This window comes from Vulpes vulpes, chromosome 8 (genome assembly GCF_048418805.1).
Source record: "Vulpes vulpes isolate BD-2025 chromosome 8, VulVul3, whole genome shotgun sequence".
In the NCBI taxonomy this organism is placed as follows: Eukaryota; Metazoa; Chordata; class Mammalia; order Carnivora; family Canidae; genus Vulpes; species Vulpes vulpes.
Window position 1 is genome coordinate 74,910,810 of NC_132787.1, and position 66,981 is coordinate 74,977,790.

The 66,981-nt window shown below is 43.2% G+C and overlaps 1 protein-coding gene across 1 annotated transcript; it reads right to left on the reverse strand.

Moving 5' to 3' along the window:
* Window positions 1-22,177: 22,177 nt before the first annotated feature.
* Window positions 22,178-38,502, reverse strand: SLC20A1 (solute carrier family 20 member 1). The gene is made up of 11 exons (XM_025994370.2): window positions 38,107-38,502; window positions 37,044-37,673; window positions 36,755-36,895; window positions 36,439-36,524; window positions 31,070-31,166; window positions 28,221-28,340; window positions 26,434-26,703; window positions 25,753-26,311; window positions 24,615-24,800; window positions 23,953-24,037; window positions 22,178-23,131 (listed from the first exon to the last, which is right to left on the reverse strand). Exons 2-11 carry the CDS (start codon window positions 37,390-37,392, stop codon window positions 22,970-22,972), a joined length of 2,055 nt encoding a protein of 684 aa, XP_025850155.1. The 5' UTR covers window positions 37,393-37,673; window positions 38,107-38,502; the 3' UTR covers window positions 22,178-22,969.
* Between the last annotated feature and the right edge of the window lie 28,479 nt (window positions 38,503-66,981).

Genomic DNA, 66,981 nt, shown 5'->3' on the forward strand with positions numbered 1-66,981 from the left:
TCTATGGATTACATGTTAAAATAATATTTTCAATATCGGATTAAATCCAATATACTATTAAAATTAATTTCATCTGTTTCTTTTTACTTTGTTTTTTTAAGTAGGCTCCATGCCTAGTAAGTAGCCCAACGTGGGGCTTGAACTCATGACCCTGAGATCGAGGCTTGAGCTGAGATCCAGAGTCAGGTGTTTAGCCTACAAAGTCACCCAGGCACCCCTTTTTACTTATCCAAATGTGGCTACTAGAAATGCTACAACTGCACACAGTCTCACATTATACTTCTATGGAGCAGGGCTAATTTAGAAAACCAAGAAGGCACAGTAAAGAGCTATCCAGATGAACAGTTCTTATAACCTGATTTCTTCTGTTTCTTTCTCCTGCACCTCGCAGAACATAGGGACAGCCAGGAGGGCTTGAGAAGTCCCTAGCAGACATAAAAATGTTGGAATTTTTCAGCTAAAATGTCAGGTCATCCAAATCCACCTCCCCTCCCCCAATGATGAGGATGAAGACACTGAAACCAGAAGCAAATTAAGTGACATCCTCTGATGATCCACCAGCAAGACAACATAATCCTTTCCCCCAGGAGTTTTCAGACTTTTCTGTTCCAGAGGCCTCTTCTGAACATCTTTTCTACGTTAGCTTTTACACTGATAACACTGCTTTGTTCTGCTGCTCACAGACTCCTTCTCCCACGTACTCTGCCCAGCTTTCCTTAGTGACTTAATAATAAGGGAGCTCTGGGCTCCCTGTACATACAAAGTCCTTGGGGTTAGCAGAGTCCAGGTAAAAGTTCCTGAATAGGAAAGCATCAAACCTAAGTGATGTCCCTCTTTCTGGACTTCAGGTTGCCAAGCTCTAAAATTGGCCCTGTCACCTCTCTACTTTGTATTTGGCCAAAATCCCAGTGATGGAAGAAACATATTTGTCTTTTTGTAAATAAATTATCTGTCATAAACTTGCAAGGCCCACATTGCTAACTCTTTTCTTTTTTTTTTTTTAAGATTTTTTATTATTTTTAAGTAATCTCTACACCCAACCTAGGGCTCAAACTCACAACCCTGAGATCAAGAGTCACATGCTCCGTGCACCTGAGCCAGCCAGAAGCCCCCTACATTGCTACCTCTTAATGAAGAAGAAAAACAAGGGAATATTTTGGCACAAAGTCTTCATGATTCATCAGCCTTTGACAGCAGCAATTGAGCACTGTAGGCATCTGAGAGTCTACACCATCCAGCCCACATTTTACAGATGAGAAGATCAAGGGCTCAGGGGAGGAGGGTAGGGGTATAGCCCAAAGACCAGAAGCCAAGACTGCAAAACTCTGGAAGAGCACTTGGTTTGTACTCTACAATCACTTTGCTTAAAAATTACATTTATTTTGTATCACAAAGTAGCCCCCTTTAGAAATTTCTAAAAATACACAGTTATGGTTATAGTTATGGCTATAGTCCATAACTCAGTCTTCTCAACCAGAGATAATCCAATCAACTGCCTGCTGTCTTTACATGGTCGTTTTTCTACTCACGGGAATGTATTTTTTTTTTCTTTTACAAATGTGACACTACTACAAATTTGTGATTTCTTCTCCCTCGGAATAAATGGTAAACATTCTTCTAAGTGAAATATCCTTTACACAATTATTACATTCATTGATGACTCCATGGTATTCTCTTGAACAGATGTTTAATTATCTTTTAATTATTGGACACTGACTTTTTCTCGTTTTTATCTATTATAATAGTGCTATAATGGGAAGTCTTGCAGGGTTCTTTCTTTTTTGCATACTTTCATGATCATTCACTTTTTAAGTTTTTTATATTGACAACAACCCCTCAAAAGGATATAACTTTGCATTCTCTCAATGATACATGAGAGTATCCATTTCTCCAACCCTTATCTATGCGATAATGGGGGTTATTAGTTTTTCCTCCTTTCCAGTATCCCAGGTAAACTAAGCACCTACCCTTAAATTTTTATTTCTCTGCTAATTGCTAAAATTATGGGCCTCCCAGGTGGCTCACGGTTCTGTGCTACCTTCAGCCCAGGGTGTGATCCTGGAAACCTGACATGGGGTCCCACGTCAGGCTCCCTGCATGGAGCCTGCTTCTCCCTCTGCCTATGTCTCTGCCTCTCTCTGTGTGTGTATCTCATGAGTGAATAAATAAACAAACAAACAAACAAACATTGTTCCAAAAAAATTACATTACATTAAATTAAATTAAATTAAATTAAATTAAATTAAATTAAATTAAATTAGGGATCCCTGGGTGGCTCAGAGGTTTGGCGCCTGCCTTCGGCCCAGGGCGTAATCCTGGAGTCCCGGGATTGAGTACCACATCAGGCTTCCCGCGGGGAGCCTGCTTCTCCCTCTGCCTGTGTCTCTGCCTCTCTGTGTCTCTCATGAGTAAATAAATAAAATCTTTAAAAATTAATTAATTAATTAAGCATTGTTCATAGGTTTATTGACCTTCTTTCTTTTCTTAATATCTTCCTGGCCATCCACTTCCATTGCTCATTTTCAACTGTAGTCTGTTACCATTTTCTTCATTATTTTTTAAAAGTCGGCTCCGTGCCCAATGGGGGGGCTTGAACTTGAGATCAAAAGACCTGACATCCAGAGTCAAACATCTGGGATGCCTGGGTAGCTCAACAGTAGCTGAGCCTTTGGCTCAGGGCATGATCCCGGAGAACTGGGATCGAGTCCCTCATTGGGCTCCCTGCAGGGACCCTGCTTTTCCCTCTGCCTATGTCTCTGCCTCTCACTCTGTGTCTCTCATGAATAATTAAATAAAAGTTTTAGAAAAAAAAAAGAGTCAGACACCCTACCAACTGAGCCACCCAGGCTCCCATTTCTTGACTATTTCTAATAGCTCCTTATATGTTAAGACTAATACCACAGCCAGACAAGGACACTACAAGAAAAGAAAATCACAGGCCAATATCCAGTACTACTCAGCCATGAAAAAAGTGAAATGTTATCATTTGCAACAACATGGATGGATCTTGAGGGGTTAAGTGAAATAGGTCAGACAGGGGATCCCTGGGTGGCTCAGCAGTTTCTCGCCTGCCTTTGGCCCAGGGTGCAGTCCTGGAGTCCCGGGATTGGGTCCCACGTTGGGCTCCTGGCATGGAGCCTGCTTCTCCCTCTGCCTGTCTGTCTCTCTCTCTGTCTATCATAAAATAAAAATAAATCTTTAAAAAAAAAAAAGAAATAGGTCAGACAGAAAAAGACAAATAATGTGTTATCTCATTTATATGTGGAATCTAAAAAAAAAAAAAAAAAGCCAAGCTCATAGATACAGAAATCAAATTAGGGAGTGGATGGAGTAGGTGAAGGCAGTTAAAAAGTACAAACCTCCAGTTATAAAATAAAATAAATATGTCCTGTGGATGTAATGTACAGCATGGTGATTGTAGTTAATAATACAGTATTACATATTTCAAAGTTACTAAGAGAGTAAATCTTAAAAGTTCTTAACACAAGAAAAAAATACTAGCAAAGCAAATTCCACAGAGCATATTAAAAAGATCATACATATACATCAATTATATTTCAATAAAGCTGAGGGGTGGGAAAGATTGTACACCAATCAAGTGGGATTTATCTCTGGGATGCAAAAATGGTTCAACATATGCAAATCGATAAACATGGTACACCACGTTAACAGAATGAAGGGTAAAAAAACCTACAATCATCTCAGTAGATGAAGAAGAAGGACTTGACAAAACTGAATGTATTATCATGATAAAAGCTCTCATATTGAGTGTAGAAGGAAGGTACCTCAACACAATAAAGACCCTGTATGATAATCCATAGCTAAGATCATACTTGATTGTGAAAAGCTGAAAACTTTTCCTTAAGATCAGAAACAAGACAAGGACGCTCACTTGTATTCAACATAGTACTGAAAATCCTAGCCAGCAATTAGGCAAGGAACGGAAACAAAAGCATCCAAATCGAAAAGGAAGAAGTAAAATTGTCTTTTTATAGATGATGTGATTATATATATATATATATATGTGTGTGTGTGTGTGTGTGTGTATACGTATATACGTATATATACGTGTGTATATATATATGATCAAGTTCATATATGATCTCAAGTTTATATATATATATATATACACATATATATATATATATATAACCCTAATGATTCCACCAAAATATTTAGAACAAATAAATTAATTCAGTAAAGTTGCAGGATACAAAATCAACATACAAAACTCAGTTGTGGGGCAGCCTGGGTGGCCCAGCAGTTTAGTGCTGCCTTCAGCCCAAGGCCTAATCCTGGAGACTTGGGATTGAGTCCCACATCAGGATCCCTGCATGGAGCCTGCTTCTCCCTCTGCCTGTGTCTCTGCCTCTCTCTCTCTCTCTCTCTCTCTGTGTCTCTCATGACTAAATAAATAAAAACTTAAAAAAAAAACTCAGTTGTGTTTCTATACACTAACAATTAACTCTCTGAAAGAGAAATTAAGAAAATAATCCCATTTACAGTAGCACAAAAAGAATATAAACACTTAGTAATAAATTTCACCAAGAAGGTGAAAGATCTTTACACTGAAAACTAAAAACTGATGATGAAAGAAATTGAAGAAGATACAAATAAATGGAAAGATATCCTGTGTTCATAGATTGGAAGGATTAATATTGTTAACCTGTCCATACTACCCAAAATGATCTACAGATTTAATGCAATTCATATCAAAATTCCAATGGCATTTTTTACAAAAAAATAAAAAACCAACCCTAAAATTTGTATGGAGCCAGAAAGACTCCAAATAGTCAAAGCAATCTTAAGAAAGAAGAACAAAGCTAGAAGCATCACATTTCTTGATTTCACTCTATATTACAAAACTAAAGTAATCAAAACAGTATGGTATTGGTAATAAAAATAAATTCATAGGCCAATGGAACAGAATACAAAGCCCAGATATAAACCCAATATATGATTAATTAATGATCAATTAATTTTTAGTTGATTATAAGGTCAATTGATTTTTAACAGAGGTGCCAAGAATATATAATAGGGAAAGGGATCGTCTCTTCAACAGATGGTCCTGGGAAAACTGGATATTCACATGCAAAGGAATGAAATTGGAACCTTATAATATATACAAAAATCAACCTAAAATAGGTTAAATACTTAAACATATGACCTAAAACTATAAAGCTTCTAAAAGTAAATATAGGGAATAAGCTCTCCAACACTGGTTTTGGCAATGATTTTTTCGATGACACTAAAAGCACCGGCAACAAAAGCAAAATTATGGGACTACACCAAATTAAAAAACTTCTGCACAGCCAAAGAAACAATCAACAAAGTGGAAAGGCAATCTCCAGAACATGAGATAAGCTTTACAAACCATATATCTGATAAGGGGTTAAGATCCAAAATATACAAAGAAGTCACAAGACTCAATAGTAATAACAATAGCCCAATTAAAAAATGGCCAAAGACATTGAATAGGCATACAAATGGCCAACATTTGTTGGTATATGAAAAGGTACTTAACAGTACTAATCATTAGAGAAATGCAAATCAAAACTAATCCACAACAAGGTATCACCTTACTCCTGTTAGGACGGCTATTATTTAAAAAAAAAAAAAAGAAAGAAAGAAAGAAACAAGAGATACGGAGTGTTGGCAAGGTTATGGAGAAAAGGGAATACTTGTACACTGCTGGTGGGATGTCAACAGGTACAGCCATGATAGAAAACAGTATGGAGGTTCCTCAAAAAACTAAAAATAGAACTACCATATGATCCAGCAATTCCACTTCTTGGGTATATATCCAAAGGAAAATAAATCAGGGACGACTGGATGGTTCAGTCCATGGAGCATGCAATACCTGATCACAGGATTCTGAATTCCAGTCCCATGTTGGGTGTAGAGATTACTTAAAAATAAAATCTTTAGGGTGCCTGGGTGGCTTAGGTGACTGAACATCAGCCTTTGGCTCAGATAATGATCTCTGGGTCCTGGGATCAAGCCCAAGTCTAGCTCCCTGCTCTGCAGGGAGTCTGCTTCTCCCTCTGCCTCTCTCTCAGATCATTCTCTCTCTCTCCCTCCCTCTCTCTCTCAGTAAATGAATAAATGAATAAATAATTTTTAAGAAAAATCTTAAAGGGGTGGCTAGGTATCTCAGTTAAGTGTCAGACTCTTGACTTCTGCTCAAGTCACAATCTCAGGGTTGTGGGATCTGCACTCAGCAGAGAGTCTGCCTGAGATTCTCTCTCTCCTCCTCTGTCTGCCCCTCCCCCCCCCAAATAAATAAGTAAATCTTTTAAAAATACAAAAATTTAGGGCAGCCCCGGTGGCTCAGCGGTTTAGCGCCACCTTCAGCCCAGGGCCTGATCCTGGAGACCCGGGATGGAGTCCCAGGTCAGCTCCCTGCATGGAGCCTGCTTCTCCCTCTGCCTGTGTCTCTCTCTCTCTCTCTCTCTCTGTGTGTTTGTGTGTGTCTCTCATGAATAAATAAAAAAATATTTAAAAATAAAAAACAAAAAATAAAATAAAATAAAAATATAAAAATTTAAAAATAAAATGAAATCTTAAAAAAAAAAAAAGGAAATGAAATCAGCATCTCAAAGAGATATCTGCACTGCAAAGTTCATTGCAATACTATTCACAATAGCCAAGATATGGAAACAACCAATGTCAGTTGATGGATGAATAAAAGAATTCTAATAGGGATCCCTGGGTGGCGCAGCGGTTTGGCGCCTGCCTTTGGCCCAGGGCGCGATCCTGGAGACCCGGGATCGAATCCCACATCGGGCTCCCGGTGCATGGAGCCTGCTTCTCCCTCTGCCTGTGTCTCTGCCTCTCTCTCTCTCACTGTGTGCCTATCATAAATAAATTAAAAAAAAAACATTTAAAAAAAAGAATTCTAATAGATATCTTATGATATATATTTTTATTTCATTATATTATATATACTATAATGGAATATGACTTAGCCTTAAAAAAGGAGAGAAGGGGATCCCTGGGTGGTGCAGCGGTTTGGTGCCTGCCTTTGGCCCAGGGCGCGATCCTGGAGACCCGGGATCGAATCCCACGTCAGGCTCCCAGTGCATGGAGCCTGCTTCTCCGTCTGCCTGTGTCTCTGCCTCTGTGTGTGTGTGTGTGTGTGTGACTATCATAAATAAATAAAATTAAAAAAAAAAAAGGAGAGAAATTCTGCCATTTGCAATAACATGGATAAACTTGGAGAACACAGCTAGTCACAGAAAGACAAATATTGCAGGATATCACTTATATGTAGAATTTAAAATTATCAAATTTGAGGGCACCTGGGTGGCTCAGTCAGTTAAGCAGCTTCCTTTGGTTTGAGTCATGATCCTAGGGTCCTGCATCAGGCTTTCTGCTCAGTGGGGAGCCTACTTCTCCCTCTCCCTCCACCTGCCACTCCATCTGCTTATGTGCTCTCTGTCAAATGAATAAATGATCTTTAAAAATAAAAATAAATAAAATTATCAAATTTGGAGAAAAGAAGAAATGATGTTTTCCAAATAATCCAATTTAAAAGTAGGCAGAAGACATGAACAGAAATTTCTCCAAAGAAGACATGCAGATGGCCAACACATGAAAAGATGTTCATCACTTACAATCAGGGGAATGCAAATCAGAACTACAATGAGATATCATCTCATACCTGTCAGAATGGCTAGAATCAAAAACACAAGAAACAACAGGTTTTGGTGAGAATGTGAAGAAAGGGGAACCCTTGTGCACGGAGAAAGGGGAAACTTCATGCACTGTTGGTGGGAACGCAAGCTTATATAGCCATTGTGAAAACAGCATGGAGGTTCCTCAAGGAGTTAAACATAGAACTACCCTACCATCCAGCAACTGCACTTCTAGGTTCTAGCCAAAGAATACAAAAACAGTAATTCAAAAAGATACACCCTTATGTTTATAGCAGCATTATTTACATTAACCAAATTATGGAAGCTGCCCATGTGTCTATCAATTGATGAATGGATAAAAAAGGGGTGAGATTGGGACATCTGGGTGGCTCAGCAGTTGAGCACCTACCTTCAGCCCAGGGCGTGATCCTGGAGTCCCGGGATCAAGTCCCACATCGGGCTCCCTGCATGGAGCCTGCTTCTCTCTCTGCCTGTGTCTCTACCTCTCTGTGTGTCTCTCATGAATAAATAAATAAAATTAAAAAAAAAAAAAAAAAGATGAGGGCAGCCCTGGTGGCTCAGCAGTTTAGCGCCTGCCTTCAGCCCAGGGTGTGATCCTGGAGACCCCGGATCGAATCCCACGTCAGGCTCCCTCATGGAGCATGCTTCTCCCTCCGCCTGTGTCTCTGCCTCTCTGTGTGTCTTTCATGAATAAATAAATAAAATTCTTAAAAAAGGATGAAATATACATAATGGAATATATGTATATATAATGTGTATATATGTACATATATATGTATAGATAGATATACATATAATGGAATATATATACATATAATGGAATATATATTGAAATATAATGGAATATTATTATATTATATAATGGAATATTATTCAGCCATAAAAAGAATGAAATACTGCCATTTGCAACAACACAGAGCTAAAGAATATAATGCTAAGCAAGTCAGTCAGAGAAAGACGAATACTCTTATTTCACTCATATGTGGAATTTAAAAAATAGAACAAATAAGCAAAGGGAAAAGAGACAAATCAAGAAACAGATTCTTTTTTTTCAGATTTTTATTATTTGTTCATGAGAGACACAGAGAGACAAGCAGAGACACAGGCAGAGGGAGAAGCAGGTTCCACGCAGAAAGCCTGATGCAGGACTCGGTCCCAGGACTCCAGGACCACGCCCTGGGCCGAAGGTAGGCGCTAAACCACTGAGCCACCCAGGTGTCCCCAGACTCTTTTTTTTTTTTTTTTTTAAAGATTTTATTTATTTGTTCATGAGAGACGCAGAGGGAGAAGCAGGCTCCCTCTGAGGAGCTTGATGCAGGACTCAACCCCAGGACACCGGGATCACGACCTGAGCCAAAGGCAGACGCTCAACCACTGAGCCACCCAGGTGCCCATGGAGTTGTTGAATCACTATATTGTACACCTGAAACTAATATAATACTGTATGTTAACTGTAATTAAAATTAAAACTTAAAAAAAAGAAAAAGAAATGCATTTCTTTGTCAAATGTATGAGGCTCATAGCTTCACTTAGCATAATGAATATTCTTATTGGAGTTTTGCATTATCATTTCTAGACAATAATAAATCAATTATGAAAAAAATTGTTTTCTAGGGACTAGGTAGTGGAGAGGTCGGGGATGTTGGTCATAGGGAAAAACTTTAAGTTATAAGATGAATACATTCTAGAAAACTAAGGTAGAGAATAATAACTATGGTTAGTAAGTTTTTATATTTGAAATTTGCTAAGAGAATAGATCTTAAGTGTGTTCATCCCATATACACACATGCACACAAATTTTAACTATGTGAAGTAATAGATATGTTAATTGTGTTGTGTTGATCATTATCATCACTCCTACCAAAACACCACATTGTATCCCTTTTTTTTTTTTTTTTTTTTAGATTTTATTTGAAAGAGAGAAAGCACAGGAGAGGGTGAAGAAGCAGACTCTCCCGCTGAGCAGGGAGCCCAATGTGGGGCTCAATCTCAGGAATTTGAGATCATGACCTGAACTGAAGGCAAATGCTCAACCTGACTGAGCCACCCAGGCACCCCACATCGTGCACCTTAAGGACATACAATTTTTTAGTGTCAATCATACCTCAATATAGCTGGAAAAAAGTCATTGCAAAATGATGTTTGACTAATCTCTTTCAATGTTAATAAAATCCTCCCAATGTGAAAAAATAAATATATTAATTCTTTGTCACACATGTTGCAACTCTTGTAGGTATTTTTTAAATTGTCTTTATGGTGTTTTGTCATGATTACAGAGTTAAATCTATTGGTATTTCCTTCTTTGTTTCTGATTGTATGGTTCAAAAAGTCTCTACACTATAAGGATAAATATCTAGGTCATTTTCTAAGTTTTATTAAGGGTCTTATTAAAGATTCTACTTATTAAAATGTATTTATCTAACCTGAAATTATTTCTATTGTGATATGATTCAGAATCTAACTCCATTTCCTTTTCCTGAATGGCTAGCCAATTCTTCCAGTTATCTCATTTATCCCAAGGTTTCTTGAAAGTGGCACTCTTGGTATTTGGGGCCAGAAACTTCTTTGACGCAGGGTTACCTGCACATTGTAAAATATTTAGCAGCATCCTCAACCTCTATCAAATTCCAGGATCATTTCTCCAGGTATGACAACCAAAAATGTCTCCAGACACTGCCAAGTATCCCCTGGGAGACAAAATCACCCCCAGTTGATAACTACTGATTTATTGTTTCCCCCAGTGATTTGAAATACTCCTCTTACATTGGCAATGAATCCTTACACACTTAGGTCTGTTTCAGTACTTTCCAATGATTTGATATCTATTCTTGGACCTTATGTAAAGTAGCACTAAACTGTTTCCGTTATTGTGGTTTTGTATTAATTTTTAATCAGTTATGCTCTCCCTCTCCCTCTCTCTTTAAATCCCTCCTAGAGGATACTTAATCTTATTGATCAACTAGGTGGGAAAGGAACAAGATACCCAAGTGGAATCTGAGGCAAAGGAGGCCCTGCCTTCCTGCCATCAAGTCCCAGATTGGGTGGTGCAGACAGGCATAGGGCTGCCTAGGCTGATAGAAAAAGGCATCTGACAGCACCTGAAAGCCACATCCCCAGGACCATCCAGTGAGACCCAAAGGGAAGGAGTGACAGAAAACAAAAACAAAAGGCAGACAGTGTTTTGAGCTGCCAGAATCTTTTATTCATTTTATTGTTTTTTTAAGTAGGCTCCAGGCCCACCATGGAGCCCAACATAGGACTTGAACTCACAACCCTGAGATCGACTTGAGCTGAGATTTAGAGTCAGACACTTGGGGTGCATGGGTGGCTCAGTCAGTTGACTCTGACTCTAGAGTCAGTCTGACTCTTCATTTCAGCTCAGGTCATGATCTCAGGGTTGTGAGATGGAGCCCCACGTTGGGCTCTGTGCTCAGTGGGGAGTCTGCTTGAGGCTCTCTCAATCTCCATCTGCCCCTTCCCACCACGCATGCTCTCTCATAAAAGTTAATAAATAAATATTTTTAAAAAGTCAGAGGCTTAACCAAGCTGCTGGTATTAAATGAAGATAGGGGAAGGATGGAGAATGTGACATTTGTGGTTATTTACAGGGTATCTAGACTTCCCTTGTTCTAAAGGGACTTGAATATAGCTCTATATGGAATTAGGCCTTTAAGCCCAGTGGGCAAACCATATTCACACAGCATAACTGCTTGACAGTCAACTCTCTCAGGACCAGGCAGTTAGGTCCTCCTCACCTCTGGGAAGAAGGGCTCCACCTCTGCTAGGACTATTGGGATGAACGAGTCAGGGCTGCCCCCTCCACCCCCCCCCCACCCCCCCGCTGGAGTCTACAGCCCTGGGGTTCTAGAATTGTCAGAAGGGCCTATGCCATGATTCCCAAGTTGTCCCTCCTCTACATCAGAAAGAACAGCTCAGATCAAAGTAGTAACTGGCATCCCACAGGTACCAGTTAAGATGGTTTCAGTTGCAAAAAACAGAAAACCTGACTCAAACTGGCTTAAATAACAATGGAAATTCATAGAAGCAGAGTGGAAGAGTCCACAGTGAGGCTTCCTCCAGTAGTTCAGTAATGTTTTAAAAATCGGTTTCTAGGGGCAGTCCCAGTGGCACAGTGGTTTAGCACTGCCCTTGGCCCAGGCCGTGATCCTGGAAACCCAGGATCGAGTCCCACGTCGGGCTCCCTGCATGGAGCCTGCTTCTCCCTCTGCCTGTGTCTCTGCCTCTCCCTCTCTCTGTGTATCTCATGAATAAATAAATAAATAAATAAATAAATAAATGAAAAAATGGGCAACCCGGGTGGCTCAGCAGTTTAGTGCCGCCTTCAGCCCAGGGTGTGATCCTGGAGACCCAGGATGGAGTTCCACATTGGTCTTCCTGCATGGAGCCTGCTTCTCCCTGCCTATGTCTCTGCCCCTCTCTCTCATGAATAAATGAAATCTTTAAAAAAAAACAAAACAAAAAAAGCAAAGATCTTTAGTGGGAAGGATCCTTGCTGTCTCACCTGCTATATGCCAAGCATTGTAGTAACTTTAAAAAAAAAAAGAATCGGTTTCTCGGGGCACCTGGGTAGCTTTTTCTATCAGCGTCTGCCTTCAGCTCTGGTTGTGATCCCAGAGTCCTGGGATCCCCTGCGGGGAGCCTACTTCTCCCTCTACCTGTGTCTCTGTCTCTCATGAATAAAAAAATATTTTAAAAAAAAATGTTTCTATCCTTGGCTCTGCACTTTCTCATTGCTAGTGGCATCTTTGGTTGGATACCTGGGGCTGCCGCATGCTTCCTTTTGGATTGATTGTGGTGATAATCACAAAGCAGAAATTCCCAGCAAAAGTCCTGAGAATCCCTCTGATTAGACCACACTTGTTTACATGTCCATCCCAGAAGAAGATAGAATTGGCTTGTCTTGATTGGCTTAGAGCTGGAACCACTTACGTCCTCCACCAGAAATCTGGAGCTGCCAAGAAGGAAGGGGGAGAGGGAAGAGGGAGTGGCTGCTGAGATGTCCACAAGTATCCATTGTTCCTGCTTCTGAAGGAACTGGAAGGGAAGCAGCCTGGAACCTGGATCTTGAAATGTGGAGAGAAATACTTGTCACTGGAGGAAACTTGCCTCCTAAACTTTAGATGGACTCACAACATCACTTGTCTTTATAATATCCTTATAATTTCTTCCCAAGCTCAGGATTCGAAAGCCAAATTCCTGCTGTCTATTCCAGTCTCTCAATAAAGCGTACACACGAGCTCTAAGTGATGGGGATGTGTAACAGGGCTTTGCGTGGGAAACAAGTTCCAACTATTACAACAAAAAGGGCCCTTGTGATGCAAGTTTGCCTGCCAAGGCCACTGTCTATCCTGAGGTAACAGGTTATTCCTTGGTGCCAGAAGGGCTGCTCAGGATGAAGGAAGCAAAGAAGCCAGCCTCAGTCTGGTGTTAACCCAGCAGCTTTATGAAGGCAATTCCAGGAACAGCCCCTTTCCAGAGCAGGTTTCTCATCTGCTTGTCCCAGCAGTTTTGTGTCAAGTAGATCAGTGGCTCCTATCTATGAACTCTATCATGTGCCTTAAAGTACAAGGTGAGAGTGGGGAGTCGCCTCTTTCACGCAGGGTGGGGGCAAACCAGGCTTAGCCCATTAGGACGCCATCATGCCTCAAGCCTCCTTCTGCCATCAGGGTAGACCAATATGCCATAGGCCACAGGTTTGCACTGGGAATGCCAGTTTCATGCCAGGCATGCAGAAAATGGCAGCATTATCAGTATCACCATAATTAGACTTGCAAATCAGACTGAAGTCCAGCGCTTCACCTTGGTTCACTAATATGGTAGAGTACAAGCTTCCCAGCACCAAAACCCCAGAGGTGGGGAACAAAGGCATCTCTACCATCTACTAAGCCAACAACCACCTCACTGTTCTTTAGTTTCCCTGTTTTGTTTGTTTCTTTAAGATTTACTTTAGAGAGTGAGCAGGTGAGTTGGGAGGGATGGAAGGGATGGAGAAAGAATCTCAAGCAGACTTCCCTCTGAGCAGGGAGCCCAAGTAGTGTCTCAATCCCAGGACTCTGGGATCATGACTAGAGCTGAAGGTAGATGCTTAAGCAACTGAGCCACCCAGGTGCCCCAGATCTTGGGTTCCTTAGTAAGGACTCTTTTCTCCAAGTACATGCACAAGTCTCAGTGGGTTGCCTTTATGGTATCCAGCTCTTCTGCTGGCTAGTTTTCTGAAGAAGCTATTGCCAAAGCACACAGCCAATGTTGTTTCCATGCTCCTTAACTTGTGTTCCTAGCACTGGGTCACTGCAGGAGGAGCAGTCCAACTGGCATCTAGCAGTCCATTTATCTGATCTGGAAATGCTCCTGCCTCACTTGATGAATGTGTTCTCTCTGTAAGGGCCACAGATAAACTGTTTCTTGTACTTTAACTTTCTCCATTACCATAATGTCTCCATTACCATAACTTAGTGTGCTGGTTATGTGACCTTGCATTGTTTCCTAAACCCTAGGATGCCTTAGTCTTTTTTAAAAAAAGAAAAGATTTTATTTATTTATTCATGAGAGACACAGAGAGGCAGAGATATAGGCAGTGAGAGAGAAGCAGGCTCCATGCAGAGAGCCCGATGTAGGACTCTGTCCTGGGACTCTAGGATCACGCCCTGGGCCGAAGGTAGGCAGGCGCTCAACCACGGGAGCCACCCAGGCGTCCCTGACTTAGTCTTCTCATTTGTAGTATGTAACTTCCTGAGTTATTGTATAAATGAGTTAAAGCACAGTGAGTGCTAAATTAACGTGAACTACGAATAATTTTATACCACCCTAACAGTGATTTCCCCTTAACCAAATCCATCTGAAAATTTTAACATGGGAAATTTAAATTGCATCTATTTCATAATTGCATAATTAATTAGAAATTAAGTATTTAATTAAAGCAAGGACTAGAACAGAACATGGAAAAATGAAAAAAGATTGGGAGTCATGGATAGGTGATTTTATAAATGTGCTACTTGCAGAACATGGGAAAAATAAACACCAAATAGTTGTATTGGGTGGATCTCAAATTTTGACATGTTAGTTAAATATACTTTTCCATATCCATGAAGGGTAAGAAATGTCTCCCCTTCAGTTTCTATCTTGCCTGTAGCTCTGGTTATCTATTATCACATAACGAATAAAGAACACAAGTAGTTAGGCCCTAAATGGAAAAAAGGGAAAACAATCCAGGCCCTGGAACCTTAAGCTATATTGCAGGTACAAGAGTGTTCATTATTTTATCCTTTATATAACCTTTTCCGTGTCTTAAATGTTTCACATCAAATTTTAAAAGTTTTAAAGACCTACTTTATATAATTATGTAGCACAATGCTGGGGATAGGCAAAGGCTCCATATACTAGTAACAACTTCTATCCTTTTTACTGAGACATTTCACCTCTTGTGTTTACTCATTTGGGGATTCTCTCCTTCACTGCATGCATAAGATACAAAAATGTTTCCATTTTTACAGAAGTTCAAATGAATTTATGATTAGTCATGAGAATTGCTCTAAATCTGGTTGCCTGGATCTGGACTAGCTGGGTCAGAATGGATTTTGAGAACTTTTTTCTTTGAAGGGGAGAAGTCAAATTTACAAACATGCCATGTAGTCAAACACTAACAGTGGGCAGATTTCTGGAAGTGCAGATATGAAAGCAAAGCATGCCAATAAACCCAGTTCAATTCCTTCATTCCCATCCAATGGAATGGAACAGATAATTTACTCCATGTGACCAATGTAAGCTGCCTGTTCCAGAGCCCTCAACTCTGGAAGCATATTGGAATCCATGAGAGCTTTTCAAAATCCTGATACCCAGGTCACATCTAAACCTATGACGTCCTAATGCCCCAGGCTGGAACTCAGGCCTCATCTCTCCAGGTGAGTCCAGGGTGCAGCCATGATGAGAACCACTGGCCTATGTTGTCGTCTCAGGAGAATGAGGACCCTGAAACACTAATTCCAGTTGTTTTTCTTCATCCTTCCATATGTAAAACACAATTCTTATTCTAAACACTTTTACTATTCAAGTTAATTATAGACCCAATTGTAGATCTAAAAGACTGCTTAGGCCAGGAATTGTTAAGTGTTAGCTGCCTACACCAGTGTCTGTTCCATCCCAGCTCCTAAGTATTATTAGAACTCCAACTCAGCTGGGTATGTGGCCACCCAAGTGAAAACCACATTTCCTATGGCAAGAGAAGAAGAAAAGGTTCTCCTTTACCAAAGAATGTCAACTAATAAACATATAAGGAATGAGAAACAGGAAAATCACCATTATTTTATTTTTAAGTAGGCTCCACACTGGGCATAGGGCTTAAACTCAGGACCCTGAGATCAAGACCTGAGCTGAGATTAAGAGTGGGACACTTGGGACACCTGGGTGGCTCAGTGGTTGAGCATCTGTCTTTGACTCAGGGCAAGATCCCGGGGTCCTGGAATTGAGTCCCACAGGGAGCCCTGCTTAGGTCTCTGCCTCTATGTCTCTCATGAATACATAAAAATCTTAAAAAAAAAAAAAAAGTTGGACACTTAACCAACCCTTCTAGGTGCCCCCAAAATCACCATTTTAAAACCATCTTAGTGGTAATTGATTCAAGTTACATTCATCAGTGGATACTAAGGCAACTGAGTGAAAGACTGCTAGAGCACAGGACAGTCACACAATCTCACTTTCACTCCACTGATCAGGTATTAATTCCAAAGATTCTTCTGAAATGGATAAATCTGGGGCACCTGGTTGGCTGAGTCAGTTGAGCACACAACTCTTGATCGTGGGTTTGTAAGTTTGAGCCCCACATTGGGTATAGAAATTACTTTAAAAAAAAAAATCTGAAAAAGAATTCATAAAACTCTAGAAAGTAAAATAAAATGGAGACATCTGGCAGGCACCCCCAGTGTTGGATAAGCTCATATCTCAGCCTCTAAGCTTTGTGGGGATATTGGGTGCAGGACACACGACGCGAGACCTACTCCCCCAACCACATTGGCTTGCAGCTGCTTCTTTGTTGCAGTCTGCCACTAGGGGGAGTTAGGAGGAGACCAGAGGGGAAGGAGCTTCCCCCTTGCTTGCTTCTTGTTCCTGGTGAAGGAACGTTTCACTAGGACAGCAGCAATCCCCTCCTATACAGCAGCCCTCACAGAATCAGCCTCTTCACAGACCTTAGTCACTATACGCCAGCATGCCCTCAATGGTTCGGGCCCTGCTCCAGCCCACAGCAACCATTCCTCAGAGGTCTGAGTTTTTCAGCTTCACCTTCACCGGGGTTCTTCTGCTTCTAAGATTTTAATATTTCCAACGTCTTATCTTTGTTTCCCCAGTATGCTACTGCTAGGATACTGCTGTGTCTGCCTTTTGCCATTTCAGTTGCACTGTTAGCTCTTTAATTCTCTGCTAAAACACCTATAATTTGTCTTCTGACTGGATTCAGAGGCAGAAATTAGTACCAAGAGTGGGGTTTATATCCCACCCCACCCCCCAGCATGTACACATATCTTACTAAAGCATTTAAACTACGTGCATTTCCTGCTCAAACAATATTACCAATTATAAAACTGGCATGTTTGGGTCTTTAAGTCTTGAGGTAATAGTCCCATGCTGAAGATGAGGAAAGAATCTATCCCAATGACCATCATGCCCCTTTAACAGCCATTATAAAAAACAAACAAAAAAAAAATTTTTTTTCTCTGTTCTTAGGACTTCCTGTCACTCAGCTTAATCTAATCCCAATTTATAGAGTCCTATGTACTTTTCCTCAAAGACACTCCAAAATTAGGTCCTTTATTTTAGACTTAAGAAATGATGATAGAGGGACGCCTGGGTGGCTCAGCGGTTGAGCATCTGCCTTTGACTCAGGGCGCGATCCCCAGGTCTGGGGATCAAGTCCCATATCGGGTTCCCTGCAGGGAGCCTGCTTCTCCCTCTATCTGCCTCTCTCTGTGTGTTTCTCATGAATAAATAAAATCTTTAAAAAAAGAAAAGAAAAACAAATGATGATGGAGGGCAGCCCTGGTGGCGCCGCGGTTTAGCGCTGCCTGCGGCCAGGGGCGTGATGCTGGAGACCTGGGATCAAGTCCCACATCGGGCTCCCTGCACGGGGTCTGCTTCTCCCTCTGCCTGTGTCTCTGCCTCTCTCTCTCTCGCTCTGTGTCTCTCATGAATAAATTTTAAAAAATAAAATCTTAAAAAAAAAAAGAAAAAAGAAATGATGATCGAGTTAAGAAAAATTATTTGTCCCACCAGTCAAGGAGGAAAGGTTATCAATGTCAAGTTGAACATCATCAAAAACATTACCTATATTTATTTGGAGGATGAGATCCATTAACATTATTTACAAAGGGCTTATGAAGTGTCAGGCATTACACACTTCACATGCATTATTTCATATAAACCTCATGAAAATCCTGTGACATAAGTACCAGTATTATCACCAATCTAAACAAGGAACTGAGGCTTAGAAAGATTAAACAGCCTCCAAGATATACAACTAGCAAATGCTAAAGCTGGGATTAGAACCCAGATAAATGTGGCTCCAGATCTTATGTTCCTAACCACTATACTATACTGCACACATGAGGTAATCAACTGCCTTTAAGACCTCTGATTCCAAAGGAAACTTTGAGTTTAAAGCCCTTCTCTATACTAGACAGTGACTCTAACAGGAACTCTTGAGAAAAACCAAAGATTCTAAACAGAAGTGTCACACCAACTCTATACACACAAGCTGACAGTATTCCCAAAGAGCTGGCAAGGCTAACCATATTTGATATGGATGGAAAGCTCGCCAGAAGCCCAAGATCTTAGCTAAAAAAAAAAATTATCTCCCTTCCAAATCTATAAAGTACATACAAGGCATCTCCTAGGACTGTTCAACTAATGGGAAATATTGACTAACATTCCCAGAACCTGCCCCTTGAAAAATTTTAATTGAAATTAAATGTAATAAAAGCTCCTAGAAAAAGGTACCAAATCAATAGGCACTGAGTTTGTATGGGCTGAAGCTTGATCTCTAATGGTCCTTATACACAGCGTTAGTTCTCCCTGGAGCAGCCTGGGTGGCTTAGCTGTTTAGTGCCGCCTTCAGCCCAGGGCCTGATCCTGGAGACCCAGGATCGAGTCCCACATCGGGCTTCCTGCATGGAGCCTGCTTCTCCACCTCTCTCTCTTTCTCTGTGTCTCTAATGAATAAATAAATAAAATCTTTAAAAAAAAAAAAAAGTTCTCCCTGGAATTTCCAAAGATCCATTATCCTTAGAGCTAACCTAAAAAGCACCACTTTACTTTAGGAACCAAAGTGGCAACTCAGCTGCCAACTATTATTTTGCAAAGCAGGACACAGTTAGTTCAGAATTATATTTTTCCAATTAGCACAGTGGGAAACACTGTTGAGGCATTCAGCCCAAGCCTGCAATTAGAGAACATTTGCTTGCTTCTAGAAATAGAATGAATGGGAACTAGAAACCTGCTATCTAGGTCTTTAGCAATAATACTATGGGAGGAGAGACCTTGCTGTATCAGCAGTCCCCAGAAAATAACCATCTTGTCCTCTTAATAAGTAGCATTCTGCATTGCACCACAGCATGCTCAGATGAGAGAAATCCAGCATCATCTCTGAATATAACAAAACAGGTTTACATTAAAGCCCAATCATTACAAAGGCAAAGACTATGGCCAATGAGCAGTTCCAGTGTTTTCTTTTAGTTATTTTTTAAAAACTCTATTCATAAACTCTCAAAAGTCTCCATCTGTCACAAAAGGAATAGTTTGGTATCAACACCTCAGCAATCTACAGCCAGCTGACCCCTCTCAGCTTTTCATATAGCTCAGTGTCTCAGGTGAAACAATGGATGAGATTTAGATCTCTCAAGTAGAGAAGAGAAAGGCAGAGAACAGTATTACAAAGAAACAAGTTTCACACCACAGGTAGGAAATCAAGAACCAAAATTTGGAGCACTTAACAAAATTTTGGCATGAGGCAAGAAAAAACCATTGGCAATTAAGATATATATGAAAATCAGAGTGCCTGGGTGGCTCAGTCGGTTGTCTGCCGTGGACTCAGGTCATGATCCTGGGATCATGCCCCAAGTCCAGCTCCCTGCTCAGTGAGGAGTCTGCTTCTCCCACTCCTGCTCCCCTCTCGCTTGTGCTCTCTCTCAAATAAATGAATTTGGGAAAAAAAAAAAAAAAACAAGCTCATAAGTTCAGTAACAGCTTCTAAATACAAGTATAATCTTAGCAAAATTAAGACCCAATTATACAGTGAAAGTGGGAGGTTGGGTCAGTGTATGGTAAAAGTTAAAGACAACTGAAACTTTACATCAGGGACTCCTGAGTGGCTCAGAGGTTGAGCATCTGCCTTCAGCTCAGGGAGTGATCCGGGATCGAGTCCCGCATCGGGCTCCTTGCACAGAGCCTGCTTCTCCCTCTGCCTGTGTCTCTCCCCCCGCCCTCTCTGTGTGTCTCTCATGAATAAATACAATCTTTAAAAAAAAAATTTTTTTTTCATCATTTTCCACAATGGGAAGTCAAAAGCCAAAAGCTGAAGGGCCAAGTAGTTTTTTGTTTGTTTTTTTAAGATTTATTTATTCATGAGAGACAGAGAGAGGCAGAGACACAAGCAGAGAGAAGCGGGCTCCATGCAAGAAGCCCGACCTGGGACTCAATCCCAGATCCCGAGATCACATCCTGAGCCAAAGGCAGATGCTCAACCGCTGAGCCACCCAGGCATCCAAGGGCCAAGTAGTTTTACAAACATGTTATCATTCGGCAACACTGAGGCAAATACCAAGTGGACTGAGTGGGGCAGCCAGGTGGCTCAGCAGTTTAGCGCCACCTCTAGCTAAGAGATCCTAGAGACCCAGGATCGAGTCCCAAGTCGGGCTCCCTGCATGGAGCCTGCTTCTCCCTCTGGCCTGTGTCTCTGCCTCTTTCTTTCTGTATGTCTCATGAATAAATAAATAAAATCTTTTTTTAAAAAAAGACTGAGTGGAGCAGCATTAGGAAAAGAGAGATGGTGGTGGGAGACCCATTTCTGTTATAAGCTTTACTGAATCACGATTCCTCCATAACCTCACATACAACCTTGATTTTAAAAACGTTGTTTAAAAAAAGATATCTATGCCCAAGAAACACAGACCAAGGTTCTCCAAAGCATGTATCCCCAACCCATGGCAGTGTGTATTACTGTATCCAGAAATACAAACTTCTTCTGGTCTCTTCCTAGCTCTTGGGGTTCCTCTTCCCCAGATCTAGCTGCTCTTCCTAGAGAAACACATCCTTGATTCAAGTATTTTCTCAGCTATTCTCTCCCAAGCCAAGGAGAAAATGCTCAGAAGAGTTCATTTCATCACAGGAAGACAGGATCGAGGCTTGTGTCAGGTCACGAGGAAAGAAAGCTAATACCAAAACTAAGAGTGTCTCCCCCAAAACCTTCAGTTCAGGGATTAATGCTAAGTTCTCTTTACCATACAGGACCCCCTCCCTCCTTCCTCAAATAAAAGTCACAAGGCTACATTCCACCAGCCCCAAAGGCTACAACTGATGTCCATTCTCTGCTAACATGTAATACTGGGCAAGATACAGCTCCCCAGGCCGGTTCTATCACCTGTAAGACTTACTCAAAGAGGTCCTGAGAGTTAAATGTAGATGAAAAGCTTAGCCCAGTGTCTGACCTTAAATGGTGAATACTGACTCAGCAAGTCTATGGCATGTACCCAACCAGTGATCTAATGTCTCTCTCAGGCATTAAGTCAGGCAGGCATAGCTTTATGCAGTACAGTGTGGCTTCTCAAAAGCTCTTCTTAAAACACAACTCTCAGGACAGGAACTTTCAAGTTCCTTTCCTAGTTTGCAAAGCAATGCATTTTTCATAAACTGTTCTGATAAAGGAATGAGACTCAAGAACCCGGGACACCCAGGTGGTTCAGTGGTTGAACGTCTGCCTTCAGCTCAGGGTCATGATTCCAAGGTCCTGGGACGGAATTCCACATTGGGCTCCTCGCAGGGAGCCTGCTTCTCCCTCTGCCTATGTTTCTGCCTCTCTGTCTCTCTCACGAATAAATAAATAAAATCTTAAAAAAAAAAATACTCAACCCAACACAGGATTTTTAAATAAGTTGAGCTCTACACACATACACACCCCCGTCTTAGCATCCTTCATAACAGCAAAGCTAGGAACACTCTAAAGGATCTGGTAAAACAGACCATTCAAACAGGAAAACTTTGTGGCTATCAAACAATGAGTAGATTTATACATGCTAACATGAAAGTATCTAGACTGTGCTATTACAAGGAAAAATGCCAAAAGGCTATAACAGTCATATATATTCTGTGATCACAAACTTAACAAGGAGGAGTGGGGGGAAACTTAAGTGGGTCGGTAGTTCCCATTTAAGATATTCACATTCTCCTAAAAATGGCCTAGGGCTAATTCATTGGGAGTCCAGATGCTTCAAATAAGAACAAAAACCATGAGGACAAAATTTTCTAGAAATTGTAGGCTTTTTTATTCAGTTAAGAGGTAGACAGATGAACATGGAAGGCTGTCCCATTTAACTTGTCCAAAGTTCATATTCCACTCCATTCATCCATCCCACACTGCCAGAACTCTTAAATAACCCAGACTGCCAGAAGGCTTTTTCTTCCTACTTCTTTTTAGCAATAATAGTCAATGAACTGCTTGCAAAGAAGTTACTACTAACTTAAATTTTCAGTGTCCAAAGAACCTCGTCCCTATAAGAAGTTCCCACATATGCCAATGGAACCTGCCACTACCGACAGGAGGGCAGAGTACAAATGGCTCTATTTCTCTAAGAGACTACAAGGGAAGCTTCAGTTATGTTTCTGTTGTTAAGTCCCTGTGCATGTTAGGGCAGAAGCTGGTGAAACCACCAAAACAGAGCACATTGTCAAATGACTCTGAATGGTTTAAAAAAAAAAAAAAAAAAAAGTTTTCTTCAGAGACAACATTAAAACATAATGGAATTGAAGCCTGATACAAAAAGTAGAGAATTATGTACAGGAATTCACAGCCCAGAAGGAAAAGGGACCTCAATAAGAACCAGTGGAAACCTGGCTATTTTACATAGCTAAGTTTGAGACAAGTCATATTTAGCACAAAAGCAATTATAGCACAAGTAACACTTCCCTCCCACAGCTCCCAAACTTTAAAAAGACTCTTGTCGGTCTTCTGTAACACTGTGATCCTTCTTCAAAGGAGCAGGAATGTGTAAGGTGGCCCCAAACATTGACATGAATTTTAATCTCAAATAGCTTTAGGCTCTGAGGATGACATATTTGAAGAGTGCCATAATAGCAGCACTTATAATCCCAGAAATGGGGACCGTGACAAACCAGGCCATAAAAATGTTGCGGAAGAGTCGCCAGTCAACAGCCTTTTTGGATCGGAGCCAGCCAACAGATACAACAGACCCCACCTAGCAGAGAAAGGGGTATCAAGGAAACTGGTTAGTAAAGGCCAATGATATTTTGGTAACAGACATATGACCCTACATAGGTAAGGAGCTCCACTGCTGGATGAGACAGATTCCATGAAAGATGGTCTGTAACAGGTTAAGAAACAGATTACTCATGGGAAGATGGAGGCAATATAAAAATCCAATCATTAAATCTGTGTTAATTGGGGTAAAAGATGAAAACACTTCCTTTCTCTTTCCTGAGCTACTGGAATGTAATCAACTGCTTTAATAATGACTGTTTTTAATAAATTAATTTTCAAGTTTTCCAAACATCATTCTAGAGGGGGGCAGATATTAGACCTCATATAGCCAATCACCTGGAGATACCCTAGAAGAAAAAGGATGACTCACAGGCTCCATGACGAACCAACTTAAATTGCCTCAAGGAAGCCAGTTTCTTCCTTTTTCTATAGTTATTATATGGCCATCAAGCAACTTCAGAATTCAACAAGATTCTTAGTACTTCAGTTCTGAGAGGCTATGAATATATGCCTTCCATAAATCATGCTGCCCTTCAGTAGCCCAGTAAGCCTTACAGATGGGCTAAACGGACTTTTGCCATCATTTGGGGATAACATACATTATTGGCTTAAGTAAGAGTACTGACCCAAGGAATTGTAAATTATAAGCCTTTACATTATTGTGGTCATTTGTCCTAAATTTGTAAACTCTTCAAAGACTTTAATTGCATAAAACTTTCTAAACCACAGTATCACGCTTAAAAACAAAAGTATTACTAGAACCATCCAATAGACACAGTACGTATACATTACACTTACTTTACAATGTGTTGTACTGATGGGAAGACCAATATTTGATGCAATTACCACAGTGAGAGCAGATGCCAATTCAATACTGAAGCCACTGAAGACATAAAAAGATTACTTGTCAAGAATGGAAGTTGTTTTTTTTTTTATAAGCTAACCCTACCTCAAAGTTAAGACAATCTTACTGTGCTCTACTCAGACAAAACCTTCACTAACATCTTTAATTTGCTATATAGCTCCTGAAATCTACTTTAAATCAGGCTCTCTTCCCTCTTCTTTAATGTTTGGAGGTTTCAAGTTTTATTGGAAGCCCATTATTAAAGTCTGCATGTTTATTATGAAGAATTTAATAAACAGTCTTAGCTCCTAAGACAAATAAACAAGTATACAGAGCTATTCACTACATACATACATACACACACACACACACATACACACACCCCTTTCTCAGAAAAGTTACATTTTTAAGAGACCACCAGAGATGAATATTTGACCAAAATCATGCATAAGGGCCAGACAATACATAAAAATCTAAAAAGTTCACAACAAGAGTAATTATCAGGAACCTACACAAGCTTGGATTACATTAGCTGAACATTTGTGTGTTAATACTACATAGTATTACACACCCTAAGAAAATGAGCATTAGCTTAAGATCTGCTTTACCAACTTACCTAGAAGGTGTGATTGGTGTCAGATCTTTCCCCATGGTCTGGATAACTCTCCTTCCCCAAACCCACAGACCAATACAAATACCAACTCCACCATAGAGCAGAAGCCATATTGGTGTTGCTACTTTTGAAGAAACATCTCCTGTGTCATAAACCAGATACAAAGCAACCAGAGGACCAATGGCATTGCTGAAAGAAGAAAGAGGACAAAGATGATTTTTCAGGTAGAACTAGAACTTGGCAAGGTCCAGTTTGCTAAATGACCTACTAGATTATTTAAAGCAAAGTGGTCAAGCTCATTTAGGAAATGGTCCTTTCAATAGAAATAAATGGAACCCCAACATGCATAGCAGAAGAAAATGAAAGCTGCTCGCAGAGAAAAATCCCATGCATTTGGTGGCCTATTTTCCAACAGGTAGCCTAGAACTCAGGTTCCAATGACCAATTTACAAACCACAGAACTGAGACTAACAGCCTCCAACTTCATTACCTAGGTCAGTGATTTTTAAGTTTTTCATCTCAGTCCACAGAATTTACTATCACAGAACTGGATCCTATCTCAATAAACAAGAAGATCTCTCCATGAAAAGTATCTGTGTTTATCATCTACAGTAACATTCTTTGTAATCTCTAAAGGAAAAGTATTTTAAATTTTTTTTTTTTTTTTTTTTTTTTTTTTTTTATTTATGATAGTCAGAGAGAGAGAGAGAGGCAGAGACACAGGCAGAGGGAGAAGCAGGCTCCATGCACCGGGAGCCCGACGTGGGATTCGATCCCGGGTCTCCAGGATCGCGCCCTGGGCCAAAGGCAGGCGCTAAACCGCTGCGCCACCCAGGGATCCCGGAAAAGTATTTTAAAGACTATTTTTAAGTAATCTCTACACTCAACATGGGGCTCGAACTTACAACCCTGTGATCAAGAGTCATGTGTTCTACCAACTGTGCCAGACACAGTTGGTAAAAAAAAAAAAAAAAAATTAATGCATATTTTATTAAGTCAGTAACTGCTATTACCGCATCCTCTTTAGACTATTTATGTCCCATGGGGTGGTCTGAGTACCAAAGCCACAGCATAGCCGTATAAAAGGGATAAGGTGACATAAAAATAGAAAGTGTGATGCTGAGATTCCAAGTCAACTGACCTGACATCATTTCCACCATGGGCGAATGACCCAAAGCAAGCTGTAAGGATCTGCAAGAACTGGAAGAGGAGAGACACCTCTGGTTTATCCTGGTCATACCATTCTTCTAGAGAGCTGCTACTTCCTTTTCGGTCACCCAGACCCATGTCTGTCTTGACACTCATGTCCATCTCGGATGCCGAGTGAATATCAGACACAGCATTGCAGTAACTGGTGTAACTGTCCATTCGAATTCGCTTCTTGCTATCTGCGTTAGGCCATGTCAGCTTCTCCATTTCTTCCCCTTTCTGTTCACCTTCTTTGGCACGGAATGAATCCAGAGGCATGCCACAAATTGCCATGGTATAGGAAGTATAGCTATTGTTGCGCCTCAAGGGTTTGTCGCCAGAGTCTCCCATGCAGTCTCCCACCTTAGCAAGATGTAATTTATGAAGCAGCTCTTTGTATAAGCCAGAATCTTTATGCACGGTGTGATACTGATAGTGGCCACTGGAATTTATCTGGTTACTGACGGCTTGATTGAACTGAACAAGGTTCCCATTAGGCAACTGCACTGCCCCTGGCCAAGACCAAAACAGTAACACTAAATACAAAAAGCATCAGGTCCAAACAGTGAGCCTCCTCACCAGTACAAGTAACAAAGTAAAATTCTATTTTCCCCACTGAAGAAACTCCACTCACCGTTCATGGCACTGTCTATGCTGGTTTCCTCTTTCAGATCCACGCTGGGAAGCCTCTCTCGCTCTGGAGCTTCCTCTAAGTCTCCAAGTTTGAACGAAACTGTTCTCTCCTCCACCACAGCCCGAAGGGGCACAGTGGCAGACCCTACCTCAGAAATGGGATTCCTGGTCTCAATATCACTGAGAGACAACTTTGTTTCTTCATGGTCTTCTTTCAAGCTATTCTTTTTTTCCATTAAGGGGCTTTCAGAAGGACTAGACTTTATTTCTCCTAGGAAAAAAAGGGGTTTTTGATTTGGTTTTGACCAAACTCACTTGTTTCGTATCTCACTTCTCCCCCCAAAAAATCCATCTCAAAATAATATATTTCAGTGAAAATTCAGGATAAATTTCCCTATCTACTTCAGTTGCCGTATCATGTATCTCTCCTTTGGGAAGAAATCAGCAATGCTTCAGAAGTCAGAAACTTCTTCAGTAAAGGGCCAGACAGTAAAATATTTTAGGCTTTATGGGCTTTGCTGTGTATTCTCCTTTACGAAACAAAGGTTTTGGTATTACAAGGGTAAAAACCATTCCTAGTTCCCTGCTGACCCATTCTGAGGTGAAAGGTACCTCAAAAGCATGACGCTGAGAGATTGAAAATTTACACTGCATCCAATTCATGTTCTTTTTAAAAGAGGAATGCCCTCAAACACAGCTCAATGCCGGTAAAGATTGCCACCTTGAATTTCCAGCTCTGTAAAACACAGGTGTGCCTTAAGGTTCTGCCTTACGGTTCTAAATGCCATGACTAGGCAGGAGCGTTTTCTGCCCAGTCTACCAAGGCCCATATGTTTACATGTTCATTCAGGCATCACAACCAAGCTACAGACCAGGACATAAAACATTAGCATGATTGGTCTCATCTTCTCCCAAACCAGGGGAAAAATGAGGTCAGGAAGTCATGTAAGCCTCACTCCCACCATGCGCTCGGCCCAAGCAGGCTAGCACAGACTAGAGCCTCTCTGAGCCACCTCAGTGCAGCTGTGTGACGCAGCACTCTTCCTAGTGCCCCTGCAGTCCACGCATCCCTCCACTTCCCAAAGAGGAACCTGAAATCACTAACCAAGCATTTGCAAATGAAAAGGGCAGAAAAAGATTACTCTAACAGATCTTAGCCAATAAGGAACTAAATACAAGATATAAAGAAGACGGACACTGACAAAATTTATTCCACCATTTAATTACACTCTACTATTGCACGCAGTAATGGTCTAAATGATTCCTTCACATTAACACAGAAAATGTCTGCCTCTACAATCTCTGCCACAATTTTGAGAATTAGCCAAATCTAAAGTCAGATATTAATATGTGACTCAGCTTTGCATGTCTAAATCTGAAGTTACACACGGAAGAGGTTAGGACAAAGTTTCCTCCTTTAAAATATTTTGTAAAAAATATATATATATTTTGTACCTACACCCCTATTAACACATTAAAATATCCTCACACTTCCCAATTAATGTTAAGCTACATCTCTCTTTGCTACCAGCAACTGATGTCAAGGTACACTAAAAAGTAGGTTAAATAAACAGTTTGTCCCCAGCACTGTCAAATATTTCTTTATGACTAGATCTCAGGTCATTACAAGTCAACAAAAATAGTTTGGACAATAAGCCATATCCTGAAATCTCATTTAAAATTTTGACTTTGCCAATCTATCCAAATAGTGGATTTTTATTAAGTGATCACAGAAGAAGAAATAAGCACATTGCTAGTTAAAATGATCTGTCACAATTTGGTACTTACGTTCAATTTTTCTCTTCATCCTGGGACATACAAAGAACCAGACGATAAGGGCACAGAAAACTGCACAACCCACCGAGATGAGGATGGTGCCCCACAGAGGAAGTTTGTCAAAGCCCAGCACTAGGAGATAAAATGGTGCATCTTGAAAACCCCAGGGCAACAGCCCCCTGCAACAATGTGTAAACCCTCCTCTGGGGACTCTGGGGTTCCCCAAGCCAGCCCATCACCCTTTCTAACTGCTGCCAGCCTTAGGTCCACAGGGTTTATAGTGCTAACGACTACACAAATTCAGGAGGGGAGAAAAATCCCATGGGCATCTAAAACCCACACCTCCACCTCCACTCTCCACACCTGTTAGATTCAAGTATCCCAACCTCCTTCGAAAACTAGCTGTTTTCCTTTCTTTGCTTAGTAGATAATAAGAATCACTATACTGAGGATCTGCAACTAGCTATGGAAAAAAAAAATGGAAGTGTTCCACTCCCTAAACTCCAGATGGTAGCTGCCACACATTATGTTTGCACATACAGATTTTGATGTTAAAAAAGAAAGGGTCCCCAAGAGTCACATTTGTCATACTGACAGAATTCTCTGTGGAAGTTATCACATCCATTGTATTACCCTCCAGTAAAATCCTTTAACGAGATTATCTCTTAGGAGACGTTATCAAGCTAAGATACAGAAAACCAGAATATTATCTATCAAAAGATAAGAATAGTTCAAAGGGCTATCTTTCACAAAAAGAAAATAGTTTAGTGGTAATTTCATTAACAAGCCCTATCTTAGAGACTTGCCTACTTTTCACCTGACTTTGGGATCATTAGTATCATTCCTCACCTGCTTATGACTCAAATGCCAACAGACTCCAAGCTACTAGCCTAGACTAATGACAGAAGCAATGCACTATAGAATTCTATTAAGCCTAAAAGATGTTATAATAATCTATAGTTCATCCAAGAATAGCTTGGCTACCTGCAGTTCTTTTGCTTTTTCTTCTGATTAGGAATTAAATTACTTATAAAATGGAAAATCTATTTGTCCCAATGATTGATATTTAAAAATCAGATATAAATTATAGTCTCTTCAAAACTAAAGCTTCTATAGTGACTATAAATCTTTCCATTTTAATTCCTATCAATTCTAACCATGTGATTAGTCACACTAACTAAAATATACATGAAATTTAATCAATCTCTATCACAATTTAAATTTGCCTATATTCAAAGTCCAAAAGGGTTTCGAAATAAGAGGGGAAATTTTTCTTGTAAATGATCCACAAAGAACAGAAAATGTTCCAAGTTCATTCTTTAAAAACAATTGAAAGTTTACGTTTCTGATTTCACTGAACTATGAGCTTTGCTCTACCATTTAAAACATCAGTGCTCAGAGCCTCCTCACAAGACTTTTTTAGTTTAGGACAAGCAGTCAATTTAAAACAAAAGAAATGTAGCATCCAAGTTTTTCTTTGCCTGTACCATTTGGTTAAGGAATCTTATATCTCCTAAGTAGGACCAATATTCTCATAAAGTTGTCTATTTTCTTTCCTAATTATTCTAAAATTAAAGACAAGGTTAAAAATACTTAGCTAATTCCATTTTTGGTGATTTATTACTTCAGTGAAGTTTAAGAAGCAAGTTACAGTCTATTAGTTAGAAAAGTGATCAATTTAGTGGGCCCCAATGAGCATTAAAAAAAGCTAGAGAACTGTCTGAAAATATAAGTATACAGCATATAGTGAGGGTAAGTAGCTTCAAAATACTATTCTGTTGGGATGCCTGGGTGGCTCAGCAGTTGAGTGTCTGCCTTCAGCCCAGGATGTGATCCTTGAGTCTCAGGATCGAGTCCCACATCGGGCTCCCTGCATGGAGCCTGCTTCTTCCTCTGCCTAGGTCTCTGCCTCTCTCTGTGTCTCTCATGAATAAATAAATAAATCCTTAAAAAAAAAAATACTATTTTGTTTTTCCCTCCTCTGGTCTTTATACACGTGTGTCTTGGGTAGATGTACAATGTATGTACAATGTATGTACAATGTATACATATGTATACAATGTATACATACAATGTATGTACAATGTACAATGTATTTTTTCCAGTGGGTCACAATCAAAAGATCAAAAGTCACTGACTTGACCATCAAGTCAAATGACCCTAGAGAGCAAAACTGAACTGATCAAAGCACGTACTGTCCTGATCTGTTACAAGTGACTGATCTTTTTCAGTTGCTATATTAAACATGTATAATTTAATCCATACTTTGCCTTAGTCCCAAAATAAAAGTTATCATTTCAATCTTTATATCCTCACAAATTATTTCCTCATAGCTGCAAAAATTCTTCTTCCAAGTGCACTTAGACCAGTTGTTAAACATCCCAACTCTTCTCATTCAAGCAGATTCAGGAAGTAAATTTAATGCTTAGAAACCAAAGTAGCTCCATTTGGGAGAGAAAAATGAGAATATCCAGCAAACCAGTCCTAAATGACCGATTATTGAAGACCAGATATAACTAATGACTCTTCAGTAGTCAGTAGTCGAGGTCAGTATAATTCCAGTATTTTTTTAGCACAATAGACAGGAAAAAGGGAGGGAGAAGATCATATTATCGGTGGATCCTGTGAAGACTAAAGAGTAAAGGTCTGTAGTGATTTAGAATCTGAGCAGGTCTCTTTGGTTGAAAAACTATCTAGGTTAACTCAGCATACACTAGCCTGCAGCCTTCTGAAATGGGCACAGGCCAGCCACCTTCTAGGAGATTTCAGCCCTGTAAAGCAAAAAGGGGTAAATTGGGCATTTAATGCAAGTTTTATAAACAACTTTAAATTCACATTTAAATATTTTGATATGTACTTACGAGGTGCTCCAGTATACATGATGGAAAAAAGGTTTATTCCAACTGTGCAAGCATAGAAAACCGGCAAAGCTCGCAAACCATTAGGAACTGGATCTGCCTGTAAAAGATCATGAAGATCAATACCTTAAAAGGTGTTAGTTATTTCCACAGAACCTTGTAAAAGGGTAGATTCAAGAATTATAGTGCCAGTTAATGGCCTCCATAATAGTAGGAAAAGCCCAATTGGCCTTGTTCCTGGAAGTCTCCCTACCAAGGCTGATCTCATCTTTTACATCTACCTAAATTTAAGTTTCTACTTGTTTTTTTTTTTTTAATTATTGGGGGGGGTGCTATTTCTAACAAGGCTACCTATACCAATGACTGGGAATATCTCAAATAATCAGTTTCATGACCCACTGTTTTTGTTTTTTTGTTTTTTAAAGATTTTATTTATTTATTCATGAGAGACACAGAGGGAGAGAAGCACAGACACAGGCAGAGGGAGAAGCAGGCTCCATGCAGGGAGCCCAACATGGGACTTGATCCCGGGACTCCCTGGGCCCAAAGGCAGGCGTTAAACTGCTAAGCCACCCAGGGATTCCCATGACCCACTGTTCTAAGGTACCTGATGTCCAGATGTAAATCTGAACATACATCTGAGATGTACTATACGTTTATAAAAGATGTCAAGGAAAAAAAAAAAAAAGATGTCAAGAAATATGAGGGGAGGTGGGTGGGGGGAATCAGTAACGACAGGCACTGTGGAGGGCACATGATTAGATGAGCACTGAATGTCATACTATATGGTGGCAAAATTGAATTTAAATAAAATTTTTAAAAAGAAAGAAATAGACTGAGATGTTAGGACATTTCTCACCATGTCTGCAAAGATTTCTTAAAACCAAAACATGCAGAATTTACCTGCAATCATCTTTTCTAGACATCAATAAACATGCCATTATTAATGTTTATCAAAGTGCGAAGATAAAAATCAACTGTACACTAAGTCTCCTCTTCATTAAACAGACTGTTGCAGAACACTATCCTGGGCACTAAAATATGGGAATAAATGAGACAAAATTCCTGCCCTCAGTGAACTTACATTTACATTCCAGTACAGAATAAAGTAGCAATAAATATTATGAAGAAAATAAGGATAAGGGAAGTGATGGAAAGAGAGGCACACTGGGACTATGAGGGGTACAAAGACATAGGTGGTTAAGTCAACAAACTCTGTACATACCTAAGGGTGGAAAAAAAAAATAAAGCAAGCCACTTGGGGGGGGGGGGGGAGAGAATGTTCCAGACAGAGATATCAGCAAGTACAAAAGCCCTGAGGCAAAAACTCAAAATGTTTAAGGAATTGCAAGGCCAGTGTGACTAGAAGTAAGAAGAGTTCCACTTACGACAAATGTGTAATAATTCTACAGGAAAACACTAAAATCAAACACTTCAAGAGAACACAGATATGAATATACAGAAAGACTTTTTCAAAGAAAACTTTGAAGATGTTATCCAAAGGTTTAATGTTGTCTTGATCACAATCCAAAAGAAAATCTTGAGAAAAAGACCCAAAGTGATTCTTAAATCTTCCGACTAGGGACGGATGGCTGGCTCAGTCGGTGGAGCATGTGACTCTTGATCTCAGAGTTGTGAATTCAAGCCCCACAATGGGCACAGAGAGTATTTAAAAATAAAATCTTTTGGGCAGCCCTGGTGGCTCAGCGGTTTAGCACTGCCTTCGGCCCAGGGTGGGATCCTGGAGACCGGGGATCAAGTCCCATGTCAGGCTCCCTGCATGAAGCCTGCTTCTCCCTCTGCCTGTGTCTCTGCCTCTCTCTCTCTCTCTCTCTCTCTCTCTCTCTCTCAGGAGTAAATAAGTAAAACCTTTAAAAAAAAAAATCTTAAAAAAAAAATAATAAATAAAGCTTCTGATTAGGATAATCAGACGTTAGGACGAGGGAGGTAGAGGCCAGAGATGCACACAACAGAAGATGCTGTTCCAAATCAGTAGAAATGAGCCCTCACAGAAAACCACTTTGAATTTTAGCTTCCATACTCTAGCAATGAAAACCAGAAAACCACTTTGAATTTTAGGTAGCCATACTTTAAATATACATATATAATATATAAATAAATATACAAACAAATAAATGCTACAAATAGGAAAATAAAATAAAAATAGCTATGGCCTAGCAACTATTCTATACCTAGAAACTGTTAAGCATCCTGGAATAACTCAACAGTGTGGGTCACACTCCAAGGACAGTCAATAAAGTTATAAATTTGATGCGTACATGCATTTTTCTTCTAAGAACTTCCATGGTTTTAAAAGCCCCCCAAAGCCAAAACCTGTTAGGGTTCTATAAACATTATATAGGGACCTCTCAACTGATTTTTTTTTTTTAAGATTATATTTATTTATTCATGAGACACACACAGAGAGAGGAAGAGACATAGGCAGAGGGAGAAGCAGGCTCCTTGCAGGGAGCTTGATGTAGGACTCGATGCCCAGTCTCCGATGCCCAGTCTCCGGGATCACCGGAGCCGAAGGCAGACGCTCAACCACTGAGCCACCCAGGCATCCCTTAACAGATTTTCAAGTACTTTTTGGTTAATATGGTACTGAATCAAATTAATAAGAGTCGGCAGTAGCTTATGTTTTATTTTTCTATATAGCCCAATTATATATTCCCTGAACGTAGCCAATAATTAATTAGTTGGGGGGAAGGTAGGGAATGAATGATGCTACTATGGTTTATTATGAAACACAGGCTCATAATTGAAAAAAAGGCTAAGTTCAGTGATGCCTGGGTGGCTTGAGCATCTGCGTTGGGCTCAGGGTGTGATCCCGGGATCCCTGATTGAGTCCCACATTGATCTCCCCACAGGGAGCCTGCTTCTCCCTCCTATGTCTTTGCCTCTATGTGTCGCTCATGAATAAATAAATAAAATCTTTTTTTAAAAAAAAAAAGGCTAAGATCATAAATTGGCTGGGAGGGGAGGGGATAAAACAAACTGTGTCCTCCCTTTTGCTTCCTCCCGACTCATCTCGGTCCCACACAAGAGATAACCACAGTTAACAACTTTATAGAGTATTTTTTATTACTGTATGACCCATCTAACATGCACCTGAAATAATGTAAATATCTCATCATCCAGTTATGTGCGATGTGAAAAGAAGATCTTCATAACTCCCTGTCTTCAACCAGACTAGCCCACTGTTTACATACTGGATGTTTCCACAAGCCTTTGTCTAAAGAAAAAGGCTCCTCTGAGTTTGAAAAGATGTCCTAGATTTAATGGGATTCTTAACAAAAGGGAGAATGCTGAAGAACCCAGTTTTCTCTGACTAGCATTTAAATACTCCACAGGAAAACTTTCCCTTTTCCCCTATTTCTTGTTTACTGCCCCCCCAGTCCTTAAGGAGAAGTACCTCACCTCCTTTCTGGTTTTTCCTACTACTAGACTACCCAATACCCTTGAACAGACATTGAAAAAACAGAAAATTTTGAAAAATCAATTTTAATATTAATTCCCCAAATAAAATCTTTTTTTTTTTTTTTTATAATTCCCTAAATAAAATCTTAAGTTGGAAAGCATCTAAATGGTCAAATATTCAGACTTTAGCTTACTAGCATAAGGATGTTTTTTTCTTGGGATTTATAATCTAACAGTAATCAGAACTATTCACATTCATCACCTAAAAACTCACTGATAGATTGGACAAAAGGGTATGTATGGGCCATGACAAGGAAAGGGGGGTTTGGAGATAAAGAAGTCCCTCAAAATCAATATCGTTTTAAACACTTTTCCAATCATTCTTGATCATGTCCATTCTCATTCCCACATGAATAATACATAGTTAAGAAGTTAACATATTTAACTTAAGCTCTCAATTGTGGGTAAAAAAAATACCTGCCATGCATTTCTCAAATGAGAAATCCTGGGCACTAAAAATCCCTCTTCACATCTCTGAGCACCATCATTATCCCTCCAAAAAAGAAGACAAGTTTGTTTTGTCTTGTAATACACAAAGCCTCCCCAGAATCAGAACAATCCGCTTCCCAATAATCAACAAAGACGCAGTGTAAAACTTTTATAAAGCAGGAATCCCTAATAGGGGATCCTATTAATTCTCCTGGTTCTCTAGTATGGAGCAGGCTATATGGCTATAATAAGAACATTGCAAAATCTGACCTATGACTACTGGTAAGCCTCAAATCTAAAAATCATGTTATATGGTACGGCAGTTGTGGGGATTGAGAGGGTAGGTGCTCATCACACTTGTTTCCGAAGTAGAACAATACCAAACTTCTAATCCATTAGTAGTAACAATGAACTATTTACTCTCGAATTACAACCAACTACACGTTTCAAATTTTCCAAGTATTCAACTGCTATACCTGCCAGACTCAGGCCATAGGAAGAGTGATTAATGAATCAACTTACCAGTCATTATTTCTAGAGGTACAAACCCTTCCCTACAGCAGCTTACAACTAGTCCAAACAAGTGGGTCTGAATATATTCTTACCCCTTGGGATTAAGCTACCTATCTCCCTTCACTCAGATTTCTACAGTTTAGGAGCATTTTTAAGAACTTACAATGGACCGTTAAGAGCTATTCACCTCAGAAAAAGGACAACTTTGTTTCCTGAGAAAAATGCATTTATTCTTACTCAGTAAGTAACTCAGTCCAGCAACAACATCCCTTGTTGTCTGCATTTTGGAGCCAGCATCAGACTTCTTGATACAAGAAATGCTATTGGGTCACTCAAAAGGGATTTTCAAATGGGGCAGGAAATTAAATGACTGGAATTTTTTTTTTTTTTTGCCAAGAAAAACAAAACAAAACAAAAACTACCTTTACTGGCTCTTTTTACCTAGTCTAAGAAATTAGTCAAGTCACTGTGAGAGACAGAGTCCCCACCTAGAAACTTATAAACTGGTTAGGATAATCAAAACTAACTACCTGGAGGCCAAAACTACTCAACTGAACTATTAGCTAAAAAAAAAAAAAGAAAAGAAAAGACACAAGAGACATTGTGACTCATTGAACCCCAAGCTTATAAGTCAAACTGGTTTGCATATGATGGTTTAGGTAAAGCAATCATCTGCAAACACCTGTACAAAGCCACCCTGAATAAATTTCCTTATTTTTTCATTCCCAGCTTCGCCTATTACTTGGCACACCAGAGTACTCATTCAATTTTCCGTTCCTGAATGCATTCTTGATTATTGAAAACTTGTTTCTTTGAGAGAACTCAGCAACATATAAGACATATACCGAACATAAATTTTTTAACTTTCCAAACCCATACCAATCATATCTGCAAGAATGCCAGCAATCTGAATCCCATCAAAGGTCATAAAAGAGGTGAAAGATTACCTTACGGAGGATGAATGCACGAACAAGGAAGAATAAAATTCCAGACATAATACCAGAAAGCAGTGGAGAGATGAACCAAGACATCACTGGAACAGAACACATTAAAAAAAAAAAAAAAAAAAGTCAACTAATGAAAATCAGAAACCAAAAGAAAAAAAAACCCACTTTAAATTTTAATATTGTATCTTCAAAACTTCCTATCCCTCCATTTTACACCATATTTCATATAATGCCATGGTAGCACATAACAAGAATAAAAATTTTAAAACCCTCCAATAAAAAATACAATTTAAAAACCATTTAGAATTAAACATACCAATTTTTATCAGTTCAGACCACTTGACACCCTCCTGCCCCTTTGCCACAAGAGAGAAACCAATGGTTGCACCAACAATACAATGGGTTCCAGAAATGGGAAGCTTCAAAAACGAAGCCACTAGTTGCCACACAGCAGAACCTGAAACACAGGCAAGTTTCATTAAATGACAAAATTCCTAGGACTGCAGTACGTTCTGAAGAAAAAAAAATCTGAAAAGGAGAGCCCAGAAATGGAACTACCCATTTGCTCACCCACCACTAAGGGGCAATACATAAAAAGAACTTACCAAACATCGCACTGACGGAGCCGGCCATCAACAGCTGTTGGGTCGAGTTGTACATCTCCACGTCGATCAAGCCCTTCCTGATGGTTTCGCTCACTTTGGCCCCCAGGAGGGCGGAGCCCACGGTTTCAAAGATACTAGCTAGGATGCAGGCTTGCTTGAGGGTCACTACACCTGAGCCCACAGCTGTACCAAACGAATTTGCTACATCATTGGCTCCCACGGAGAATGCCAAGACAAATGCAATAATGAAGCCCAGGATCAGCATCCATAGGTAGTCCACCTTCAGGGGACCAGAAGCAGCAGTAGCAGCAATAGTACTGGTAATCAGCGTTGCCACGGTAGATGCCATTCTCTAGACTAGTGGTTTGTTTTCTTTTTTGTTTTTAATTATAAGAGAATTACTGAGCGGCTTTCGAGATGTGTAAACAGAATATGAGGTATCAAAAATGCTATAATAAATAATATATATTATATAAAATTAAATACTGTAAACTACGGCACAGAAACCGAGCTGGGGAGTTACTGCTATACGCTGCGTATGGGCATCTGTTGTCTGGGGTTTCTTTGGCTCTGGAGGGCTAAAAGCGAGGAGAATTCCATGGCGGAGAAGAGAAAGGACGCAAGTTCATCCTGGGGGGAGGGGGGGGAAATAACAATAGCAGCGCGCCCTCGGGGGACCGGTGTGGCGCCCCGCGCTGGCCCACGCGGCTGGGGGGGGGGGGGGCGGGGGAGACCTCGTCCTCCGCCCGCAGCCCCCGGCCCCGACCCGAGCAGGGCGCGCCAGGCGGCGGGCACGTGGCGCCGGGGACCTCCTCGGCCGGCGCGCGCCCAGCCTGCCGCCCAGCCCGCCCGCGCGCGCCCTTCCCACGAAAACCGGAAAAAGGCCGTTCCCGCGCGCGCCGCCCGGGGACCGCCAAAAAGGCCCGCGGGCGGGCGAGCCGGCGGGGTGGGGGAGGGAGGAGGACAGAATCGAGGCGAGAATCCGGCCGCCTCCCGCGCCACGGCGTGGGCGCCCGGCCCCGCAGCGAGAAGAAAGCCTTTCCAAGGTGGCGCCACCACTCACCAGAGGAAACGGAGGGCCGAGCGGGAGACGACGGGAGCAGGCAGCGGCGGGGGGCTGGAGCCACGGACGCGCGCACCTGTGAGCGACGAGGCGACGGCCCGGGCGGAGGCTCCGAGGACGGTCCGGCGGGGCTTGGCGACCCACCCGGGAAGCACCCGCGGGCGCCTCAGCGGCCGAGAAGGAGCAGCACGCAGCGCGCGCCGGCAGCCATCACTCTGGCGGCACGCGCCGCCGGCCGCTACTTATAGCCCGGCGCCGCGACCCGCGTGACCCGCCGCGCCTCGCCCCGCTCCGGAGCCCCGCCCCCGGGGTGGCGCAGCCCCCCCCCGGCCGGCGTGCCCAACCGGGTGAGCCCAGCGGCGGCGCTCATTGGCCGGGCCCGCGCGGGCGGCCACGCCCCCGGCGGGGAGGGTGTCCACGTGGGGCGGGCCAGCCCCCTCTGCAGCCTCGCCCTGGCATCTGTGCCGAGTGTGGCGGCGCCGGGTAGCTCGCTGGTAGGGGACCCCGGCGCTACCGCGGGAGGCCGTCCTGTGGGGTTATAGAGGCCGCGACCAAGGTCATTCGCACCGCCCCCCCAACCCGGCGGGCCCCACTTCACGGTGCTGATCGCTTCGTCTCCAGCTTCCCTTTGAGCGCACTGGTGACCTGCCGCGTCCAGAGGCCGCACCTGGGCGAGGTCCCCGCCCGTCCGTCCAGTGACGCTGCGGGGGAGCTCGAGCCCTCGGGCTCCGGATCCGGTCCTGGCACGTTGGCGCACCTGTGACTTGCCCTTGGCCAGACAGGCACTGGCCCGCGCGGGGGGAGGGAGAAGGCTCACGTGGTCGCTTTGCTCCCGCAGTCATGCACTTGGGTGAGAACAGAGACACCGAAGAGTCACGAGGACCAGGTTGTCTCCCCGTTTATGGCGCAGAACCTCTGAAAGGCTGTGGATCATTAATTTCCCCGTAGTAGACCTGTGTTTTCTGCGTGGTGGCTGGGGCCGGGGTGCGGGGGGGGGGGGGGGGGGGAGGACACTGCTTCCGATTCAAATCCTGACTCCTACTTGCTGCAGTGTGTCACCTTGAGCAAATTCCAGATCTCTCCGACTGCACTGCCAACGAATGTAAACTGTTAACAGTGGCAGGACTACTTTGTTGGCAGGGCTTAAATGAGTTAACGTGTGCGAATGTGACCAGAACGTTCAGTAGGCAGAGAATGCTAATTTCCGGTTTGCTCTTAATATATTTAAAAAAAAAAAAAAAAGTGCTTGTTTTAGGATGTTGGAAAGGGTGTAAGGGGACGTTCTCTGTGCATCCCAGAAGCTTTCCTGTTCTTTTGATGTAAAGAATGATTTCTGATCTCCTACAGGGTATGTAATGTAGTTTTGACATTAATAAGATTTGTTCTGAGTATTTGGGGGCATTCATTCTATTGTGCGGCTTAAGATCAAAACTAATCATGCCGGGAGATTAAAGTCGTGGTTTCTTGTCAGGGTTGTAGTGAGATTGAAGAATTTCAACTAGAAATACTTACCAGGCTTAGAATGTTCTGGAGCACTCCCCACCTTTTTGCCATCTCCAGTAGCAGGGCACTGAATCCTGGAAGGAAAGATGCTATAAGCCATTGCTATGTCTGGGACATCGATGGGGGCTTAAACTACGGGTAAGTATCCCCTGACCTGCCCATAACATCTGGTGCAGTTCTGTGAGTAACTGCAAAGCTCTGGGTCCCAAGGTCATGTCTGAAACAGAAAGGGCATGTCCAGGAGCAATGACCCAAGAATGCAATTCTGATGTAATTCTGGCACCTTAAAACGTACTCCTCCCTCCACCTTCAGTTCATTTCAAGGTTATGAAAAAATTAAATCAAAGGTCCTTAGTGTTCTGCCACTTAAAACAATAATTTTGGGTTGGAGGAGGTATGTGTGAAATAGGTGAAGGGGATTAAGAGAACACATCATGATGAGCACTAGGTAATGTGTTAAATTGTTGAATCATTATACACCTAAAACTAATGTAACACTGTATGTTAATTATACTTGAATTTTAAAAATAAATAATAAAAATTTAAAAACAATTTTCAAAGCAGCTATTTGTAAGGGAATTGCTTAGAACTTTTTACAGCATGTGTGGTTTGTTTGATTTTTTTTTTTTCATTTTGTCCATACTTTTTCTGGCCTGTGGTATTAGCCCTTCCAGTTTGCAAATACTTGCTGGACAACCTCTGTGTGAGGGGGTGGGGCAGCCACAGTGAGTAGCCATCAGGGTGAGAGTTCACCCTCCAGGCCCCTTGGAATGGGTTGGTAAGGAATAGGAGAGCCCTGGAGCAGAGATTCAAAGAGACTTCCCCTTGCATTACAGATGAATTCTGTCAACATCTTTAGACTGATCCTCTCCTTCCTCCTTAGGACAACAGAGTGCTGCCTCTGCCAACCAGGTTACAAGGAGAGAGAAGTTGGAGATTGGGGTGGGTCCTGGCCACCTCACCATGGAAGAGAGGGTCAGTGGGGTATAGCCCTTAGAGACCTGGACTTGCCTTGGTCCTGACACCTTCATCCTCCCATAGGAGAGGAAAGGTAGGACTCTGCTGTAAGAGAAGTTACAGTGTGGAAAGAGAAGGTAGGACCCCCAAGTCATGCACAAATGACACTGGTTCTGACCTTATCACTAAACTTGGAAAAGAGGGTAGAGATCCTAATGATAATGTTTATCTGTTAGAGTCAAGGTGTTGGTACACACCTTTTAGGATCTTAGGCCATTCAGTCTAGTGATTAAACACAGACTGTAAAGCCAGATTACCTCCTCTGCTATTCACTAGTCATATGACCAAGGGCAAATAAATTCTCTGCCTAATTTCCCTCATCTGTAGAGGGGAAATGCAGAGTTCCTACTTGATAGGGCCATTGTGAGGACTTAGTGTGCAAAAAAACTCTTCTAGAGTTCTCACACATGGCTAGTGCTACCTCAGCATTCATACTGTCCTTACCTGCTGAAGCCCTACTGTGTGTGTGTGTGTGTGTGTGTGTGTGTGTGTAAGGTGTCAAAGCTACAATCCAGCCCAAGCTCTTTTAGACTGTCCTTACCTGCTGAAGCCCTGCTCTGTGTGTGTGTGTGTGTGTGTGTGTGTGTGTGTGTGTGTGTGTGTGTGTAAGGTATCAAAGCTACAATCCAGACCAAGCTCTTTTAGACTTCTCCCACTGCTGTGTGTGTGTGTGTGTGTAAGGTGTCAAAGCTACAATCCAGCCCAAGCTCTTTTAGACTTCTCCCACTGCTGATAAAAAAAATGGGAGGCGGGATCCCTGGGTGGCTCAGCTGTTTAGCATCTGCCTTCAGCCCAGGGCATGATCCTGGAGACCTGGGATTGAGTCCCACATCAGGCTCCCTGTGTGGAGCCTGCTTCTCCCTCTGCCTGTATCTCTGCCTCTCTGTTTCTCTGTGTCTCTCATGAATAAATAAATAAATACATCTTTAAAAAAAAATGGGAGGCCATACGGACACCTGGGTGGCTCAGCAGTTGAGCATCTGCCTTTGGCACAGGGCATCATCACGGGATCCAGGATCGAGTCCTACATTGGGCTTCCTTCGGGGGGCCTGCTTCTCCCTCTGCCTATGTCTCTGGCTCTCTCTCTCTCTATCTCTCATGTATAAATAAATAAATAAATCTTTAAAAAAAAGTGAGGCCACAAAATCCTGGGACTTGCTGCCAGAGGGGGAAGGGCAGTGTGTGGCACAAAACATATGGGGGGCTCACTGGCCTGGGCATAGGACATCTTTGGTAGATCAAAGTCCCTGCCATCCAGCTTGGAAGCCCAAAGGACCCGACCCATCCTCTTCAAAGAAGACAGAGAAAGACAGCCTACTATATGCTGCTAAACACCAACCTGGCACTGTGGGCACAGGAGCTTTCTGGAAGATGTTTCCATCCCTCACTAACTCAAGGGAGTTAAGCTTCTGAGAGCTGGGAAAGCAGACCCACCAGCCCCTCTAGACCTGCAGAAGTGGGAAAAAGGAGGCTGAGCCTGAAAGAGACTTGCAGTCAAGGAAATGCATCTGAGGTCACTGTTCAATGAGCATGAAGCAAGTATCCGGGAAATAGTCTACTTGGAGGGGCAGGGACTGCAGTGGCAATGGGAACATCTTGGAGCCAGACCAGGATCCGAGGCAATTTCAGAGACTGTCCATTAGGACTGGGATAGAGGGACGCCTGGGTGGCTCAGGGCGTGATCCTGGGTCCAGGGATGAAGCTCCGCATCAGGCTTCCTGCAAGGACCCTGCTTTTCCCTCTGCCTATGTCTCTGCCTCTCTATGTCTCTATGAATAAATAAATAAAACCTTAAAAAAAAAAAAAAGGACTTGGATGGAGCAGGAAAAAGAAAGTAGGAACCTTTGAATAAAGGAAAACCATCTCGCCTCTATCCACCACTCCCTTCCACTTGGCTATGGTCACAGATGAATGAGGTCATAGTATCTATGATTGTTTGATTGGATGTTTACAAGTGCCAAACATTGCTTCAGGTGGTCTGTGTGTATCATCTCATGTGACACTCTACATAAACCTCAGGTTGCCATACCTTATTTTACACTCAGAGAAACCGAGGCACAGAGAATGAAGCAACATGTAAAAACTCCAAGTTCATAGGTGCTTCTTCCCTGGCTGTCAGTAAGTGCAGAGGCAAATATGATGCCCTTAGGTGTTAATTCTTATTTGCACTTAACACATCTACTTGCCCTTTCTTTCCTCTTTATCTTTATTAACTTTGTTGTTTTTATCCTGTTGTCTCTCCTGCCTACATATAAGCCTCCTCAAACCCTGCTGGAATAGAAAGGGCATTTCTAGGACACCTGACTCCAAGATTGTCTCCAGTTTCCCCAGAGTAAAAAGGGGAGGCAGGAAGCCAGGGGCACATTGAAATAAAGTCAATTCAGTAGCCTGACCAGTCTTCGAGTTACTGAAAACTCCGTTCTCTTGAGACTTCTCAAGAAAGGAAATCTATCTTGCACCCACCTGTAGTCAATTCCTACAGGCAATAGGTTCAGAATAAATTAATAAACAATAATAATGAATGAATAATAAATAATAGTAAAGTTAGGACCACACATCACCGTCGCCACCAGCACTTTCCCACCTGCTGTGGATGTGGCTGCCCTCTGCCTTCAAACTTTTCCCCACTCCCCATCAAATAGAACTGGGCACCCAGTATCCATGGCTCTGCCCTCACCAGGTCCAGGATAAGTTCCAGACAGAGACGGAGTGCAGGGGGAGGGTGCTTTCAAGTACCCAGACAGCCAGCATCTGATGTGGAGACACTGGTTGAGACTGGTCTCAGGCCAGTGTCCCACAGCAATAAAGAGCCAGATTTTAGTTGCCTCAGACAATGGGTCAGTCCATTCCTCTGCCCATCCCAGGAGTGAGGGACAGGGCTACCCATTCCAGAGTTTATGTGCCTCCTCCCTGACTGGGCATTGCCTGGTTTCTTTCCTTTGGTTTTAAGTTCATACTTTTGGGTGTGATGTGGCCTAGCACCCAGACAGAGGGGGCAGAGGGATAGTTCTTAGAGCTAGAAATGGCCCTGACGTCTCTAGTTCTCCTTCAAGCCAGCTTCAGGACAGCCCAGTGTTGTTGAACACTTCTTCGGAAAGAACTCTCCAGAGACCTGAACTGGGACCCATTTTCTCCAAGGTCCAAATTTCTCAGCTCTTACCCGGAAAGCAGGGAGAAAAGGCAGCTGGCTGGAAACTCAGGAACTGTGTGTCATGAAGATCCTGTAACAGAAGGGGGGAAGAGGTCAGCTCACTGCCACCACACCCCAGGACATGTGGTTTTAGGCTGAGAAAGTGAGTGGGCAGCAGGACGTGAGTCATCCACATAGCCATCTCAAGGACGAGGTAGAGGATAAGGACTCCAGGCACTGCAGCTGCTTCCCCTAGCTCTTCATTTGTTCATTCATTCAACAAATAGTCTGCTATGGATTTGGCAGATCAACAAAATTGACCAGCCCACGCCCTCACAAAACACAAACTCTTTCTTACATCTAGAACTTCATACTGAGGACCAGCCACGATCACAACAGCCAAGGAGGCAAAGTCAACCTTCTACCCAACGCCAGACTTCCTACTCCTGTACCCAGCTCGCATTACTCCTTTTCCAGTACATCCTTATTATTGTTCTCTCAGCGAACATTTCCAGGGTGCAAGAGAGTGCCAGGCCACTCATCCCAGCCTACTCACCCTGCCCCGCCTCCTGCTCTCCATAGGCTCCCCCACCCCCACCCCCTACCTCCCCACCCCCCGCTGGCTCAGGGACCCTGTCTTCAGATCTCCTCAGCAAGAGAAAAGAATCCTACAGGGCTCCATGGGTAAAGTTGAAGAAAAAGCTGTCTGACTTGGGGGAGAGATCAGAGCTTCATCAGGTCCAGAAATTTTGGTCTTTGGGGACTCAAAGACGAGCTTCAGCAGTTGGAAGCTGCCTCGTGGGAGCCTAAGGATCTGAGCAGTTTCTTCATTTTCAGTGGCAAATCCATTTCCTATGATGGGGACCTTCTAGCCCTCTGCCTAATGCCTGGCTCCTTAAAGTGCGGTCTGCAGACCAGCAAGCAAGGCGGTTTGCAGTCTCTGGTCCCACCACCCAGACCTACTGAATCAGAATCTGCATTTTAACAAGGTCACCATGTGATTCATATGTACATTACAGCTTGAGAAGCAGTTACAGAAAAAGAATGGTTCTTGTTACTGGAAAGTTTAGGAACATTATGTTAAAGACTTTCAGTCCGATGTTGAAAAGCCACCCCTTTTTTCTATATTAAGTCCCCCTTTTCCTGAGCAAGTACTCCTACCATTTTAGCTGAGGAGTCCTTCAGCACATAGACTCTGGGGTCAGACAATCTGAAATTAAAATCCTGGCTCTACCATTTCCCTGCTAGGACTGAGGGCAAATCACTTTACTGCTCTGTGCCACCCATTCCTCCACTATAAAGTGGAGATAATAGGGTTGTTATGAGGATCAAATAACTAAAGTGCTTGCACTATACCTGGCATTTAGCAAGCATGCAATACGTTTGGATACTAATTGGATTTGGGTGTCCAAATTTCCTATGTACTGTATTTACCATCTTTTAGGCTGAAATGCTTCTGTAGTAGATGATCTCATCTATTATGTACAGATTCTTCCTAGTTTTATTTTCCAAAGGTTACTTTATTTCCTGAGGGCAACCTACTGTCACTTCCAAATGCATCTGTTTCAGGACTGTCCGTTTAATTTACCCCCTTGCCAGCTGCAGGGAACTGAACTTTATTTTTCCATTTTTTTTTTTAATTCCAGTATAGTTAACATACAATGTGGTGTTAGTTTCAGGTGTACAACACAGTGATTCAGCCATTCTATACATTACTCAGTGCTCATCATGACAAGTATGCTCTTCATCCTCCTCACCCATTTCACCCATCTCCCTACCATCTCCCCTCTGGTAACTAACTGCCAGTTTGTTCTAGAGTTAAGAGTCTGGGGTTTTTCCTACATATCTCTTTTGTTTTCTTAATTCATTTGTTTCTTAAATTCTACATATGAGTGAGATCATGTGGTATTTCTCTTTCTCTGATTCGATTTCAGTCAGCATTGTACCTCTAGATCCATCCATGTCATTGCAAATGGCAAGCTTTCGATCTTTTTTTTTAATATTTTATTTATTTATTCATGAGAGACACACACACAGAGAGAGAGAGAGAGAGAGAGACATAGGCAGAGGGAGAAGCAGGCTGCCCGTGGGGAGCCCAGTGTGGGACTTGATCCCAGAACCCAGGATCACGACCTGAGCCAAAGGTAGATGTTCAACCATTAAGCCACCTAGGTATCCCGGTTTCAATCTTTTTTTATGTGCATATGTGCATATGCATGTGCGTGTGTGTATGTGTGTGTATACCACATCTTCTTTTTATCCATTCATCTATGGTGGACACTTGTGTTGTTTCCATATCTTGGCTATTGTAAATAATGCTGCGATAAACATAGGGGTGTACATAGCTTTTCAAATTAGTGTTTTCATATTCCTTGTATAAATACCCACTAGTGAGGGGCACCTGGGTGGCTCAGTTGGTTAAGCATTTGCCTTTAGCTCAGGTCATGATCCCAGAGTTTGGGGACTCGAGCCCTGAGGCACCCCCTTCTCACTCCCCCTGCTTGTGCTCTCTCTCTCTCTCTGTCAAATAAATAAATAAAATCCTTAAAGTTCAAGATAGGGCTACCCTAAAACCCAGCAATTACACTACTGAGTATTTACCCCAATGTACATAGAGCAATGTCCACAATAGCCAAGCTGTAGAAGGAGCCAAGATATCTCTCAACATATGAATGCATAAAGAAGATGTGCAGGTGGCTGGGTGGCTCAGTGGTTGAATGTCTGCCTTTGGCTTAGGTTGTGGTCCCAGGATTGAACCCTGCACCAGGCTCCGTATGGAAGCCTGTTTTTCCCTCTGCCTATGTCTCTGCATCTTTTTCTGTCTCTGCGTCTTTCATGAATAAATAAATAAAATCGTAAAAAAAAGTGTGGTGTATATATACAATGAAATATTATTCAACCATCAGAAAGGATAAATACCTACCATTTATATTGATGTGGATGGAACTGGAGGGTATTATGCTGAGTGAAATTGGAGAAAGACAAGTATATGTTTTCACTCATGTGGGATATAAGAAATAGTGAAAGAGACCATTGGGAAGGAGGGGAAACTGAGTGGGGAAAAATTAGGGAGAAAGACAAACCATGAGAGACTCGACTCTGGGAAACAGAGGGTTGCTGAAGGAGAAGTGGGTGGGGGTATGGGGTAACTGGGTGATGGGCATTAAGGAGAGTAGGTGATGTGATGAGCACTGGGTGTTATACTACATGTTGGCAAACAGAATTTAAATTTAAAAAATTGGAACAAAAAATAATAAAATCTTTTTAAAAAATAATAAATACCCACTAGTGGAATTACTGGATCACATGGTGATTCTGTTTGTTTGTTTATTTATTTATTTATCTATATTTTAATGCCAGTATAGTTGACATACAATGTTATATTCGTTTTGCATGTAAAATATGATTCAATAGTTCCATATACTACTCAGTGCTCAAGATATGTGTACTCTTCATCCCCTTCACCTATTTCACTCATTCTCTCATCCAATTCCATAATTCTATTTTTAACTTCTTGAGGAACCTCCATACTGTTTTCCACAGTGTCTGTACCAGTTTGCATTCCCCCTGCCAAGGGTACAAGAGGGTTCCTTTTTTTCTGCATCCTTGACAACAGTTGTTTTTTGTGTTGTTGATTTCAGTCATTCTGACAGGTATGATGTGATACCTCACTGTAGTTTTGATTTGCATTCCCTTGATAATAAGTGATGTTACACATCTTTTTATATGCCTGTGAGCCATCAGTATGTCTAAGTCTTCTGCCCATTTTGGGAACACCTGGGTGGCTCAGCAGTTGAGCCTCTATCTTTGGCTCGGGCCATGATCCCAGTCCAGGGATCCAGTCCCTCATTGGGCTCCCTGCAAGAAGCCTGCTTCTCCCTCTATGTCTCTGCCTGTCTCTGTGTGTCTCTCATAAATAAATAAAATCCTAAAAAAAAAAGTCATCTGCCCATTTTGATTGGATTATCTGGTTTTTGCATGTTGAGTTGTTTAAGTTTTTTTATAGATTTTGGATACTAACTGCAGAGAATTTAAGTTTGTTTCCTTTTTCAAGATTTTATTTTTAAGTATTCTCTACATGCAACATGGGGCTCAAACTCCCAACCCTGAGATCAAGAGTTGCACACTCCCCCAATAAAGCCAGTTAGGTGCTCCAGGAATTAAATTTTTAATTGTGACCTTGGATAATGCCTCTGATAATGATTTATAAAAACCTCAAATCTGTATATAGGACTCTTACCCTCCTAGTTCCAGTATTTTCAAAAGCTTTTTCATTTTATCTGTTGATATAGATGTTGTTACTCTGTGCTTTGGAGCCAAAACATAATGTGAAGATAGAGGTTGGGATAAAGAGGAATAATAGCTTTATTGCTTTGCCCAGCAGCAGGCTATGGCCTTCAAAGACTGCAAGCCTGCCCAGAGGAAAGGGCTGGGGGGTTTAATAGGGAAAATCAGTGCATGTACTGCCAGCCCCCTAAGTCATTAGTCATTTTCAGGATGGCACCAAGTTCCTGAAACAAAAGGCTAAGCAGGGAAGATGGGAGGTTTGCAGAACAGAGGAAAAAGGTGCCTTTGAAATTAAACTTCACTGAAGCATTAGTGCATCCATTTTGATTTTTGTTCAACTTTATGCTTTTAAATGGTTTCATAGGCAGAACAAGTATTATTACTCCATCTTACAGGGATATGCCAAGAGCCCACAGCCAGATAGTAAGTAGGGGAATAGGGCCTAGAACACTGGCACAGTAGGCCCTGGCAGGGAGTCCATGAATGAATAACCCAAAGGCCAACGTTTTTCCCTCCAGATTTACACCAGAGAAGCTGTTTACAGGAGTGAGACTTCCAGGCCAGATAAGGGAGAGAGAAGAAAAGGAGAGTGTACTTCACTTTCTAGGATGACCTCCATTGCAGATATTCTGTGCCATTGTCCCCGTAAAAATTCGTATTTATCAGCCTTGTGTTCCGACTATCTAATTCACAAAATGTGGTCACTGAAACTATCAAGCTAAATAATATATGCTGCTATTAAAAACCACACCATGCAGATATTAAAAAGAAAATCCAGGCCCTAAATGGAGTCACTTATGCTAGGCCAAGTCACCCAACTGGGGCTTAATCTTTAATCTAATGGCAGTTCCAACTTTTCCCAGAAATATGGTCTTAACCAACTAGCCAGGAATTTGCTAGAAAGCACCAATGTGGTCATCTGTCACAGGGGCCCTCTCCATCCCCCAAAGGAAGATGAGGTAATCCACCTAGTAAGACCCTTGCTCTTCCCCCTAAGGGAAGATAACCTTGCCTGAAATATCCTTTCTTTCCTTTTGCTAATTGTTCCACCCACTCTCCCACCCCCATCTGCCTCTGTTTCTGCCTATAAAATCCTTCTGTTTTGTGCAACTCCTTGGAGCTCCTTCCTATTTTGCTAGATGAGTTTCCGCCTGGTTCCTGGACAGTTGAACAAAGCCAATTTGATCTTGAATTTTTTTTAAGTTCATTTATTTTTCTTTAGTAATCTCTACACCCAAAGTGGGGCTTGAACTCACAACCCCAAGATCAAGAGTCACATGTTCTCCTGATTGAGCCAGGAGCCCCAAATTTGGAGGAGGGGGTTTGTATGAATTTTGTTTTTTATATTTATTTATTTATTTATTTATTTATTTATTTATTTATTTATTTTTATTTATGATAGTCACAGAGAGAGAGAGAGAGAGAGGCAGAGACACAGGCAGAGGGAGAAGCAGGCTCCATGCACCGGGAGCCCGACGTGGGATTCGATCCCGGGTCTCCAGGATCGCGCTCTGGGCCAAAGGCAGGCGCCAAACCGCTGCGCCACCCAGGGATCCCTGAATTTTGTTTTTTAACACTGAAGACTATCCAGTTAAATGTGGCCCTCCGTAGAACCCCAAATTTCTAATCCAACCCCCAAAATAACTATGAATTCAAGTTTATACATAAATGCATACATCTGGTTGTATGTCAGTCATACCTCAATAAAGTGTTTTTAATTCCTTGTGATATACACATGCAAACATGTTTGTATTTCTCTATAATATATAATATACATCATTATTTTTTTTTAAGATTTTATTTATTTGTGAGAGACACACACAGAGAGAAGTAGAGACAGGGGCAGAGGGAGAAGCAGGCTCCATGCAGGGAGCCAGACGTGGGACTCTATCCCGGGTCTCCAGGATCATGCCCTGGGCCGAAGGCGGCGCCAAACCGCTGAGCCACCCGGGCTGCCCTACATCATTCTTTTTTTAATCAAATGAAACACTACCATGTACAAGGATACAACCTGTTCTTTTCACTTAACATTTTCTTAGATACCTTTGCATGCATGTCATTGCAGATAGAGCTGTTTCTTTTTTTTTTTTTTTTTAAGATTTTATTTATTTTTTCGTGAGAGACACAGAGAGAGAGAAAGAGAGAGAGGCAGAGACACGGGCAGAGGGAGAAGCAGGCTCCATGCAGGGAGCCAGACGTGGGACTCAATCCTGAGTCTCCAGGATCATGCCCGAAGGCGGTGCTAAACCACTGAGCCACCCGGGATGCCCTGCTTCATTCTTTTAATATCTGAATAAGAGTCCATTATAAAGTGTGTGCATGTGTACACGTGCACACCCTAGGGCGGATAGAGTAGCTGGGCTATTGGCCGTGTGAATGTTTTCATTTTCTAAAATATCAAGGCCCACCCACCATATAATGGGAAATGCCAGTTTCGAGGCTCAGAATGTTTTAGATCTCCCTCAGATGACACGATGTCAGGGCCTAATGGCCCACCCAGATGTCCATCCATACAGCCTACCTCTTCAGAGAGTCTTCTCGCTGGGCCAGAAAGAACCCTTTGGACTCTCAGCCCCAGCAATGGGCTTTCCCTTTTCCCCTTTAGCCCTTGTCATTCTGGCACCATTCCTTTCCTTTGATACTGTCCCTTCCAGCTTAGCTCTGTCTTCCCACCCTGCACTCTCCAGAACAGCCTCCCCCAGCCACCCTGGGAGCCAGCACCTCCTTCCCCTCCTAGGATGTGTTTGCTTTTGGGGTGAGGTCATCGTCACCACCACCTCCTTGCTTGTTGATGCTCCTACCTCTGCCGGGTCTGTTGGGGTGGTGGTTGTTATGGTCTCAGCGTAGGTGAACAGACCCTGAAGAGGCACAAACTTTGTGGCTAAGAGCTCTACATCTGTAGTTACTTACTCATCGTCTCAGCAAAGGCTGGCTGGGAGCATGTGGCTGAGAATTCCTACAATTAACCCCATCCTCGATCCCTCCTCCTTGTAGTCACACTACTTTCACTTCTGGTCTGCCTGTTTGTGCCTGCACACCTAAAACAGGGGTCAGAGGCTTCCCTACTGTGTACAGCCTTCTGGAGAGTATAGAGCCACCAGGTCTAACCGGGCCCTGTGATAGCGAAAAGGGGAGGAATCCATGGCAAAGGGGATGAGGGATTACTGCTGGTGCTCTGGGTCCCAGATCCAAGGGAAGAACCCAGCCTGCCCCCCCCACCCTTCCTTCTGCTGCCTAACCACAAGAATGAGAACCATGGACAGCGAGGGGGGTTGGGGCGGGGGGTACCCAGGACCTGGCCCAACATTGAGGGACAAGGAGATGCAGAAGTTGTGAAATCCAAGGTGAGCATGTCCATCTACCTTTTGCACCTCCTCTGGGTCCTGTCTTCTTCATTTTATCCCTTACTTTGACTAGATCTAGTTCTCTCACCTCTGTATCCTTCCTTCTACCTTCAAACGTTCATGGGTTTCCTTTTGTTCCCACTGTGGCTTCTATCTACTACAGGCTCCTTGAGATAATGCTCTGTACCTGTTATTACCTTCCTCTCCACCCATTCTCCTTGACTCTGAGATATGTTGACCCCTTCTCCACACCAGCAGAAATCCCTGTCGCCTCCTAGCTTCAAACCCCAGGCTTTTCTCTGCTCTGTTCTTCTGGAAGATCCTGTAGTTGATAATGCTAACAGACCTCTTCCTTCTCTGCTGACATCTGTTTACTCTCCACCCCTTCAATTCCAGGTTAGTCTCCTCCTCTGATTTCTCCTGGTTGCTCTTTCCCCTTTCCCCCTACCTGTCTCTCTCTCCACCTTGCCCCACCTCATCTCCCATGGTAGTCCCATCTAATCCACTGCTGCCCTGAATCATCCCTCTGTCTCCATCCTAAATGCCAGCTGCATATTTCTTCCATCAAATGTAACACGTTTAGATCAAAATTTCTTTCAACTTCTTGCACCCCACCCCAAGCAGCTGCCTTCTGATGACTTTCCTGTCGTAGTCTAGAACAGCATCTCTAAGATGCTCCAAGCTTCCCTGATACCCTTTGGATCCTTTGACTCCCACTCTGCACACCAGTCTTTACATTGTCAAAGTACCTGGGGCACCTGTCTGGCTCAGTCGGTAGAGCATTCAACTCTTGATCTCAGGGTTGTAAATGCAAGCCCCACGTTGGGTATAGAGATTACTTAGAAAAATAAAATCTTGGAATACCTGGGTGGCTCAGTCAGTTAAGCATCTGCCTTTGGCTCAGGTCCTGATGGTTGGGCTCCCTGCACAGTGGGGAGTCTCCTTCTCCCTTTGCCCCTCTCCCACTGCTTGTGTACTTTCTCTCAAATAAATGGATAAAATATATTTTAAAATTATTTATTTATTTATTCATGAGAGACAGAGAGAGAGGCAGAGACATAGGCAGAGGGACAAGTAGGCTCCTTGCAAGGAGCTTGATATGGGACTCCATTTCAGGACTCTGGAATCACGACCCTGAGCCAAAGGCAGACGCTCAACCACTGAGCCACCCAGGCATCCTGATGAAATATTTTTTTAAAAAATCTTTTTTTAATAAACATAAAATCTTTAAAAAAATTTCTCCCTAATTCAGCTCCCACATACCCCCTACTTTTCCTGGATTGTGTTTTGTGTTCATCATTACCGCCCTGTGCAAACACCTCAGAGGTCCTGAGCTGCATGTGCACCTTCTCAACACTGGCTCCTCCTGCCTGTCCCTATCTGGGAGCATCCCTACCTTGTCTCCAGTTGAGAACTGTCTCTTCCAGCAAGTTGCCCCTGACTTCTACATACCCTTTTCTCATGACCTCATTAGGAGTAGACTCCTGTGTAAGCTCAACTCAAAATACCAGTGTCTGCCCCATACATTGGGTCTGGTATGCCCAACGTATTGGCCTGTGTATTTGTTTTGTTTTAGTTTTCCCAGCGATGTTGGAAGCTCCTGGAACATCTTTGGTTTGTTTTTGTTTAAAGATTTTATTTATTTATTTGACAGAAAGAGAGAGAGAAAGCACGAGCAAGGGAAGAGGCAGGGAGAGGCAGAGGGAGAAGCAGACTCCCCACTGAGCAAGGAGCCAGATGCCGGACTTGATCCCAGGACCCCAGGACCATGACCTGAACTGAAGGCAGACACCTAACCAACTGAGCCACCCAGGTGCCCCTGGGACATCTTTGTATTTCTTTGTGCCTTCTAGGATGGGACTGGTAAATTCATAAGCCCAGGTGCTACCAGTTTGAGATCCTCACCCAGGTGCCTTGTCTCAGCCACTATTTCATGAACATTTCTTTATAGTTGATCCCCCCAGAGGCAGCAGTCAGTCCCTCAGTGTCTGGCAAGTGAACCGAGTGACCTGATTTCTTTGGCTTAGAGTAGAAGGAGCAATGGGCCTCAGCAGCATAGAGGTATCACCTCTCTTCTCACCCACCCAGTTGTACTGCACTTGATGTCAGGTGCTGTCACTTGGCTCCAGCTTCCTGTGAGGTCTAACCTGCAGTAGCTTTTCTCACTCACATACTAAAGAAAACGTGGGCCTGCTCTCCCCGCTCATGACCCAATCAATGCCAGCCAGAGCAGCTTTACCCAGGAAGGCCTGCCAGGCAGCATCTTATCATCAGCAGCATTTGCTGGGCCACATTTGCCTGCCTCCTTAGGTGGTAGAAGGACACAGGGCTGATAATGAAGGTGGGGGTAGGGGTGGGGACGGGACAAGAAGGAGAAAAACAGACAGGGAGAAAGAAAGAAGCGGTGCGGGGAATATATAGAGCTATCAGAAACCCAGTTTTGACTCCTCTTGGGGCCTGCCTCTCACACCTGCTCCCCGCTGCCCGCCCCGGTCCTTCTAAGCCTCCTAAGTCCAGCTGCTCACCGCTCTTCCCAGCTTCCAGTCTCACTCTGCTTCCAACCAGACTTTAGGCCAGATTAATCTGCCAAACCGTTACTTTCATGAAGTCTTTCACCTGCTACCACTGCCTACAGGACAAAATGCAGCCAGTTCCGTCTGGCTGAGGTTTTTCCATGACTGGGCCCTCAACCACCCAGCTTTATTTTCCACTGATTCACAATGGGGAAAGCCTACTCTGTCCGGTCTGGCTCACCGCCTCTGTCTCTCTTCCTTGCCCTGAAGCCAGTGGGCTTGCGTGGTCACCTCAGAAAGTTATCAGCTTCACAAAGGTTAGCTGTTCCCAACTCTATCCCCTCATTCCCCTCCTTGCAGTGGCCTGGGGAGCAGCATGGCTGTCCTCATGCTACAGAGGAGAAGAAATTGGGTTCAGAGTCAGTCTCGTCCCAGGACTACAGGGATTGTGAGTGGCAGAGCCAAAGTCTCTGCTCAGACCTTTGTTCTTTTCAGGCCACGGCCTTCTCATTTTACCTTAGTTACACGAGAGAGGTCAGCTCAGAGGGAACAAGGGCCAGGTTCTCTTCCCCATGTGATAATGCTTACCGTGGATTATAACTTGGGTGTGTAACAGAAAGCAGAACTAGGCAAACAGCTAAGAGGAATTCGTTTTTGTTTCTTTTTAACCTGCAGAGCTGCTTGCGCAAATCCTTCTGCAAGTTAAATTTCCTCCCCTGTGGGAGACACTACAGTGCTATCCTGCTAGAAGGCATTCAGTAAGGTTGAAAGAACAAAGACACAAAGGGAGTGGGGCCCAGATGCAGGCAGAAACCAGCTGGAATGTTCTGGAATCAGATGCCAGGTTCCCTTCTGTGGTGTTGGGCCCTGTGCAGAATGGAGCTAGCAATGTTTGTTGTTTCTTTCTTTGTGAAAGTGTGGCTACCCCCATCATAGGACAAGCAGAACCATAATTTACGTGTCCCATTGTAGTGCTGTGATTTATGTGCTACTGATGTGTCATGATCTGTGTCATTTCTGACAGTTACATGAAAATTTTCTACCAGGACTATTAGCATGTTGGATTGAGAGATGGAGGGACACGGCATTCACCACCCTCTGTCCCTGTATTCTCCTTACTTGCTCAGGGTGATGTATAACAGAGAAGAGAAGAGGTGGGAGCTCTGGAGTCTCTGGGCTTGGATTAACTAGCCAGGAAAGACTTGGGTCACCTTTGTGTTCCTGGTGCTGGGCCATTGGTTGCCACCTGCCGTTCCTTTTTTTTTTTTTTTTTAGATTTTATTTATTTGAGAGAGTGAGTGAGAGAGACAGAGAGAGATAATGAGAGGAGAGCAGGGGCAGGCAGGAGAGGTAGAAGCAGGCTCCCCATGGGCAGAAAGCCTGTCTCGGGGCTTGATCCCAGGCCCCTGGGATCATGACCTGAGCCAAAGGCAGACGCTTAACCAACTGAGTCCCCTAGGTGCCCCTCCACCTGCGACTCTAATTAGTTCATCAGTGACTCCAGTCACCAGTCCCAAGAGCCTGCTTTCGAGTGTCAAAGTTTACCCTGAAGCTCAGGCTTATCGTCTTCCTTTATTATTATTTTTTTAAGATTTTATTTATTTATTTGTAAGAGACAGAAGAGAAAGAGGCACAGACAAGGCAGAGGGGGAAGCAGGCCCCCCGCAGGAAGCCCAATGAGGGACTCGATCCTGGATCCCATGATCACGCCCTGAGCCGAAGGCAGACAGACGCTCAACTGCTGAGCCACCCAGGTGTCCCTCGTCTTCATTTCTTAAATTGTGAGATTTCTATACAAAGTGAAGAGATAAATGAGTTTTGTAAATTCCCTATTGAATTCCAGCCACCACTGCTTCCTGCCTGTGGGCAGCACCTGCCCATCCTGCTCCAGAGAGGCTTGACCCTGCCTGCTTCTCCCTGCTCTCACCACCCTGAGCCCGTGGCAACCCCCTACCCAGGCCGCAGTCAGGAAGAGACGAGCGCCTGCAGACCCCAAGAGTGCAGCCACTCATCTCAGACACACCCCAACCCCTTCTTGACATAGGAAAGCTAGGCTCCCTCCAGGAATTCAGTTGAGCAGCCAGCCACGGGGAAAAGACTTACATTTCGGTCTGGCGTGATAAGAGCAATCACAGAGGTCTGCACGGAGTGCCACGGGAGGAACTCTTTGTGAGGTGGGGATGGCTATGTCAAGGAAAGACGGAAAACTGTGAGGGTCCAAACAGGAAAGATGCCAATGGTCACAGTAGCCCCGCGCTGAGGTCCATCAATGGTTAATAAAGCCCACCCAGCCCTCTGCTTCATAATAAGGCCAAGGCCCTTCTGGTGTACACATCAGGGCTGGCTGAGGCCCTCATTTGTTTACAGCTTAATCCTAATCTGATCCTGGCTTGGAAGGGAAGCTCTTCTCATTTGAGCTACAACAGCTTCTTTTTCTTTAGGACTGTGGCTTTGCACCTGCAAGTCCCAATAAACACTTTAAAGGAGAAGGAAAGAGAGAGAAATAAAAGAGAAAATATCAGAGTGCATCTAACACAGTAAGTATTATTTCTTGAAACTTTTGTTTCAGTTAGGTGTGTGTATGATGAGTCTGTGTAAACTGGGTCATGGTGTAAAAGATATTTTTTACTGAGAGCTGTGGTTTAAAAAGTTTAAGGCACATTGTTGTAAGGGAAAATGGCCATTCCTCAAATACTAAACAAATACTGTCAAAAACTGTATCTTGCTCTAGTACAGAAAAAAAGCAAGACTAAGCTCTGAGCCTGAGGGTGGAAAGACAAACAGTCACTGGGAACAGGATATGAAAACCACACAGACAGAGGAGTGGGCGCCCCTCCTCCCAGTTCCCAGGAGGGAGCCACCACCTCACCCCAGAGTCCCCGGGCTCCCCTAGGAGGTGGTGTGTGGCTGGGGCTGGTGAGGCTGCCCCGAGGCAGGGTTGGGGGCCGGTGCTGGGGAGGGAACAGGCAGCAGGCAGCTATGAAAAGATCAGAAGGGGCCAGATGATGACTTCATCCTCTGAGAGATGTGAGATTCAGTTCTGTTATTTCACAAGGGGATGACCCTACACCACACGGAGGGCAACAATTTGTTTTTTTTTTTTTTTAAGATTTTAGTAATTTATTCATGAGACACACTCAGAGAGGCAAGAGACAAAGGCAGAGGGAGAAGCAGGCTCCCTGTGGGGAGCCTGATGTGGGACTCCATCCCAGCACCCCGGGATCACACCCAGAGCCAAAGGCAGTCGCTCAACCACTGAGCCACCCAGGTGTCCTGAGGGCAGCAATTTGAAAGCTATTGTTGTAATGGTCCCGGGTTCAAGATAAGCTTTTCAAGTTTATCTGAATATGGGTGCTGATAAAAACTTAGGATATACAGTTAACCATTCGTCTGATACAAATGTCCAGATTTTGATTTTCTTCATGTTTCCACTTTGCAACCTAGCCAGAACCAGCACTGGTGTCTGCCCACTGGGCTTCGCCTGCTTTCCTTCCCTCTGTGTCCCCCAGCCTCCTTGCTTGCTCTCCCTGTCTCCTCTCATTATCCTGGCTGAGCATTAAACCCTCCAGCTGAAGAGATGAGAAGTGCTTTCCCTTAACACCTCTCCTTGCATAGCCCGGGGGCTGCCCACAGGCTGGCTTGAGACTGGTGCAAGGCTAACAGTCTGCCTTTCCGCTCAGCAAACAAGCTGGGAGTGGCTCCTCTTTCTGCTTGTGAATCTCCGCCGAGGAAGTAGAGATGGAAGAGGAGAGCAAAAGCAACCAAAAGAGCTAGCATTTCATTTCTCCTTTGCATGCAAAAGGAGTTTTGAACCTGTTGATCCAGACTATAGTGTCTACCTTTTCCTAGTAATTTCGTTGAGCCCCTACTAACTGGAAAGAGTCTAGACAAATATCAAATATCAATTTACAGCTATGAAAGGGCTAACGTTTAGGGCCTGTGAGAATTCACTGACCTCATCCCAGCCTCACTGTGGACACCTTCCTCCCATAATGTTCAGCTTGATTTTGAACCCCCACACATCTCCAAGAAGGTTACGTATGCACTCTTCTATGTTGTCCATTGTTCTGCAAAGTCTGGTCTTCTTGGCTCCCCGCACCAACCCCTTTCCTGCACCTCTGCTCTCAGTGGGTTCTACTGCCTGAAATTCCTTTGCCCCCTTTCCCACACCAACCTGAATCCTACCTACGATCTCATCTCCTCCAGGAAGCCAGCCCTCAAGGAATGCTCAGAATTCCTGAAATCTTTATGGCCTTTACATCTTTATGAATGAGAAGGGACTAATTCATTTCCCTATTTTTATAGCTTCATGGTGTTAAATGTTAATTACTAAGGTTGTAGATTCTTAGAACCCAGGGGGGGCTAATTCATTCTTCTGTGTCTGACACAGAGCTGAGAATATAATATGATCTGAGAACTGAGACCTCCTACAGACCTGGTACAAAATCTGAGTTCAAGTCCCTGGGACCTTGGCAGCTTCCTGAATCCCACTGAGGCATGACTTCCTCTCTTGTAAAACTAGGATCGTAACAGCACCTACCATTTAGAGATGTTGCACAGGTTAAGTGAACTGCAGGGTAATGTTTAACATATAAGGGAACAATTATTTTCACTGGAATGTGAGATAGAAGTCAAAGGGCATTCTTTACTACTTATTTCAAAGTATATCCCGTTTTTAGGGGTTTCCCCATCCTAGTGACTTTCATGTTATTTTTATTTATTTTTGAAATGAAAATAAAATTATTTTTTGAAAAATCAAAACGGCTCCAAAAGCCAAGTCAGAACAAGAAGATATTTCAGAGAAGCATCATCCCCCTCATTCCCTCTGGCCTTTCCATCCTGTTTTCACCATGCCCTACAGCTAACTAATCTCATTAGTCTAGTTTTCAGTTTTTCTCTTTCTTTTCCCTTGAATAAGTAGTTAAATGCCCTTATTTCCTCCCCCCAAATGATATTCTTGAGATGATGTTCTCTTGAGATGGGATTTTCAGGACCCTGATCATCTTTTGCACAGCTGCTTGGGAGGTGCTTGCAAACAGGAGCTAATAATCCTCACCCAGATTACTCATGGTGAGAACAACTGACACTCCTCACAGGACTGGCTCCATCCCAGGTACCAAAGGTGTCTCTATGACAGGTAATGAGGCCATAGCCCTATTCCTGCCACTCAGGAGGCTGAGCCCTAATGAGGCATCTCCACCAAGCCTGCTGATTCACCTGGACAGAGTGAAAATGCCAGCATGCCTGCGTTGAGGATACACTTGTACAACACTGGATTTTTTTTAACTTATTATTTTTTTAAAGACTTTAATTTTTTTTTATTTTTAAATTTTTTAAGATTTCATTTATTTATTTGACAGAGAGTACAAGCAGGGGATGCGGGAGAGGTAAAAGCAGGCTCCCCACTGAGCAGGAAACCTGATGTGGGGCTCCATCCCAGGACCCTGGGATCAAGACCTGAGCCAAAGGCAGACACTTAACCTACTGAGCCACCCAGGTGCCCCAACACTGGATTTTTAAAAAAACATGCTCAATCCTTGCAAAGCCATTACAGACACATGCTGTATCCCTGGGACCTTCTTCACACCATGTGGGGAATCAGCACTTCATGCCGCTAGGCATTACTTCTTGGTGAGATCTGGGGAATCAAGGTTGAAAGTCCCCTGGGTACTTCTCCATAGGGCCTCATTTCAAGGAGTAAAAGACCTGAGTAAATAGAAGTTTCTAGCTGTCCTGAGGTGGCCAGAGGAAGTGGAGTGCCACAGTGTGCCACAGCTGGAGGTATTCATTGGAAAAAGCTGTGGGAGGGAAGTTCTGTCTTGGAGTCAAGCTGTCCGCAAGTCAGCTCCGAAGCTGTGACTCACTGTGAGGAAAAGGAGGGCCCTGTATCCTGGGGGAGGCTACTTTCTCCAAACAGGGGATCGGAGGCCAAGGAAGGAAATGAAGTAATCCAGGACCAAGCAGCCCGCAGGGCAGGCGGAGCTGGAAGTCCAAATCATGCCCAGCTACCGAGTTTGAAAAAGGGGAATGACACCAGAGAGACCCCACTGGTGAGAAAGGGAATAATCGGGCCTGATCTTGGGCAAATTGTGTTCCCTCTCAGGACCTCAGTTTCTTACCATAAGATGAAAGAGAGGCCTGGAAGCCAGCGTCCCAGCGCAGCCCCTGGTGTTTTCTTTTCCTCTTGGTGAGGAGCCCAGTGAATGTAAGTGCTTTGGCCAGGCTTGTCTCCAGCTCATACAGCCACTGTCATTCCCCACCGTCTCACCCTGAGTCAGTAAGACAAATTGAGGCTCCCTGCCTGCCTTTGAAGTTATTTGAAATGGCAACTCCTAGACCAGCAGTTCCCAAGTCCCTTCCAGCTCTGGGGACTCTATGCCTTGGAAAACCAGATCCTGAACGAGTAGAAACGGGGCAAGCAGCCTGCAATGGGATGAGAAAGAAATGATCCTTCATCCCAGGACCCTAGAGAGGGTGAATGTGGCACAGCGCCAGGGCTGAGCATCTGCCAGGCAGAGCTGCCACAGCTTAGAATTCAAAACAGCCTTTTTTTTTTTTTTACAGCCTCCTGGTGCATCCTGTTTCTCTCGGGCTGCTGCCACCAGCAAGTGGGCACCATGCCCAAGCTTCAGTGGGCAGTGAGGGGGCTAGGTACCCATCTGTCCAGTTTCCTAAGCAAGTTGCTAGGAAAGTGGTGCCCAGGCTCTGGCTGCCCTCTGCTGGGCAAGCACAGATGCTGCTGTGCGGTCAGAGGCAACAGAAAGATCCAGAGGGGAAGGAGGCCCCCCTCTCCTAGAGTTTCCACATCTGCTGAGGTCAAGAAGGCCAATAGTCATGGAAGAGGTCTTCTAGAGACTTTTTACGGGGCAGTGATATTCGGGCCTTCCTGGATAAGTCCAGAAAGACCTATTTCTGACATAGGGTCTGACACAACAGCAAACATTTATTGAATAAATAATTAGATTGGGCAGTCACCTCAGGTGGAAGGCGCTCCTGAACAAAGCCAGAGCGCATTTACAGTTTACTGTCTCTCTTTCTGAAATTCCTCTAACAGATCTCTTGTCTGGCTCTCCCAGTTCCAAGCTGCTTCTCTCGGTGATTCCACTTGGGCTTCCTCCTTTGGTCTCAGGGACCTCTAGCTCCTTAACCCCACTCCCAGTAACCCCTCATTCCCACCCCAAGATGCTTACTAATCACATGACACCTAGTGCACAGCTCCTCCCATTTCTCTTTATGTATTTTCTTCTGTCTCCCTTCTAGACCTCTGGGTGCTCATTTGGCCTTTTAGTTCATGGGGGTTAGAGGTACTTTTTCCTTCCAGAAGCAGCTACAGGCAAGTCTCTCTTTCCACCATTAACTACCGACTGCTGTTACTTGACACTTGTAACTAAGATGGGTGGGTGGGAAGGGCTGGAAACTTCTGGTTTCCAGGAGGGAACTCTGGGAACCACCCACTCAGGGTTAGTCTGGGGCAAGGCCAGGCACAGGGAGGGGTTGAGGTGGGGCCTCAGGTCCAGGCCACGTAGGCCACATGGCAGGACACTCAGTAAGCATTGAGCTTTCCCTCAAGCCTGTCTGGGGGTATTCTCAAGCAGCCCCATGTGACCATCTCACCATACTTAGTGGTGTGTGGTCCTTATGTTTTTTTCCCCATTATTTCTCTTACAACTTGTTTTTCCTAATCAATAATAGGGCTCTAGGGGCAGCTGGCTGGCTTAGTCGATAGAGCATGTGACTTTTGATCTCAGGGTTGTGAGTTCAAGCCTTACAATGGATGTAGAGCTTACTTAAAATAATAAGAAGAATAAGGATCAAACTTATTTTTGATTAGCTAGGTAAAATACATAGTGTTAAAAGATAGGGGTGTCTGGGTGGCTCAGTCAGTTGAGCATCTGACTCTTGATTTCAGTTCAGGTCATGATCTCAGAGTCCTGGAATCAAGCCCCTCATGGGTCTCCATGCTGAGCAGGGAGTCGGCCTGAGGATTGTCTCCTTCCTTTCTCTCTTCCCCTACCCCCACTTGTGCTCTCTCTTCTCTCTCTCTCTCTCTCAAATAAACAAATCTTTTTTTTTTTTTTAAGATTTTATTTATTTATTCATGTGAGACACAGAGAGAGAGAGGCAGAGACATAGGCAGAGAGAGAAGCAGGCTCCATGCAGGGAGCCCAATGTGGGACTCGATCCTAGTTCCTGATCCTGGGACTCCAGTATCACACCCTGAACCGAAGGAAGGCGCTCAACCGCTGAGCCACCCAGGCATCCCTCAAACAAATCTTAAAAAGAGATAAACTGAGGCACATTAAAAATTGCTTATTTGAGCAAAAAGTAATTATAATCTGGCAACATTCAACCTAACACACAGAAAAGAGCTCTGAAGAGCTATACAAAATGAAAGACTTTTATAGCCAGAAGGGGCAAGAACAGGGAAGGAAGTCATATTAGGGGGAAAAATGGATAGGGTATTGCAAGGTTAATTTCCCTTAGGGGATGGCAGGGGTCTCTCAGGCAGGTCGCCTAACTAGTGTTGATCAGGTGACTCCTGATCGACTGCTTTAGTATTATTCCCTTTCTGTCACTCTTGGTTTGGTGATGTGGGGCGCAGCATGAACAATTTTATTTGGAGCCTCTTGTCTTGTTTTTAACAATGGGTAGGAAAAATTCAAAGGCTGAACAGAGTCAGTGAAAATTATGCTCACTCCCACTCTTTCTCCCATTTCCCTTACCCACAGGAGGTCTCCTGCCATTTCCTTGCAGATCCTTATAGAAACAGTATCATAAACATAAAGATGTGGGTGTATAGTCATTCATTCAATCAGTACTTATCGAACACCTGCTATGATTCGTGCACTGTTCTTGGCCCAAACACAAAAATTCTTGCTCTAGGGAATTTACACTGTAGAGGGGTGAGGGAGTCAAGCAATAAAGGAGATAAATCAGTCAAATCTGTGATGTGTTAGATGCTTACACTGGCCATGGGAAACGCTTAAGTAGGATGAAGGGCTGGGGCTCCTCCGAATGCCCTTCCTCTCTTCTGCCTTAGCCACACCCTAAGAGCCTGGCTACCCCCTGCCCCCATGAGTCAGGCCTCCGCTGTGCTTACTGTTGCTGAGGGGCTTATCCACATGACCAGGAGGGGCTGTGGCAAGACCCTGGGGGATCAGTTGAGGAGCATCCGAAGCAAATGTTGAGGTGGGGGCTGCTCATCTTCATTTATTCTGGGTCGAAGTTTATGAATATTTTTCTGGCTTCAATTAAATGTTACCACAACTCAGGGCACCTGGGTGGCTCAGTTTGTTAAGCATCAGACTCTTGAGTTTGGCTCAGGTCATGATCTCAGGATTGTGAGATCGACCCCAACCCAACCCCGTACTCCCCCTCCCCATCCCCATCCAACCGCCCCCCCCCCACCCGCTGGGCATGAAGCCTACTGAAGATTCTCTCTCTCCCTCTCCCTCTGCCCCTCCCCTACTCCCTCTCTCTAAAGAAAAAAAAAGTAACAGAAAACTCTGAATACTCTACATCAGTAGTTAAGTGTGGTCTGTGGACCAGCAGCATCAGGATCAGCATCATTTGGGAACTTATCATAAATGCAAATTCTTTGGCCCCACCGCAGTCCTACTGGATCACAAACTAAGGCTGGCATCCAGAAATCGGTGTTTTAACAATATTTGCTCTACAGCAATGCTTTACCAATTCACACTGCTACAAGCTATGGTTAGAGCACATATTTTCTACAGTCTTATGAACTTTTATAAAATCTTTCCCAAATTAAATCTTAGACTAGGGGTACAGATTAGATGTTAAGAAGTAAGAGATAAATCTCATAGCTCAATTACTGGAAGATAAGGATCAAGTCATTTGATTCTCTGGTCCTTATTATCCAATCTGTCACATAAGAATATTCATTCAACCTAATGAGTGACCTAGACCTAAGTTCCTATCCCTAAGTTCTGTTATTAAGAAGCAAAAAAGAGGCACCTGGGTGATTCAGTCAGCTAGGCATCTACCTTTAGCTCAGGTCATGATCCCAGGGTCCTGGGCTCCCTGCTCAGCAGGGAGTCTGCTTCTCCCTCTGCCTTTACCTGACCCCCTGCCCATGCTCACGTGTTTTTTCTCTCTCTCAAATGAATAAGTAAAATCTTTTAAAAAAAGAAGTAACAAAAAATTAGAAATAAATGAGAAATTATTAAAAATGCATAAAATGAGCTATTAAAATACTCATAGATAGTAATATATATATTTCTATTCTTCTTTATGCTTTCTGGAAGAAGTGGATGGTCATGGGTGTTAGGCTGTATCCTAGACAGGGTGTAAAGCACTCAATGTGTAATCTTATCATATCAGCACAAACAAGAAACAATCAGAAGAATATTTTTGGCTTTACGAATGAGTAAACAGGCTCAGAGAGTTTAAGGATTTTTCCCGATACACGCCTAGCAAGAGAGAGGATTGGGAATCAGGTGCTTTAATCTCAGTCTATGCTCATTTTACTGAAAGCCACATTTGTAGATACTGGTGCTTATCTGAGCCTAATCCCTGGAGCACTGTGATTCATTGGAGAAAGGATTAGAGAGGACAGAAAGATAAGTGTTGGCCAGAGTCCATCTCATAGAGGGTCAGGTGGGATCACAGACACACCGTGCGGCTATTTTGCCAGCCTTGCTTCCTTTACCAGACGAATAGGTCTACTACAGTAAGAACAGCCAAATGAAGTCCTTGAATAGGCCTCCTACAGCCAAGATAAAACCCCAAAATTCTGTGCTTCTGGGACATTGCAGAAATTAGTTCCATAAAAATTTGAAAGATGCAGGGCTAATGACTGTTACCACATCTGCATTGACCTCCCCTATGTGGTTGTGGTGGGCAAAGAAGGAAAGTGAACAGAAACATATTCTTTTTTTTTTTTTTAATGAAGATTGTATTTATTTATTCATGAGAGACACACACACACAGAGAGGCAGAGACATAGGCAGAAGGAGAAGTAGTCTCCATGCAGTAAGCCTGATGTGGGACTCGATCCCAGCACTCCAGGATCATGGCCTGACCCAAAGGCAGATACTCAACCGCTGAACCACCCAGGCATCCCGAAACATATTCTTGGTATGGATTTGTTTACCTGCCCACAGCACTTCTACCAACATCACTGTATGTACATTTACAAATGCTTATTCAATTATAATGGTGTCCCACAAATTATTTGGCCACGAGACACTATTTTATGACAAAAAAATGTGGGCTGTGTGCCCAAATCATGGAATTCCCTGATGTTACCACATGCCGTATCTCCTAGAAGTGGCTAGCCTCCCAGAATGATGTGACAGCCTGCTGGAGTCTCATTGTGGTGGCAGTATGAACACAATGACTTTAGGGTGAGTAGTAGACCTCCGGGCACTTCCCTGAATCCCTATCAGGACTCACTCCTCAACCTGCCAAGGTATTCACTGCTAGTTACTCCCAGCTGAGTCCCCTTCAAGAATGACCTTAGCCCACAGGAACAATTGTATCCAGGTCATGCACTCTCCACAGTGTGGGGACACACAGCTATTTCAAGTATGTGTAGAACTTCTCTTGATGGTAAGAGACCCCACTGGGCAGATGCTACAAGGACAGCGCCAGTGGAATGAATATCCGTGAGGGACCCAGCAGGTGCCCCAGCCAGGCCCTGTGGTGTGGGGAGGCAGTACAGGATGTGGGAATGAGCCTACCTCACTGATGGAAGAGCTGGTGTGGGCAGGAGTGCTTAAGACCACTGTCCCACAGTCTGTCTGCACTGCCCACCCCCTCTGACCAGTTAGTCCCGGTGAGCCTTTTCTCTTGTCTTTTTTTTTTTTTTTTAAGATTTTTTTTCTTTATTTATTCATAAGACCCACAGAGAGAGAGGCAGAGACACAGGCAGAGGGAGAAGCAGGCTCTCTGTGGGAAACCCGATGTGGGACTCAATCCCAGGACTCTGGGATCATGACCTGAGCCAAAGGCAGATGCTCAACCACTGAGTCACCCAGATGCCCCACCTGTGAGCCTTTTAAACTGCAAAAGTCAGTGACTGGCTACTCCACAGGCTGGAGCCTCCAGGCATCAAAAGAGTCATGATGCTGCATAAAAATGAGATCAGACATCCCCAGATGCAGTGACCCCAGAGGAAAAGTTCGTGCCAGCGCCTCCAGCTTCTTGGGGGCACTAGTGCACCAAGGTCTCAGAGGATGCCTGGGCCCCATTCATAGATGGATCAGCCAAGTTAAAGGCCAGTGGAATGTGCTTGGTCCCTGCAGCCATGCAGTCACAGAAAACAAGTGTTTACAACTTTGCATGAAAAAGAAAACTCTTCCCAATGGACAGTTGGAGTCAATCGTGCTAGTCCTAAATAAACCCTCCAAAATGTATGTTGCTATGTGTTCAGTGATTCATGAACAGGAGCCAGTGGCTTGCAGGGACTGGATATACCAACTACACGACCATGTAAGTAGAGCAACGACCCAGGCTCGTGGTGAAGGAATACCTTAGACCTCTCTTGGCTGCAGAACACCTGGCTCTGCCTGTCATCTTGGAGCACTTCAGTAACCTGGTCCCACACTATCACTACTGCCCTCAACTTAACTACAGGACACCTATTCTAGTGGAGACCTTAAATTAAGGTCTGGAAAATGGAGACTTTGGGCCCAACATATTAAAAAAAACCCACAAAATTCCCATGGATTGCTGAATCTGTCTTACCCCTTTTGACCCTGCTGACAAACCACTGAGAGGTCCTCCTTTGAATACTTTGGAAGTATTTTTCTAGAAAGTATTCTCTCTTATAGGTTCTTTCTGGTACTTAAGTTTCCTTTACATGGCTAATCCCAATCACCAGTCTTGTAAGAATTGGACCTTGGCTTCACATTAGCAAAATGCTGCTGCTGAGGTGACTTGAACTTGCTATTAGCAGAATCTAAATCATCTCGGGCAGGACACAGTGTTGGGCTGGGCTATATGATAGCTGGATAGTTATACTTCGAATATACCTTTGCCCCAAGTGAACAGTACTGTTTACAGGGAATATCAGGTACATAATTGCCTGCCACTAGTAAACAGTCTAAACTATCTC

Coding starts and splice junctions, on each gene's coding strand:
- SLC20A1 (XM_025994370.2), bottom strand. CDS start 37,392: ATGGCATCTACCGTGGCAACGCTGATTACCAGTACTATTGCTGCTACT. Junction 26,704..28,220: donor GATGAAGAGAAAAATTGAAC/GTAAGTACCAAA, acceptor TTTTTTTCCTAG/GAGAAATAAAGTCTAGTCCT. Junction 23,132..23,952: donor TCAGTACAACACATTGTAAA/GTAAGTGTAATG, acceptor TTTCTCTGCTAG/GTGGGGTCTGTTGTATCTGT.